Raw genomic sequence first — 72089 nt, 5'->3', positions numbered from 1 at the left:
CCTGGTGTATTTATTCATTAAGCCAAACCGTGAGGGTGGTCGATAGTATTCGCACGATACACGAGTCACACTACATGGACCGTGTATAATATAGAGATGCGTTTCGTTCGATTGATTTCTTCAGGGAGCTCGAACAAAGACAGAGTGTAGGTTGATGCGCGCATGCGCAGTGCAACCCAGCTGCTGGCTACTTCAGCTAAATGCATTTCAAGCGATCTCCGATTTCGAAGGAATTTGCAAATAATACGAAGAGGTATTTTCAGACTTTTTTTGTTTTGTTTTTGTTCATCTTTGCTGTCAGCTTCAGCATCAGCCACAGAAAGAACGCTGACCAAACAGCTTAATTACCTTCAAGACCCAAGCCAACGATGATGTCGGTATACTCTGCGAAGAACGAACGCAACCTATTCCGTTGGACGCAATTAATCAAATAACAAAATAATAGTTGGCCGTTCGCAGCGCTCAAGTCTTCTTCATCGTCGTTGGTCGTCCTGCCTGCCACCCGCTGTAAGATTGAACGGATGGTCGATGCTTGTTCACACATCGTTACCTGCCCGCAATGCGCGCGTCTTGTCCCGCTGCGGTTCTGATGATGATGATAATAATGATGATGATGAAGATGAGACTCACAGAGTCGATCTTCTTCGATTAACGCAGGTGTTGCAGCACACCGCCCGTGCGTGTGCGCTTCCGTGATTTGCTGCCGCCACCGCGCCGCTCTCAGTGGTGCGCTGGGAAAGTGGGAATTATGATTGCACGCGCGTTTAAATAACCGGAATTTCTCTTCTGGATTCAGTCCAGCTGGCCTGACTATAATCTTGATGTGCGAATGATTGCAGATTTCAAAGCCATTCCTCAACATGATGAAGACGCGCGATATAGCGATAGGGCGATAGCGTAGAGCGCAATGATGTGATGTTTATGATTGCTTAATTCTTGACGGTGCACTCATGCATCAAGTCTCTTCTCCGATGGGACTTTTTTATATGAATATCGTTACGAGTTACGAAGCGACGCGCTTGGATGGGATTATTAATCGACGTCATCGTGGTTCCGTGATGAAATGTATATTTTTTTAATGCGTGCGCCTGTCATTTTTTATCTATCCCCTTTGAACCGTTTAGACGGGATAGCAGTGGAATCAAACAGTGGGGCAAACAAGGTTTGATTTAAGTCAAAAAACTAATTCGAACGATTAATAAAGCCAAAATCTTAAATTAAATAAATTATTTTACTTCTTTAAAGCTTTACAGAAGCTTATATAACTGCTGTAATGCTTTACAGAAGCAAAGATATTCGAAAATGATAAATATAGCTAAAAACTTGAGTAAAATAAATAGTTTTACTTTTTTAAGACTTTACAGAAGCTAATATAACTCCTATAATGCTTTACAGAAGCAAAATTTTATGCATGTTAAATAAAGGTGTTATGAAAGGGAATTTTAAAAATGCTTGTACCGTATTGGCCTCCAAAAATGATTGTTCAAATTTGTCCAAGGTTTTAAACTCTCGGCCCCCCTTTACAACTTATACGATGAGGAGACAATGATAGTGGAAAAAAAACCTTCGCGCAATTATATGCAAATCTTGAGAAGCCGTCGCACTACTGATGCGCATTTGAGCCACTTGATGCATGGTTCTCGGTAAGTAAAACATGCAACGCATCTAGCTACACGCTGCCGACATATCTTCTCCGCGCCACCGCACCATTCTTATACTTCACGCAATTTCACACAATGTATGGCACAAATGAGCCATGATTTATTGTCTCCATTTGGATTGTTAACGTGCGCATTCTAACAAAGCGAAAAGTGATTAACATTATTCTATATATTATCAGTAGGTAACAGCGCTTGGTAATAGCCAGCAACTTAATAACTCAGCTGTAATCGTTAATTAAATTACCAAACAGCAAGTTTTTCATGTTGATTTATAGACTTGAAACATAAGACTGAGAATTATTGTACTAAAAGTTTTGATAAAATCTATTAAAAACACGCATCTACTTGAAAAAACTATGCGAGCGGAAGATCTTGATATATTTTTTTTTTTTTGTAGATATAAGTTATTGGTTTGGGGGTTTTGGCGAGTTTATTATAAAGATGCAATATGATATTAAAAATTCGCTTTGGTTCTGTCTAACTTATAATGGATGGGATATAAGACATACTTTAAGGAAATAAATTGATGTTCATATCAAATAGGATTTAGATTATAAGCAAACTGAATATTATTGTTTTATCACAGATATTTTATCAATGTGCGCTTTATGATAAACGCATAAAATTTGCATTATCAGTAGAACTCCATAATTAAAGTTATTTTGAGATATTGAGGTGGGGGTGCTTTGTAACCCGTTAAATGAAAATTTTGGGTCGAATTTTATTGTTTTAATTTTGTGCAAAAAAAAAAGTACGTATACCTATGTATATCTTTTTTTTTAGTTGAAATGTTATTCACATATTAGTTTTCGTTCCTAAAATCTCCAAATTTGAAAATTAAAAACTTGCCTTTTTTAAAGTGGAATATTTCTGAAAATCTTTTTTATTAACTAAAAAAAAAAAAAAAATACGCAATCAATGACGTGCTTGCACGTCAAACCCGCACATTTTGCATACAACTATTAATTTCTATTTTGTAAATGTAGGCTTTAATTAATGTAACCACAGTGTTACTCTCAATTATTATCATGTTTTTCATGTTATTATATATATTATGTATACCCATGCACCTATTCATTTATCGTATGATTCTATTTTAAATATGCTTTGTCTATTTACATTATCGTATGACCTATTTATGTAAATATTACGTTATCCAAATTACCGTATGACCCGATCAAGCACATGTAACTCTAATATTATTGTTAAGCTTCAAGTTGTTCAATAATTGAAATAAAGTTCAATTCTTGTCCATCGTCTGAAACGAAAAGATCTTGTTTTATTTGAATTGTTTGGCCGTCTTACATACCTAAGTAATACACTAGCCCAAAAAATTATGGGAACAAAAAAAAAAATCGTAATTTTTTTAGTGATTTTTGATAGGCTGTATCTCAGTAAAAAATGATCGCATCATGACAAGTTTCAGGATTAAATGTTAAAATATTTTCTTTCTAACGGTAAAATAGCTAAATTGTTGGAACTGTTCAAAAACCAAAATTTTCCAATTTTTTTTCGTTTTTACTGTTCCCCTAAGAAAGTGGGAAATTTTTTTCTGATAAAATGATTATTATTTTTAGAAAGGCTATTTATTTGGCTTTAAGATTCATTTTGTTTCAAACTTCTACAATTTTTTTTAAACTGCAATATAAGTCATCAAACCAAAAACCATACTTTTGACTTTGACTATCAATATCTCAACAACGGATCACTGTACAGAACATTCAAGGACACATTTAAAAATTTCATTTAATTCTCTACAAAGGAATTAAGTTTGCTTTGTTAAACAAAATGTTTTCTTATTTTTGAGTTTAATTTAGAAAAGCTATCAAAATAGGCATTTTTACGGTTTTTTAGAAAATTTACCTCTATTTTATTTCTATGGGTGATAAGATTAAACTGAGGCTTAATTATTGAAGCTTCATATACCTGTAATTAGTATGCAAAGTTTCAGACTCATTCATTAAGCAGTTTTTCTGTTGTGAGGGTTTGAACTTTTGAGATGAAATAAAACACCATATTTCTGCAGGTCTAAATGACTTACTTCTTGTAACTTTTTTATGGGCAAAATCAAATTCTTTTGAGTTTATTTGATAATTTTATTGAAAAATATCGTCTAAATTTAAGATAAGCTAAGGAAAAACAAAAAATTTTCAAAATTAGAAAAAGTAACCAAAAATGGTATAAAAAGCTTTTTTTTTTAAATTTAATTTTTTTTTAAACTTTAAATTTTTCCTTGGTTTATCTTAATGGGGTTTTTGCAGAAGCTGAAAATCGAAAAAAAATATTTGTTACAAAAAATTTGCAAAAAACAATACATGCCATTTTTCAATGTTGCATAATCCCTATAAAGCGTACTAAGTTCCAGGAAGAATATTTTTAAAAAGTTGGTTGCAGTCACTCATAAAACCGTTTTCTTGCTCCCTCTTCTTGAAAATGACTTCACCGATTTCTATATGCAAGAGGTAGTGGCTACTTACCGCAGTATTAAATTTTTTAAAAAACCTATTTTTGAAATTTTGTGAAAATTTTTAATTTTTTAATAGCAGCTCGTTGTATTTTTTGGAAATTTTGTTTATCATGTATAGAATAAAAATTTGTTAAGAATGGCATACCATTTTTTTTTTCAAAATTATGAAAATGCTTGGAAATGGGAAAATTTACAGTTTATTGGTTATCATATCAACTCTTCCACTAAATTTCATAAGTGCTTAGTTTTATTCACAGCGTGTTTAAGTAGGTACTCTCATTTCCCTCAAAAAAAATATATACATACGTTTTGACTTTCTCGAGACTTTATTGATTCATTTTTTGCATGACAAAAATAAAACCATAATGCCAAATTTTACTACCATATATAGGTACCACTATTTTTAACAGTTTTTCGCTAAATTGAACCTTATGTTAATGGACAATTTAGGAACCATAATGAAAAACAAATGGGAACAAAGCGGTATCCCACAGTTCTTGTTCGCTTGCACGTATACGCCACAGTGCATGTGGACAGCGTTCAAATAATTTGAATTACAACTTTGGCCGAGGTGGCAACACACCCAAATTGATATTAAATGACAGTTGCATTTATTAAATGTACAATATCTTCTTCACTTTGTGGTCAGTGCTAACAAAATAAACCGAAAAACAAAATCCTTTCAAATAAGAGTTAAAATTTTAAGTGTTTTTGAAGTAACAGTAAAATTTGTTGTTACAAACTTTTGTTGTATGATGTCTGGAATAGGCCCCTTCTCTATTTTGACACGCTTGGCCTTAAAACACCTCCACAGCAAGCGGTTCTTTATCTTAATTTATTTATTTTGAAGAAAGCAATGCCCTCGCTACAGCTTTGGTGATAAAAATAAGAGTTATCACATCCCCATTACTGTTTAACATAATTTTACCTTCTTCAACCCATGATGATGTCATATTTCTAAAACTAACTACTTTTTTTTAAAGAAAAAAAAAAAAACACATCATTCGTATCTTAAGTCATATTATGGTCACAATAAAATTGCGCCATTTGCATCTCAAATCAATTTTCCATAATTTCCAATCCATATTCCTATACACAAACTACAATAGGTAGCCAGGCAGTAGCTATATACCTAAACTTAACCGGAAAGTCTAAAAGAAAAATATTGCGTATGTTTTTTCAATAAATCAAATTTTTTTTTTCTTACTTCGAACAGAGAAGTGAAATAAAATCCGCTTATCTTGGGTGCACCCGCAGTTTTGAGAGGGGCCATAAGAAACTGCGCCACACCACCACCATAAGCAAAAGACCGTAGAGTATAAAGGAACACCAAGAGCCATCAACCAGTAGCCATCGATTTGGCTTCTAATTTGATTTCCACCGAAAAAACGTTGCAATAAATCATCAACCGCAACCGCAATCTCTGTGGGTCCAACTTATACTCTGCCGCCGCTGCTGCCGCTATTTTTACAATAACAGCAAGAGCAACTACGGGCTGTGTGAAGTTGGGGGACTACACTCTACACATAGAGTCCATTCTGGAAGAGTATCTACCTACCACCTCACCGCTCACCATGCGCCGCGCTATACCGCCGCCGCATCGCGCTCACAAACACCATTTCTTATCGATTACGTGCAATCGAAATCGATAAATTCTCATTTTTGTTTTTCTATCTTTTCGTACCGTAATCATTTTTTTTTTGTCCGTCGTCGTCGTCCATTCGTCCATGGTTCCCTCTTTTTCTCTGTGTTCGATATGTACCCACAAAAAAATCACCCGCTTCCTATAAGCATCCGGAGAAGTCTTATAGGAGCTCGCGAATCTCAGAACAATGTTGTAGCTGATGGTTGGAGTGTGTGGCACTCTTGGTGGTGTCCAATTAAAAAGATTGAAGCGGCACAAGACAATGCAAGTTTTTTTACCGCCAGGCATTACAACTCAAAGAAATACGACCTGGCCAAGACAATGCGAATCCGCTTGAGGTAGGCAGCCACCTCTCAGTTGTCAGAGCTCAGTACTAACTTCGCCTGGGGTGGTGGACCAAGTCAATGCAATGCAACCAATTTTCGCCATTGACACCGGTAATGGCGGTGTCGGTGGCGCTTGTGACGATACTGTTGGTGGTCGGCTACTAACCCAGGTGCGAGAGCCTAGAAAACTTTGATTAATGACACTTCAATTGAAAATAGTTCCAATTTGGATATCAACTTTTTAATGGTATATAAAAAATAAAAAAAAAAATAAAAAAATAATTTTCACCGCTGCGGACAGGATTCGAACCTGTGCGGGTAGAACCCAATGGATTTCAAGTCCATCTCCTTAACCACTCGGACACCGCAGCTCACAGTTATGTTGTGTCAAAGTGCTTTTATCAGTATATTGGCAACATTGGTGTTTTTATCAGCAGAAAATGAATCAGATATTAGTCGTGTTTTTTTGTAACTCAGTATTTTGCTGAGTAAACATTTTATTCTATAAACAACAAGAAATATTACTTTTTTTTATTAAATATATTCTTTTATTATTGAAGGGTGCAAAATTAATAAATTATTCTTCGCAATCATTTGCTGTTGTTTACCGTGCAAAAATTTACTCAGCTAAGTAATGAAATGAGTTAAACATGTCTACCTATCATAAAACGTGACCAAAGATTATTCTGACATACCTACAAAATTTAAGTATTAATTTGACATTTAATGGGGCGTATTCATAAACACTGTTAAATTTACTTTTAAGAAAGAATAATAAAAATAGAGTGAAATAATTTTTCAAAATAAAAAAAAAGTGTGCGTCGGCCGGGAATCGAACCCGGATCAACTGCTTGGAAGGCAACTATGCTAACCATTACACCACCGACGCCCTTGCAGTCTGTCTGGTAAACACGAAACATGTTTACATGTGAATTTAACTTCGTCGCTAACTTAGTTTTGTAGAGAATTGCAGACTGTAGAAGACATCGGATACATACTAAAAATTGTTTAAATTAATACCACTAAACTCATAACACGGTGCGACACTGAAAATACACCCGACGAATTACATAGTGTAGGCTGTTCGTATGGTCGAATAATGCATAAAAATATTTTTGTTATATTTTTGGAACCCTCCATTTTGTTTTTATTTACAAAAAACCATTTTTACAGACCTTACGATGTAATCTATCAATATCTCAGTCATTTTTCTAACAACTCTCAATATGTTATATGTTTTTGAAAAGAAGATTTCCAGACCTTTTGAATGATGTATATAAGTCTATTGTTTAAACAAATTAAGTGTAGGTTTTTATCCCACAAATCTTGAAAAAGTGATTTTTTTCTCAATTTTTTCAACTTTACCTAATTTTTTTTGCAAAATAAAACAAACAACAAAATAAAGTAAGGTTATATTCTGAAAGAATATGCATTTAGGCACAAATTGGCGTATTTTTTTATTGAATTGGACAAAAACTGCGGAATCTATGCTACTTTTTCGTATATAGAAAATGTGGCTTTTCATGATCTGAATTGCAAGGTGCACAATAGGGTGTTCGTTATTTTAAAATAATTAGAATTTCTATGCTCCTAGGATCTTATATGGTTGAAAATAAACTAAAAAAAATATTCCCCAAGTTTCAAGTCTCTATCTTGATTCAAACCCGTGCCGCCAAGCGGTGGAAGTTTCTTATGGGAATAACATGGGGTTTCTTGGACCTTGTTCAATCAATTTTAAATTCCAGCCAAACCATTCATTCAAAAAATTTAAAACTTTATAGACTCAAATTTAATAAGTGTAGCTATTATGTGAAAATTTTTCAGATTTTTAATTGTTATAATTTTAGAGATTTAGCTTGTTAAAAAAAAAATCATTTTTTTTCAGACTTTTTCAAAAATCCCTTTTTACACGTTTAATGCCAAAAAATTAAAAAACATACATTTTTATTCACAAATAAGCGTAGTATGTATATTTAAAATGCATATTTAATTCATAGTTGTATAAAAAATTTGTTGTGTATTCATTCTTCAACTCACATCGATATTCAAAAAACGTGTTCCCGATTTAAGAAAAAGTACTGAAGTAAATAAATAAAAAACTAGTTAATTATATAATTATATAAAAATACGCCAATTTGTGCCTAAATGTATATTCTTTCAGAATATAACCTTACTTTATTTTTTTGTTTGTTTTATTTTGCAAAAATAACTAGGTAAAGTTGAAAAAATTGAGAAAAAAATCACTTTTTCAAGATTTATGGGATAAAAACCTACACTTAATTTGTTTAAACAATAGACTTATATACATCATTCAAAAGGTCTGGAAATCCTCTTATAACATATTGAGAGTTGTTAGAAAAATGACTGAGATATTGATAGATTACATCGTAAGGTCTGTAAAAATGATTTTTTGTAAATAAAAACCAAATGGAGGGTTCCAAAAATATAACAAAATATTTTTATGCATTATTCGACCATACGAACAGCCTTCACTATGTAAATTCTCGGGTGTATTTTTTTTTTATTTTGTAGCACAGTGTAATTATTCAATCACTATGGTTCATTGAACTCTGTGTGGTGATAATTTGTTGTGTTCACAAAAATGAGTGTTTGATAACTTTACTCAGCTAAATCTGCGTTAGTACCTACAATATTATTATTGTCTTTCTGCTTTGTTGCATTAATGGCAACTGCAAAACGTTTGCAGGCCTGCTTAAGTACAATTTTCATAAAACGTCCGACAAAAATCAAAAATGACCACGGAATGAATTCTGTTTAATAAGGGCTGAGCAAAAAAATATTTGCTTTTTCAGTTCCCGAAAAAATTGTTTTTAATAACAGGAAATATTTAAAAACCGTGTTAAATTAGGGTGGCACAAAAAAATAACTTTATTGTACTTTTAATAGTGGAATTAAAAAAAGTCGCGTGGTTCACATTAAAAACAAATTAAGAATGGAAATAAATATTTTTAATTAGGTTACTCGAAAAAAATGAGTTTTAGTGCACAGAAAGTTTGTAAAGTGCGTTTTTTTGTTACCTATAGTTATATAAAATTAATTAACTCGATGTTGGTTGAATTCCATAAGTAAATATAAAATGTATATTGCATTTTTTGAGCACCCTTGTGCGAAAATACTCAATTTTACATAAATCATGTTTTACAAACTTTTTCGGTAGTGAAAGTTATTTTTTTTTTTCATTAAGTTAAAAAAAAAATTGAACCACTCTAATGGCAGTTTTTTTCTCAATAATTTGGTTAAAATATGTAAGCCTACTGTAGAAAATAACATATTTTTTTAACTACCCCAATGCGAAAAATTGCAATTTTAACTTATTATCTATTAAATTGAAGCAAAAAAGTAAAGCTTTTCGCAAATGCAGTTTTTTAAAAAGAACTCGAAAATTTTCGAGGCAATAAAATCGGTGTTGTTTTCAATTTGACTAAATGAAACACACTGATTCTTTTAGCTCTTTGACAGTACTTTAACATAAATCCATTGGAAATGTATTCCAATGGAAATAATAATTTTGATTTTAATAATATTTCTATGGTCTTAAATGTTCAACTCATGAATGTATACCAAAAAAAAATATTAAAAAAAAAACTCTCGCTGCGGACAGGATTCGAACCTGTGCGGGTAGAACCCAATGGATTTCAAGTCCATCTCCTTAACCACTCGGACACCGCAGCTCATGATCAAAGTGTTGCCAATTTGCTGCGACATTGAATAGATAACATTCTAATAATTAAATTCATATCAGGTATCTAGTAGTTTAAGATTTTATACGAAAAATACATACTTGTATAATTTGTTTTTGTTAAGCGAATAAAATAAAAAAAAGTAGCTAGAGTATTAGAAAAAAACATGCCCTTTTTTTACTTTAGATAGAAAATAATACATAACTATTAGATAAATTGTTTGTCATTTAAGGTAAAATAAGGGTAAAGAAGTCTTCAAAAAATTACTTTGCAGTAACTGGGGCGTATGAGTGCTTTTTTTCATTTCCAGTTTTCATTCTGGCGTATGAGTGATAAAAAAAAATGATTTGAATGCACTGTGGCGTATACTTGTTTTTGTTGAGCTCAAAAGGGCAAAAATTATGCAAAAAACCTAGATTTTGACTAAAATTACATTTAAATGCTCTTCCACAAACAAAAATTTGAAAAAAGTGTCAGTGTTATTGTAGTATAAAAATTATGTTCCGTAAGAAATTGAAAAAAAGTTAAAGTTAGAAATGCTTTCTTATGGGAGATACTTTAAAGCGTGAGAAACACTGTTTCCATATGACTATATAGATACATACAAATCTACAGGGTTTCTGTAAATTGGCAACACTTAATTGTGAGCTGCGGTGTCCGAGTGGTTAAGGAGATGGACTTGAAATCCATTGGGTTCTACCCGCACAGGTTCGAATCCTGTCCGCAGCGTTAGTATTTTTTTTTTTATTTCTTATAACTATTTCTACAATTTACCGTAATAATTTATTTTAATGGTCAATTAATGTTTTTTGGGCTGCTGAACTGGAATCTGAATGTAACAAGGTTTTTCACCACAACTATGAGAAATTACATTCTACATTTTTTTCTGTTTTTATAGATTTATATGAGAAATGAGCTCTTTTCGCAATAACAAATTGTATAGGTAGTACAGAAATACAAGAGACAATTTAGATTACAATTATTTACTTTTTATTTACTTTACTTACAATTTATTTATTTTTATCTTAAAGTTCCTTAAATTTTAAATTTGCTAAAATTGTATAATACCTATACTATTATAATTTTTAATATAAAAAATATTAAAAACAAAAAATAAATCGTTCTTCAAAGGCAATAAACAAGATCTTAAATGAATTTGAGTTCCAAAAAATGTCTGCAAATCGGCTTCTTTTATATTAAAAAAATCAAAATTATTAGAGGCGTTAAAAATAAATTTTTTGAAAGTAATTTTTCGAAACCAAATTTAAAAATAAGGTTGGTTTGCTTTTTTTGTAGTAATTTATTATTAATGAATATCTGGAACCAAAATTTCATAAAGATTGAATGTCCCGTTTTTGAAATTCAAATTTTGTTTTTTTTTTTTAAATCCAAAAATGTAGTTTTCGAAAAAATCGTTTTTTTGAAGGCAATATTCAATTATTTATCATAAAAAAATTCAAACTGAACCTGGTCATTTCTAAAACCTGAAATTTTATTTTTAAAATCAAAATCGTAGAAGCCGTTATTGAAAAAATAAAACATTTACAAAGTTGGTAAACCGCTACGTTATTATCATATTTCATTGCGATCTACGACACATAACTTATAATAAGCAAATGCGAGAAAAAGTAAAACAAAATTAGAAAGAAATTGGTTCAAAAAAATTACCGCTGCGGACAGGATTCGAACCTGTGCGGGTAGAACCCAATGGATTTCAAGTCCATCTCCTTAACCACTCGGACACCGCAGCTCATAAAAAAAAGTCGTTTTTGACTACCTACAAAATTTTTAACATAATTTTTATAAAAAAAATTAACAATTGTGTAAACAATTTTGAGTAGGTACGTAGGTAAGGTATGGGTATCCACCTACCTACAAACGGTGTTTAAACAATCCAAATTTACATAAACCAGCTTAAACAAAAGTAATGTATATTATTTTTTAGAATAAATTAGGTAGTAAACACTTGCATCTGTTTTGAATTTTGCTATATGATAGTTAATGCTATATCTCCATTATATCAACTTTTTTTATTCTTATTAGGAATCTCGATTTTAACACCTTTTTTGACATCTTGGATTATTGTAGCCCCACCTCCCCCTCTGTCCCCTGCCCACGGTATAATTTGGTTACAAACTTTACTTACCCATACTTAAAGTAAAGTAAACAAACACATATAGGTATCTATAAGTTTTAAATGTCACTTGATTTTCTTTTAATTAGTAAGATACTACAGCAAACACAGTAAACTTAGAAGATCCTTATCAGCGCACATCAGAAAGTGCGGCTACCTTACCTACTCTGTAAACCTATTTGAATTCCTTTCTCTATTACTACTTCAAGTTGAATCTTATCCCGTTTACAACAACACCACATACGAGCGAGTACAATCAAATAGTTTGTAGTCCCTTTTGTGATAGGGATTCGATTCTTTCAATGAGGGAGGTCGCTATCAAGAGACTTTATTATTGAGTGACATCTTGGGTAATGGAAAGGAAAAGGGTGATTCAATAAAATTGGGAGGTCCTCATGCATCTTCTGCGGGGCTAATTTTAATGTTCATCTTTTTGTGTGCGCACCGCCAACCGCTTACTCCTATATAGCCAAAGCATCAGAGACGAAGAGTATCATCTAAAGGGGTTATCTGATGGCTTCTTCGATACTCACCGTCCGACCTGGCCGAATAGTTGCCAAGGAACCTATACCAACCCCAACTCCACATATGCAATCGACGACGACGAAGACGCTTGGCTTGAGGCGCATAATGCAATTGACAGAAAGTTTATTGCATCTCTCGCAAGAGTGGTGCGCTGAGTTCTATTATAAAAGTATGAACCTCCCAATAGGTTGCCTGGCGCTGATGGGAGTTGGGAGAAAGATGGGGCTCTTCCTAGACGAAAGACTCCTCTCTAATCGTTGCAGTGGCATCGTATATATACCACGCAGGAAACACAAGTTGATATGTTTTTGTGTACCGCGGTGGCGGCTTTTTCCTTTTGAGCTTCATCGTTGTCGTTTGCTCCAACTTACTCTTAAAATCGGCATCGCCACAAGTCGAAGTTGGAGTTGGAGAGTCGTCTTTGTCCAGAGAGCGAACTTGTGTATGTGTAGATTGATGCACTAGATATGCTCGAGTGGTTCATAATTTTCAAGAGGACGACGACGACGACGATGCCACAAGGTAACCTGACACACGCAGGAAATTATCTGACGCGGATGTTATTGATGGCAGAAGATCGCTTCTTGTTTTGCTTGTTTTTTGTTTTTGTTGATTTGTTTGTGTTTCGTTTTTTTTGAGCGTATTTGATAAACACAAATTGTGCGTTGCGAATTTCTAATTAATTTCTTGTAAGATACGCACAAAAAGAGGTACAAGCTATTCTACATGTCAGTTGAAAGACCGTGAAGGGAGATCGAACGATATTTGGAAAGAGTGGCACAGAATAGCCTTTTTTGTTTAAGCTGAATTAAAAATAACTCTGCGTCGCGTTATCCTATGGTTGAATTAAAAATTAGCAAACCACGCATGATTGTACGTAAAAATAAGTAACCTTAAGTAAATAACTCCTTTTTACGATTAGTTACCACGTATAGAGAAGAATTAATTTTAATTTTTGGAAGAGTTTTTGAAAATTTTGGATGTCAGTGTTGTGAGAAGAAAGGAATAAACCACTGGGACGAGAAAAATAGCTGGTTTGAGAAGTGAGCTTGCAATTGGAAAAAACCTCTGGAGAAGAAGGTAAAAGCTAAGTAGATATTTTTGAATTTTTGTTTCCGATAATATCATGTTTTTACCTTTAAAAATAATTCATTTTGCTTTCGGAAAATAATCACACCTACTCGAAAAAAAAATTTTTTTTTTTCCTTTATCGTTTCAAGCGTCTTTCTTTTCTTAACAGTTGCGGAACATGCTTTCCACTTATATTTTTGTTATTTTTTCATTTTCGAGCCTTAACGACATCTTGGGTCATGTTTGATAATTGTTCGTCTATTTTTACTGGATTAAAACGATTATTTAGATATTTTAAATCCAAATAAATAAATCTAAATAAACATAACATTTTGACGTGTTTCATTAAAATTTATAAAAGAAAATCAATACTTTTATCTGATATTAATTTAGTCAATTTGTTTGCCTAAATTAATGATTTATTTTCATAACGAAACAAAAAAAAAAAAACACATTTTTTTCAGAACATAATAACAATAGTGATTTTTTTTTAAATTAAACATGAAATAAATGCATTAAAACATCAAAAAACATTTATATAGTTTAAAAATAATTATTTATATTAAAATATTACATAATTAAGCCTTATAAAAAATTGTTCACTGTGGTGTATACGTATTTTTTTTTTGTAATTTTTTATATTTTCTTCATCAAAACGAAATTTTTTACATATTTACTATCAAAAATAATAATTAAAATCTTTTAGAATAATTTTAATTAATTATAATTAAACTCATACATAAATTATTATTAATAATTCTAAGCAAAAGGTTCTCCCCCTTTCTATAAATTATCAAACATTTTTTACATCTTTCCTATTAATTTTCATATAAACAAATATATAACGCAAAAATAATTAACTTTATTTGAAAATAAATAGGAAAGATGTAAAAATGTACTAACTTTATCAAAAAAAATCCAAGAAATAGCATAAAAATTGTATAAAAATGTTTTTTTTTTACTACTTTAGCACTTTTGGTCTTTGTTTAAAAATTTTTTTTTTAATTGAATATGAACAGTTCTACATAAATCTAAGAGCGAACATCTTTTTGACATCAATTTAGCTAAATTTCTAGCTTATATTCACTTTTGAAAAAGAAAATTCTATAAACGCTTATTCTGTCCACCATTTTGAAAAAAAATATAAGTTGGAAGATTTTTCATATTTCTCATACTAATATGCTTCAGTGTCCTAAATTTCATGACTTTTCGTCACAAAATGGCCGTGTAAATGATTTTTGACTCCATAAAGCACCAAATGCACCACTGTGCGACTAGGAGAATGATAAAAGGTACATAATCAAATTACTCTTGACTGATAGATTTTCAAATTCTTAACGAGTTCATAGCATTCACTGATTGTGTCAACTTCATTTTTAATTCAAATTTCTTAAAAATATTAATTTACCAAAAAGTCTAAACCATTAAAAAAAAACTCGTAAAAATAGGAATTTTGCCATATTTCGACAAATTTCAAAACGAATTTGCGACCCAAAGTCCATACCCAATTTGAACATTTTTTTTCCTACATAATATTTAGCTAATATACTTAAGATTTGTCCAAAGCTATTACATTAAAAAAAAAAATCATGTGTGCAATTCACACGTGGTAGAAGTGAAACCTTAAAAAATCATTTTTTTTTTTTTTAATTAAACCATTAAAAAGCTTAAAAAATTTTCCTAAAGAATAAAGCCATACTAAAATGTTTACAATGCGCAAAAAATAAAAAAAAACAATGCAAATGACTAAACCTTCCGATTTGGTACAGTGAAATTTTTTAATTTAATTCCTTTATCTCAAAATATCGGCATTGATTAATATATATTTAAATGTTTTAAAGATTTTATTTGTTTAACTTCCTATAAAATGTTTTTTTTTGATACCAACATTTAAACCATTACTTAAATGATTTAATTTAAAACAAATGTTATTTATTTATTTTTAAATATCATCAGTAGGAACCTTCATCGGAAAGTTACCTACAACACGTAACTTAACTTCGAGAAAGATAAATTGCTAGATAAGTTCCATCTGAACTTAGTTGCAGTCGGGAGGAGGAGGTGGTTTTAGTGGTTAAGAGTCCCACATATCTATGAGCACGCGTTTTCCGGTCCTCATAGAATCTTTTGAAGATTTCAACACCTACCCACGGACAAAAAAAAAAAAAAAAAAAAATTTTTTTTTTTTTAATTAAACCATTAAAAAGCTTAAAAAATTTTCCTAAAGAATAAAGCCATACTAAAATGTTTACAATGCGCAAAAAATAAAAAAATAATTATTGAAAACAATCATTTTCATCAAAAAAAAAAAAAAAAAATGCATTTTTTTCCTAACAACCTGTAAAAATTTCTACACCATCTGAAAGCTTATTGTCCAAGCTCAAAATATATGTATCGATCAGGTCTATGAGACACCTACAAAAGAGCTAGAATTAATTTCCATCAAAAAAAGCGAAAAAATACGTATTTTTACCTTCTCACACTATTAAATCCATTTTTTTCCCTTACAACCTATACAAATTTTTACACCATCTGAAACCTTATTGTCTTAGCTCAAGAGAAGTTAGAATTTTTTAAAGTCAACCATGTCGAATTTCCAGACTGAGATAACGGTACTTCATACACTGGTAGCTGGTCATCGCCAACAGATCTCCACAGGTATTTTGAGGTATTTTAAAATTTTTTTCAATTTAAGATTGTGTAACTTGTAGAGCACGTAACGTTATGTGTGATACATAAAATAAAAGGTTATGTTATTACCATGCGTATTAAAGTTAAATCAAATTTGTATGTGCACTAGATCAAAAGATATAACGTGTGTTGGAAAAGAACATCTTTTTACCGTTATCTCCGAATTTTGAATATGAAATTAATTGAAATTTTGTACAATTATAATTTACTAAATTACCTATCTACAGTACAAATTTCATTCATCTATCTGTTAAAACAAAAAAGTTATAGCAAGTTGAAGTCGTGTCGCGTTTTCGTCTCATCTTGTTTCAAATCACTACGATACTAAAGAAGTTTTCACTTCAAAAAAAAAAAGATGTTAGGGTGGTTAATTTTTTTTTTTTTTTTTAAATACCATCAGATAATAACTTCTTCACCATTTGCAACTTTTTTGCGCTATTAAGATTTGAAATTAGAAAAACAAACCAAAAACGAGCCACCTTAATGTACATATTTAATTGTTTTTCAACTAATTTAGTACCTAGATATCTGCATTCAAAGTTAATGTGAAAACATTGTGAAGGAATACATAAACACATCTAATTGTTTGAATACTTTACACCTGAGCAAACATAAATAGATACATAAACTAAAGAGTTACCTACCTGCCTAATCTTTAACAAGTTAATTTCTCTTATCGTCGGCGTCGTTTTTGTATACCAAAATTTCCATTATCTACCTGCTCTAAAAATAATATTTTCCCAACGTACCTATCTTATTTTTAATTGCCATTTTATTTTACTTAGATTTTTGAACACACATATTACAACAAGCATCGGTGGTTCAGTGGTAGAATGCTCGCCTGCCACGCGGGCGGCCCGGGTTCGATTCCCGGCCGATGCAATTTTCTTTTTTTCATGCTTTTCTATTTCATGTTCAATTTTTAATGTTTTTGGCAGTTTTGTAATCTAAAGGTATTCATGGAACAATGTACACACCTTCATGTAGGTATATAAATACTCTGCATCACACAACGCAACAAAACCCAAAACCTATACCTACACACTCATATCAACTCACAAAAATACATACCTCTACACACTTCAAAACAACATCACCCACCGCACAGCTCCGCACCAAAAATGCATCTCATATATAGAAAAGCCCAAAAATCAAAGTCTTACTACCTTCCCCCAAATCGATGCAATAGCCAATCGGGGTTCTTGCCGGAAGTTGGGGGCGACCATAACATCACTTTCTTTATGGCCATCTAGCTAGCGCAGAGCCCGAAGAAGGCCCAAAACCAATAACATTGTCGATACACATGAGGCCCATACAATCAACCCCCGAATAACACCATCAAAATGCTCTGGCCTGCATGTGTGCGAAATATAAGGGATTCTCTTCTCTGTTCATCAGCACACGGCCGGCAAAGGCACCCGGCAGCAGTGCAACAAACCCGCAATCAATCGAAGTTTTTTTTTTGCGCGGCGCATCTCCCCGCAAATCCAAATCCCCTAACCTTATATTTTTAGTTACATGCATGCGAAACACACATCTATATAGCCCAAAAGTCAGAAAGTCCTGTTCGTCCTTGTCGTCCTCGTTGACGTTGGTCTTTGTTTTGCAAACCCCCACCGAACGAAAAACCACCACCACCATCATCACGAGTCAGCACAGCAGAAAGGAGCACCCGCATGTCCTTTTTTGCAATCGATGCATGTGCTAATTGCAATGGATTGTTTTTGCATCTGTATGTGTGTGTATATTATGTTGGGTTAACACATACATTGCCAATTTTCCAAATCTCCCTCTTCGATGAAAAATGGACATTTACACACACCGAACGAAAAACCCTATAGCCCCCTACAAAATGTTTCTCAACAAAACAACGGATTACGTCCAAGAGGCGACGCAAAACTTTCCATTGTGTGCACACACGCAAAAAGCTCAGATAGGTTTACAGTAGTTATCCGGATCTCCGATTCGCCTCTCCCCCTTTTTAACCACCCGCAATCACCCACTATACATTCAAAAGCCCCCCCCCTCATCTACCCCCATCAGTCTGTTATGGGCAAGGATACGCACCCTTGTTTCATATTGAAGTAGCCAAGCGCTGCTTTCAAATGTATGTTGGGGGGTTGCATGCTATGGCATTGCTGAGGGTGTGCAACAGTAGTCGGGTGTGCATGTGGTGCAAGGCTGAAGTAATCATGTTGCAAGAACAGCAGCAACCAACGCCAACCCAGCAGCAGCCAATCGGAGAATTTGTTGAGGGTGTGGCCTGGATGATAGCCCCTTCAATTTTTCTATAGTGCATTTTGGAGTCACTACCCCTACCGTCATTATTATCATCGTCGTCGTTGTCGACGTTTGTAGGGGCAATGCAAAGTTTATTATTTTTGTTTTATAGTTTTTTAGCTGTTATATTTTTTTTGGGTGTACGTAGCGTAGGTAGTTTTTTGTATTCTCTCTTGTTTTGTTTTAGATATTCCTTTTTTTTTGTTAGGAAAAAAATGTCCTATACACAGAATTACAAGAGAAAGTTGGAAGAACGAAATTTTTGGGGGAGACAGTGAAATGTACCTAGAAAATAAAAAAAACTGTTTCAACTGTTCAATGAGCTTTTTCTATACCCACTTTGGGATAGGGGAGATTAGGAGAGGGTGAAATAATGGTAAATTGATAGTTTTTCTGTGCCAAGTAATAGAGAAAGCTTTTTCTTTTGAGTTTTACCAATGCCGACGGTGAAATGGATTTGGGGATTGAATTAAGTTGTGCGTTGAGAAAATTTGATTGGAAATTTTTAGATTGTAGGGAGGTAAAAGCCGTCGGAAAAGGTCAATGAATTTTTTCAAGTTCTGTTCATAATAAATTTAGTTTAATAGAAATGATTATTGTACTTTCGAGAAATAAGGTTCTGAACATTTTTACTTAGAAATGTGGAGTTTAAAGTTTGCTAGAAAATGATGTTAAGAGTAAAGGTATATGTGATACTTGATATGTTAGATATTAACGTTAGGTTTAACTGAGTTATTGACAGTAATTCATAACCATCTAGGTCCTTACATAAACAATTTTAACAATAAATTAAAACTCATAAGGTCACTGTGGCGTATGAGCATCTTTTTTTTGTCTAGGTATTGAAAAAAATAATAGAACAAATATTAGTAGAACAAATTAGGTACCCCACATCAAAAAGTGAAAACGGAACCATCATAGCATAGGTCTACATGGAGAAAATCGACCACGTAAAAATAAGCGGATTATATATTAAATTAAGCAGATTTCTGCATTGTTTTTTTGCTAAGATGACTTCCATCTTAAATTAAGCGGACAAATCTTCTTTATTTCTTGAATGTGCAAATTTAAATGAAATCCACTTAATATTAGCGAAAAATTAGAATTTTTAAGATGAAAATTCATAAAATGAAATGAATTTAATCTTAAATTTAACAGAATTTAAGCGGATTCCACTTATTTTAAGCGGAAATCGTATTGTTTTAAGAGGTTGGGATTTAATGTGGGCATCATATTATTATAAAGTGCGTTTTTTCTCAGTGTAGGTACACAAATCCGAAATTTGATTTGTCTCCTGTTTTTCTAAGTTTACGGTTTTGGTGTTTGAATTATACCCGCCTGGAATGACCATTAAGGTGTAGATGCCCACTATAATTTTAATTTTTAACGATCACTGAACAGTCAAAAAAATTCATGAATTTGATTAGCAAATATGGTAAACATTCAACATTTTTTTAATTTATTCTAAGCTAGACACTGTGGTGTATGAGTAACATTTTTGTTCTTATCGAATGCAAAAGAGAAATAAAGGAAACGTAAATAACTGACATAAGAAAAAATTGGAAATGCATTATGAACTCGATCTACGCAACCCTCGATTTGTGCAACTCCTAATTTGTTGCACATCTTGACTACACTGAGGGAAAAAACAACATAAAATCAACGAAAACCGCGTTGATTCAACTATTTTTCGGAATGATTTTGCGTTGAAGACGAAAATTTTAAAATCAATATAGAACATCGTTAATTTAAAGTGGTTTACCGTTATAGAACATCTTTAAATCAAAGTTGTTTCAACTTTATTAATTTTTTCAACATTAAATCAACGTTTTTTTCCTCAGTGTATAAGCGCAAGTTATCGAAAATTCTACCTCGATTTGTGCAACTTCTTGTCTTTACTAATCAATTTTGTAAAATTTGCGTACATTTCGTTTTCGTATGTAACACATAAAATTATGTTCAAAAAAATTTTTTTGTTTAGGTTTCACTATCGTTTTTTCATACCATTATCGTTATTTATAATTTTTAAGCTATAATTTGTATTAAACGAAATATGATCCCGTAAGTGTAACAAGTTCGGTTAATTTGTGATTTTGTTTTGCAAAACATGCAAGAAAATAATATAAGTTATATCTACATAGTAGATACAATAAATATTAAAAAGATAAAATTATAAATAGTGTTAGTAGGTACTTTAGAAAAGAATATCACAATTTTACTTTATTATGACTTTTTATCTATAAACGAATACTTCAAAATTAAAAACAAAAACAACTTTAGCTGTTAGCTCGGTTATTGCAACTGCTCTAATTTCTACACTGTTAAAAATTTTGAGGTAGCTTCTACGAAAATTTGAAATAAATATGTTTAGGTAAATAGCAGTGATATTTTTGTTTCTATATTATTATTACCTGTGTGAAGTACAATCTTATTGCCAATCAAATTTTATCAGTAATTTAAAAAAAAAAAGCAGCCTAAAACTCAAATATATTTATATGCTTCCATAATGTCGACACTATCAAAAAATATTCTTTGTCATACTAGTAAATCAAAGAAAAAGTCTAAAATTAGTGGCTTTATTGCACAGATAAAATGTTATTTGAGTGCTTTAAGAAGTCATTTTTAAAATGAAAAATTTCACAAAATAACTAAAACCCAGTTAGATACAAGTTATTAGAAGGACAAATAGAGCAATGAGCTATGAACGATTCTTTTTGTAATTAGAAAAATGAATAAACAGAGAATTTCCAGCCCCCAGCGACCAAAATGAAATTTAAAATTTTGTCTTCATATGGATTGCATATTTATTTGTTTGGAGCTCAATATATTTATAAAAAAATTCCGATACGTACATTCTTTTAACCTACCTATGGTAAATTTTTTTGATTTTTATTTTACCAAAAAATTTGCTAATTTTTTAACAACAGTTCATATAACAAAAAGTTAATAGATTTCTTGGTCAAGAATAAAATACGAAATATCAACACTCATGTTGGTTTCAACATTTTGGTGTAAAATATGGTACCGTTGAACTGCGGTTTATTCTGACATACTAATACTTAATGATTTATTTAGCTTGAGCTTATGCCAACTCAATTTATTTATCAGTTTTTTTTTTTTTAGAATTTAAAATGAAAAGGTCACTGGGGCGTATGTGTAACATTTTTGATAAAATCTATTAAACTTATCCATAGCTTTCTAAGTAACAAACCAATGGACTTTACTTAAGTTCTCTGATCCTCAAGAGTATTTTTTTTATAAAATAATATACACTCAATAATATTTCGGTAGCCTAACCATAATACACTGCCTTGCCATTTATTGGGCCAAAATTTCCAAAAAAAAAAGATGATTTCTCCTTTTGTATGTATTTATTTTCTATCAAAATGTATGTATGTATGAAATAATGCTTCTCAAAATGCCTATCATCAATTTTTTCGAAATCCCGTAGTTTTTTTCAATAAAAAAATTCGTGTCTCGTACGTTCTAAGAATTTGGATATCGGAACTCTTATAGTTTCGATTCAAAAATACAAACTACATAAATATGCGAGTATTCAAAACTCAAGTGGCTAAAAAAAATATCCAATTTTTATTCCAATCCTCCCTCTATTCCCTTACATCAATCAAAATTGTAAATTAAAAACCCGAAATTAGAAAAAAAAAAGAATCCAATCACTATAAAAATGTGTGCGACCACTATTTCTATTGCTCTCAGAGCTAGCTTGCCTTCGTATTCTTCCAAATGACACTTGGTAAGGAAAAACCCAATCAAGAGAAATGAATGAATGGTCCATTGCTCAATTAAGGACGACGAAAACCATTTCACCTCCTCCCTCTCTCCCACCACCGACCGCCCCAATCTACACTCTAACAGCTTCAATCTAAACGTCCTGAGTGCTTGCCTTGTACTACATCAATTTCTTCATCAGTGAAGCAATTTCTGGTTGTATATCGAACGAACAAACCCATAGCATTTTTGTTGTTGTTTCTCGTTCTTTTTTCCAAGCCATTTTAATGGTAACTACTTTGGCAGGACGATGCGATGTCGTCTGTCAGTCCAGATTGATGTTAGGTATAAATTCAAATTTTTACCATCATTCCAATCAACCAATACTAAAACCAGAAAGGAGTACAGCAGGCTCTAGCTACGACAACGAAAAAGGCTTAATAACTATAGGAATTGATATTTTTTTTTTCTAATTTCCTCACAAGTAAAAACGACCGACCGACCCAAGGATTACCCAATGGAATGGGTATAAAAAGCAACTAGAAATTGGTGCAAATTATTTTTCCTTCATCAAGGATATTCTCCTTACACTTGTGCCTGCCTCTTAGATACAAAAATTATCCATGAAATTGAGCAAAAAAAAATAAAAAAAAAAAAGAGGAAGAAATTATTATTTTACAAGAGTTTCAAATATCCTCAACGGTACACAGTCGGGACGTGCTGTGCGCTGTGTAAAAGCTTTTCAAGTGGAGGCAAGAATATGGGTCCACTAGGATCCAGGAGCCTGGGCAGAAGGAATAAAATAGTTGAGATGTAAGGTACTTGTAGATATATGTATTATACTCCATCAAAATGCTACAAAAAAAAAGTTAAAAAAAAAACGAACCCTTAACGAACGAAATTGGTCCCAGTGCGGGAAAGAAGGAGAGAAATCGAAATTTATTGAAGCGTTTTTAGCTACGCTTGGGCTTTTCCTACAGGGTGTTGCAGATATATTTTTGGGGTTTAAGTCTGACTGCAAAAATTTAACACCGTTTCGTTGGCTGTCGTTTTTTGACATAATTTTCTTTCTATCTGAGTCACCCTGTAAGATAACAGTTCTAATCAATATATTCAGCAAAAGAATGTTTTCTGTGTGTATGAACCAAATTCCTATACCATCAATGTTTTCAAAATTGAAACTAATTCCTCTGATACATTTGGTTAAGGTTAACTATAGAATATTCGCTTTTATAAAGGAAACGCAAAAGAAGAGAAAAGGAGCAAATAGTAAAATTAAGGAATGTTCGATATCAAATAATAATTTACTCTTAGAATCCTTTTTATCCATCCATTTTTAATTGGAAATGTATGTATAACGAATAATTTCGATTTTGGTTTGGATTTGAAAACTATATTTTTGTGTATTTCCTTATTTCCTTTTTTTTTCTTTTATCTTATATCTTTCATTGAATGAAATAAAAAGAAACCAAATCCCAATCAAAGACTTGTGTAAATGGGAATTAATTTTTCGAATTATTCTACAGTATCATTTATAGATTATAATGTACCTACCTACCCTATATTGGTAACATTCTTGGAATTGAGTTTTTGAATTTGTATGTGTGTTTGAGAAAATTGGAAAAGATTTACAATTTCTGAATTTCTTTAGATATTTGTTATTTCAATGGATTGTGAAGATTGAAAAGGCGAAAAAAGAAAGTATAAAATATAATGTTATATCGATTTCAATCAAAGATTTTTGGCATTTAAAAAAATATTGGTCTAAATATATAGGGTCCAATGGGTTGTACTTGCGATTTACATATAAAGTCAGGTACAATTTACTAACTTAAACCATACTTTTCTCTGTAAAGCAGCTGTTGCAAAGTTATTCTAATGAACTGAGAACCTATTCATGAAAAAGAATTTTCATCCAATTTTCTCTTCTTTTTTCTTTTGATCACCAAATTCTGAATTTCAAAATATGTACTTAAATTTCCTTTTATAGTGGTAACTGTTACATAGTTTACATGTTACATAGATTTTTTTCACTAGTTTTTTTTTTTTACTATTCATTAAATATGGTAATCTATTATATATATATTGAAGTTTGGTTTTGTGTACGTTCGCTAACCGGCCACACCGACTGACTTATTTTCTTAATTTTTTTTTTAAATCAAAGAGGCATAAGAGGAGAAGGTTTAAGGTAAAAAAAATTTAACATTTTATAGGGTAAATAGGGGTAACAAGACATTGAAAAAAGAGGCTATTTTCTAAACGGTAAGTCGTAAAGAGTTGACTTTTTTTTTAAATGATAGACAAATTTATTCAATAGTTAAAAAAGGTATTGAAAAAATTCAAAAAAATTTCAAAACTAAGTTGTGAAGGTTTTTTTGCAGTCATAGACCTTCGACAAAAGACTAATTACAGGTACGCAAAATTTTGCACAGAAATTTGAGTTACACCATGAGAAAGATATTTAAAAAAAAATTAGGGGTCTAAAACGAATTTTTTTCATAGGCCCTGTATTTTGAAATAAAAATTTTTGAAAAACAACCTTATTTTTAGATACATTTTTGAGTAGTCTTTTATTTTTTTGGAATATTTAAAAGTCTGCAAAAAATCTCAAATTTATATGTAGGAAATATAGGCTTTAGTCTTGAGCATGCATGTACAAACAATTGAATTTTAAAAATTATTTTTGACCGAATAACTTGAAAAACAAGTTTTTTTTACCCAAGTTTTTTTGCCGTTTTTAACATATTTTACATAGGCCACTTTTGCTAAAAGTTTAAAAGTGAACATTTTAAAAGTCATTTGACGAACTTTTCAAGTTTTGATTCCCTTTTTTATTGGAAATTAAGACTCATTACAGAGTCGAAAGTTAGAAATAAACAAAAGAAATGGCGGAACGAAGTCCGCCGGGTCAGATAGTAACTGAATAAATAGCTTCAAAACTTATTGTATTCAGTTCTTAATATGTATAATTTTAAAATAACATTTTGTTAGCCTATTTTTTAGCATCACAAATTTTTAGTATTAGATTAACGTGTAACGGGTGTGACGGGTTAAACGTTAGAAAATTGATTCAGTCTGCTTCTGTTAATTTAAAGCCATGTTGTATTGATTTTTGAGTTAAAAGTCGTGGATATCGTATTTGATAAGAAATAAAATGTTCTTACTTTTTCATTAAACCTATAGCTTTATTTTTATAACTATTCAAAAATGTAACAGGTGTGACATATTTGGGTGTGACATTGTATGAAAAAACTTATTTATACATTACATAGACATTAATTTAAAATATTTAAGCATTATTTACACAATTAATAAATCTAATAAGTTCAGAATCTGAGTAAAATATATTGATTCGAGTGTGAAATTAAAATGCGAAATTTTGCAACAGAGTTTAATCTAGGGTTTTTAAAATAATGCTTGTTTTATTAAATTTTAAATATTTTAAATACCATATCACATAATTTCTATACGAACACTTTCATTTTTTGCTTATTAGTGATTCCAAAAATATATTTTATTTTTTTTTCTCATCATAAATTAATAATAATATTTTTTGTTATAGGTACACTGTGGTGTATGAGTAATATTTTTTAATGAAAATTCGAAAAAAATCCTAAAGCTTAGTTTGATTTAATTTGAGATTGTTTTGAGAAAATTGCATTATTAATATCGAATAGAGATTCTTAACATATTTTTTTAATGATCGATTAGAAAAATCTGTTCTGTACCTAAAAACTTGTAGTTCTTGACTATTTGTCTTGTTTTAAAAGACAATGCCACTTATACAGCATTTTTTTTCAAGGCAAGTGAGTAATCGACATCTCAAGACCTAAATTTATAGCTTAAAAATCAATTCTATCGATAAATTAATATTTTCTCTCGTTTTACTTGTTAGATTACTCCCTAATGAATGTCCAAACAATACGAAAAGTTGAAAAATTCACTCCATATATTCTTATTGACTCTTTTGATTGTTAATTCTTATGGAAAATACATTTTTTCACTAGTTTCATGGTGAAAGTATTAAAAAAATAAAAAAAAAAAAAAAATAACTGGAGATGCCGGGGATCGAACCCGGGGCCTTTCACATGCAAAGCGAACGCTCTACCACTGAGCTACATCCCCATACAAAAAAATTGCATCCAATAACAATTCACACTAAATGCATTTTAAATTAAAATTTTAAGCTCTGTACCTCCTTTTCTTTGCAATGTTTTAGAAATTGTAAAGTGTAGGTAAATAAAATTATTCAGTAATAAGTTGTTTGTTTATTCAAGTCAAGTACACCTACACACACAATTCTTTTATTTAGGTTATTGGTCCATTGACATTATTTGTTCTACTTACCGACTACGTTTTATTTAGAACTTAAAATTTCAACACAAAAAAAAACTTTTCTAGTATCTTTAACTTTCAAAACTTATTATGTATTTAACAGGAAAAATATATAGAATTCCTTGAAGTACCTTATATACCTACTTTTTATTCAAAATCACAATTTAGTATAATCAGAGTATATATTTTTGTGGTAAATATGTTTTTATTTAGATATAAAGTGCTTTTTGATGTTATCTTCCTTCCATTTCTTTCATCACTAGCTACTTCCCATCCACCCACTCCATTTTGTTTGACTTTATTACTCAAATGTCCTTGGTCCTTATAAACATGTTCTCTGTCTACGAACAACGGATTTTTCATATAAAAAATTAAAAAAAAAAAATAATTTTCTTTAGAGAAAGGTCAAATCACAGTTACTTCATGGAGCGCTTGACCGTATCATAGTGCGGAGAGCATCATGACAAAAAGATTCAACAATGTGACCATGTAATAAAGTAAAGCGTCGGAATAGTTAAATGTGACCGTGATAAGAGTGAGATTATATAGAAAATTATATACATTTAAGGGAAAAAAGGAGATACTTAAGTTATCCGTATATAAAAATAAGTATACATTGTGTTGTGTATAGTAATAAGTCAATGTGAATGTGTTATTATGCAGGGAATATTTATATATGTGTTGTATAAGGTGTTTATAAAATTACCGAACGAAAGCATAAGACAAGTTTGAAGGACACACGGTTAAAAATTCTGGAGTATTTTTTAATACAGCTCTTGTATTAAAGCAATTTTCAATACAAAAAATATTACATTTTAATACTTCCAAAATATTAAAATTATTTTTAATCTTTTTTGTATTAAATTTTCAATATTTAAGTATTAAGTTTACTACTTGTAATACAAAAATTATTAGAAAATAATCTCCGTGTGTTAAATTCTAATCTTGTATTGAATTTTAATACCGCTGTACTAGATTTAAATATTTTTGTATTACATTTTAATATATTTTATATTACATTTTAATATAATTGTACTACATTTTAATATAAATTGTATTAAAATGTAGGTAATACAAATTTATTAAACACTAATATAAAAAGTATTAAATTGTAATACAAGAATATTAAATTTTAATCAAACTAAGCCAGCAGCCAGAAAAAAATCCATTGTTTGAGGTAGCTTTTCTAAAAAAAAAATGTAAATAAGAAACTGTAAATTTGTACTAATTTGAAGGCGCTTTATGTTTTTTTCGAAGCAAAATGCATACATTGCAGTTAAATTTTGATCGGCAGTAAGATTTTACATGCCACAGTTTGTTAAACAGATAAACTAGAAAAAATAATATCACCATTATTATATTATTTATGATTAATATTTATTTTCAGTAATGAATTGAGGATGTGAATACATTTTATTAACTTTAAATGCATTTGGTATTAAATTGAAATATTTTTGGATTATCTTTTAATAAAATTGTTATTAGAAATTAATATAAAAAGATGCAATACTTGAAATTTAATACATTTGGTACCTATTAAATTCTAATATAAACTGTATTATTTTTTAATACAACTATATTGAATTTTAATACATTTTGTATTAACTAACAAATTTTAATACTTGTCATGTGTTAAATTTTAATACATTTCTGGTGTAAACCTATATGTAACTAAAAAAATATTAAAAAATACTCCAGAATTTTTAACCGTAGCAGTGAAATTTAGAGAAAAAAAAAAAAGTGAATTTTAGAGTGAAGTAAAAAAAAGTGGACACTCCAAAAAGCTTCAATATGTTAACCAAAAACCATTTTACTGCCTTAAGTATGCCATGCCGTTAACCTTTTTTTTACAATAAAATCTTTAATTTCATTAAATTAAGCGTTTGGGATTTTTTTCGAATTTTTATAAAAAAATGTTACTCATACGCCACAGTGTCACGAAAAATATTATTATTTATTTTGGTTTTTTTCTTTTCATATGGTTGGTATGTATATTAATGGAAGTAAGTAATTTATTAAATGAATGGAAAAAGTCATATATAGGCTTTTGGGAGCATTTGAAAGTCCTATTTGTGATACTAGCCTAGCATTCAGAAACAAAGGACCCCGGACTTATAGCACAGAGAAAATGTTTTCAATAAAATTTGATAAATTTTGTATATATGTTGTAGCTTAGAACGTCCTTATTAAAAGTCTTCATGAGCTCAGTTCCTCAGTGCTATTTTCGAGGTATTTAGTTTTGAATGTCAGTTAATGTGTATATTCCATCATAAGTTCTAAACCACTTATCAGAATTTGACAAAAATGGTATCATTGAAACAGTTTTACTTAATCGCTGGTTATAAGCTATGCATAGCCTTCTAATATGGTACTATATAGAGGTAAATCTCTTCAATTTAAATCAAGAGGTTGTTGTGTAAGGAGACCATACATAGCTTATAATCATCAAGCAAAAATCGATGCCTTATTTGTCAAATTCTGATAAGTAGTTTAGAACTTATGAGGGAATACACATACACATGCTCAAATAATAGTAGGGGAGCCCGAGATGCTAAATTTGCAGTTACTCGAGCGCCATGGGGACCTATTGGATTGCGAAGATTAGGTTCTAAAACGAAAAAAAGTATATGGAAGTTTTCCATTTAAGTGGGGATAAGAGCTTATAAACACGTTAAGAAAATGTAAAAAAAAACTGTCACATTGAAATACTCGAGCGCGTCAGATATTAATAGGGTATACTCGCATTGACTTTGTGATAACCGATAAATATTAATCTGATGATAAGACAGTGGTGGGTGGCTACAAAAAGCGGTAGAAAAAAAAAAAAAAAAGTTATTCGAGCGTGTCAGATTTTGAGAGGGTACGTTCAGTGAACTCCTAATATTGTTCAATTTGAATAACTGACGATTTGGACGTGGCCTACACTTATAAATCTTTTTTGAAAATGTAAAAAAAAATTGTTAACTTTAGTTACTCGAGCGCGTCAGATTTTTCTACTGTAGGTTCAGCTCGATGTCAGAGTCACCCTAAATGATAATCTGACAATTATGTTAAGGTGTATTGCTAATCTGACAATTTAAAAAAAAATTAGACAGTTTTTGAATAGAACAATACTTTTCGTTTCTTCTGGTATTACCTACTGGATGTAATACAAAATTTACATTATATACATATTATATACAAAGGTCAATCAATAATAATTTAATATACATAATAACTGGATTCGTCTTCCAGGTTGGTTTCCACTTGTTCAACTTTGTCGTCATCTCGTGTTTCTGTAAGCAAAAATGGTTATGATACTTACTTGATAATCTTTCTTTCGTATGATATTATATTATTAAAAAGTAAACGTACCTAAAGTCATAAGTTTTGCTCGTCTGGTCTTTAACGAAAGAAAAAATACCCAAAATCTAAGAACATTACGTAATGACCAGACGATCAGAGCTTCTATATTTATTAAAGATGGGGCATTTGCTATAAAGTTAAGAATGTCACGTTATACCTCGATACAAAAATTTGAGTGTTGGACCGGACTGGAAATTCTCAGATAGTGAAATCCATATAAAACGTCTTTTGGGGCTTATTCCCTTTGACACGTTATTTTTTATCCAATTTAATGAATTCTTTAGTTTTTTTTTAAGTCAATCCGTATCCACATAATAAGTGTAAGTAAATAAGACAAAAAAAATTAGATATTTCGACAAAAACGATAAAAACTCAGCAACACGAACCAAAAAATTGTATTTTTTTTTACTGTACGTTCATGCTTTATCGATAATTTTGGCTATAATGCCCCATGAAAACCGTCAGATTATACGTTTTTCGTGTTCCTGATAAAATTCCCTTCAGAATAAAAAAAAATTAATCGCGCTCGAGTATTTCCAGGTGATGTTTTTTTTTAGAACTTTGTGCCTCTCCCATTTTCTTATGCCACGCTCAAATTGTCAGATTATTGAAATATACACTTTTCTAGATGTACTTAACCTACCATTTCTTAATCTGACGCGCTCGAGTATTTCCGAGGATCGATTTTTTTTTTACTAATCTGACGGGCTGTCCACAACGCAGACCACTGTATCAAGCTTTTATATTTGGTAGGAGTACATTACTAAGTACAAGCTTTCTCCCCATATGATTTTCTGACGCGCTCGAGTAACGCGCGAAATCCCTTCCTGGGCTCCCCTACTATAACTAAAAATTTGAAAATCGGTTAAAATTTTGCCATGAATCAAAATGGATTTTTATTTCAACGAGGAATGAAAGGCATCTTTAATCTAGTCTAACACAACTTACTAAAATGTTAAGCTCAAAGGGAGACGGGGAAAATTTTTTGTGTCACCTCCTCCACATTTAGAAAAATCACATAGAAAAAGTGTCTCATAAATTAATCTTGGTCTTAATGAAATTAATTTGCTCCAACACTATTTCCCACGATCTGCTTTAAGCCAAAAGTTCAAATTAAAATCAATAACCCTCAGTTATTCGTGATTATAATAAAAAAAAAAACGAACACGGAAACTCCATTTTTCTTAATGTTGTCGCTGTCTTTATATATCCAACACAGTTGCCGTCGTCGTTGTTGGCCATTACACATTGTCACGTTACGATGTTTCAATTAGCATCGCATGCTGTCAACAGCCCTTGTTGACAGTAATTCTCGCGCTTTTGACCTCAAGCTATCATCCAGGCCAAAATAACCGTATAGAGCCTTCGCGTCTTCTCTTCTCTCAATCCGTCGTCATCCTGAATGAAAAACAACGGCATATTATTATAAAATTGCGCAGATCAACCGCTTTTCCTTGGGTTCCGTTCCCACATGCCATCAGGGGCATCGTGGTCATAAATATCCATTTCATTCAATTTGGATCCCAAAACAGGTCGTCCGAGATTGTTTTTTTTTCTCATTTTTGTTGTTGTTTCTTTTTTTGAAAAGAGAGTTCCTCCAAAACAGCATCACATTGTATCGAATATCTCTCTGAAACCGCACATAAAAGGCCAACCAGGGTTCAAATAGATTCGGTGTGAGGAGCTTGGCGGTTCACAGAGAAGAAAAACATCTTCCTGTGTAATTTTCTTAATTTTCCTTCTCCCTGCTCCGCCTCCGCTCCGCAGCGGCTGCCGGTTATTGGTTTGGTTATGGGCTTTCGGTTGCGCGCGATGATGGCTCCTCCGATGGCGAGAACGCACTCCCCAATTGTTGAGATTCATTGCACTCGTATAGAGGGAATATTGTAGTCAAGTCGTATATTGAAAAATTAGCGGAATGCAGCGCAAAAAAAAACTCGTGAAGCTGAAAAATGCCCTCCCGCTGCTGCTGCTGATGCGGTCGCCCTCTCCGATCACGAAAAAAATCGTGCGGCTCCAACGAGATTTGGTAACTACTATTATACGTATGACTATTTGCCCCCTTATCCAACAACAACAAGAACATTGTTTGAGGAGTTAAATTCAGAGAGGATGAAGTAAGGAAGAAACCATGGCTGTCTCTAGAGAGAGTAAAGCATCATCAACAATGGTGTAGCCACCTGCGCTGCGAAAACGGCTCCAATTTTCACAGTCATATTGTATCGCTGCGGAGCATCTTCTGGGATTGGGATTCCGTGTGCCTGCAATCATGAAGCATGCGGCGGCAATGCGGAGTTAGCAGCAGTAAAGGTGAAGAAGCTGGTTTTCTTTTTGGCCTTTTCACCAAAAACAACAACAAAAAAAAAGAGACCTCATATAGACAGCAGCTGGAGCATTGGTTGTGACCAGTTCTCTTATTTTGAGGTCTAGTCATGTTTTTGGTCGGATTTTTAGTTCAAGCAACAGAAGCAGCAGGAGAACTGGCTGGAGAGTATCGCTTATCTGGGCGAGATGATAAGTGGGTGCCCATTGTTGGTTTTCTCGCATGCTCTGGTGTTTGGCGTTTCGCTGGCTATATCCAAATCTATAGGAATTTTCCTGGAGTTTTCTTATACAGACCCAAAACAAACATTATTTTGCTCCAGATTCTTGTTTGTTGTTTATTGGTGGGGTAAAAAGGAAAATGCAGAACCCAAGAAGAATGGGTAGAAATGATATTAATTTCTTCACACGACTATTCGCAGCACAGTTGGTGCGATATTTGTAAGGAGATCTGCGAATAGGTAGAAGAAGAAAAAAAATTGCTGGGAAGAGTTGATTTCATGTAATGAAACACTTCCTGTCTACCATAGATGGTTTTGTTCGTAATTTAGAATAATTTTCAAATAAGAGGTTAAAAATGAACACGATAAGAATAATAATACTTTTAATTTAAACAAAAAATACAAAGTAACTACGAGAAATAAACATTGCAACATTGAGGTTACGAAAAAATTCAATAAAAAAAAATTTGGAGATGCCGGGGATCGAACCCGGGGCCTTTCACATGCAAAGCGAACGCTCTACCACTGAGCTACATCCCCTTTCTTAATCCTTGCTTTAATCTAATTTTGAGCTAATCGTTAAATCTCCAAGGATTTGTTGGCCTAGTACTTAGTGTATAGCCGTCCTGTCGGTAAATACACCGAGTTTATTATCAAAAACCTACTAAAATGTACTTACCTTTTTTCATCTAGTAAAAATGCTTTGGAACAATCTGGGATTATCTAAGAAGTAAGCAAGTATTTACTCCCTTTTTATTTATTCGGTCTTTTGATGCATGTTAAAAATTTTAAGAATTCAAAGCAATGGCATTGCCGCCAGCTCGAACATCCATTAAAAAAAGCATTAAAATTGGTTTATGAGCGTTGGCGTATAGATAAGCTTACTCACAGAATTGTGTACACGAAAAATAAATTGCACGACTGGGGTCGCACGTACTTGCTCTAATGGTAAAAGTTACTCTAATGTTAAAGCTCTTCATTGAACAAAATAAGGTATATAATTTTTTCACGGAATTTCATAAGTGGAAAAAAAATAAAATCTTTTTTTATAAATAATTAAATACCGTTTTCAATGATCTTTTACAAGAAACTAAGTATGCCGTTTTATTTCTTGTATAAAAAGGAATTTTTAGAAAAAAATTTTCGAAAATCGTTAGAGCCGTTTTAAAAAAAAAATTATTTTTTATATATAAAAAATTTCTAACATTTTTCAAAAAAAAAAGTTGGTAGGTATGCCATTTTGAAGAAATAAATAATTTACATATAAAAACGGAATTTCAAAATTTTTTACCAACCCGTTTCCAAAAAATTTATTTTTCAAAAACAAATTTTGAAATATTTTTTAAAAATTCAAAAATGTGTTTTTTGAAAAATTTAAATTTTTTTTTAAATAACGTTTCTGTACAAAAATTTTGGTCGAAAACATATATGAAAGGTACCGTTAGTTTTGGTCCTAAAAAAAATTTAAATTTGTGCTCTAGGGAATCACCCAAAACTCTTAACTACCAAGTTTGAAGGAAATCGCTTTATTAGTTTAGGTGGTAGCTCGAGGTACACAGCTACACACAGACAGACAAACAGACAGACAGAATTGCCGGACCCACTTTTTTGGCATTCTCCATCATCGTAATGTCGTGTATAATAATTGTTATCTCGAGTTCGATTTTTTTTACGAATCCTAAACTTGAACTATAGTACCTATATCGCAAGTAAAAAACATCTCAAAACAAGCGCATTCCACATTTAATTAAGCGGATTTCTGCATGGTTTTTTGATAAAATTACTTCCGTCTTAAATTAAGCGGACAAATCTTCTTAATTTCTTGAATGCGCAAATTTAAAAAAAAAAAAAACCAAATTAATTTAACGAGAAAATCATCTTATATTTATGTGGATACATTTTAATTAAAAAAAAAACTGGCACCCACCGGGGATCGGACCTACAACTGTTGGAAATAAGTTTGATAAACTGCAACTAATGCTAAAGTCTGACTCAATTTTAAAGTTCAAGTGACCTCAACTCCAAATTTATAAAGCGTTTCGCCCAGGTACGACAGTGGGCTCATCAGTTAGATCTGTCGTACCCTTACTAAGACGCCTTATTTTGGTCGATGTTTACCGACACTATATAAAACTCACAGCATGAATATACTGTGAATTCTAATACTCAAAGGGAATTTGTTTAAATTCGGTAAACATCGACCAAAATAAGGCGTCTTAGTAAGGGTACGACAGATCTAACTGATGAGCCCACTGTCGTACCTGGGCGAAACGCTTTATAAATTTGGAGTTGAGGTCACTTGAACTTTAAAATTGAATTATATTCAATCGCTCCACTTAAAATAGAAATGATTTAAATAATTTTTATTATTTTTGTTATTTTTTTCTTCGTTATTATATCAGCCTGACCACGGGCATACATTTTTCTAAGGTCTGAATTTAAACAAATTCCCTTTGAGTATTAGAATTCACAGTATATTCATGCTGTGAGTTTTATATAGTGTCGGTAAACATCGACCAAAATAAGGCGTCTTAGTAAGGGTACGACAGATCTAACTGATGAGCCCACTGTCGTACCTGGGCGAAACGCTTTATAAATTTGGAGTTGAGGTCACTTGAACTTTAAAATTGAATTATATTCAATCGCTCCACTTAAAATAGAAATAATTTAAATAATTTTTATTATTTTTGTTATTTTTTTCTTCGTTGCTAAAGTCTGACTATAATTTAAAAAATTTTATTTTCTGCCGGGTTTTTTAAGATAAAATTTCACATACAAATTAAATGAAGTTCACCTCAAAATTAACAGAAGTTAAACTGAGTTGAACTCATTTTAAGCGGAAACTGTATTGTTTTAAGAAGATGGGTTTTAAGGTAGGCATAATCTTATTTTAAAGTGCCCTTTTTAATATTCACATTGTTTACTTTTAGATTACGTTTTGGTAAGCTTCTTTTCTCTCAAGTTCACTGGCTTGGCTTTACAGTTTTTTTTGAAATGCTTGCACCAATTTTGAACTTTTCTCGCATCTCTGTTAACGATGATCATATGGAGTTTTTGGATACAAAACTGAGTGATTTAAAGCAGGTTTATTTGTAAAGATGCGGATAAATTGTGTTGAGTCACGACAAAACATCTTTGAAGGTTAGAATAAGATAATAAGATAAAATGAGATAATAATTTAGTTTCTCTGAGTTAATGCAAAATTCAGACACTTTTTTGTTTTTGATCAATAAGTGTAGAAATGTATCAAAAATTTCAAGTCTCCCAAGTCAATCTTGATCTTGAATCTTGAAGCCAGTGTCAGTTGTGAAAATATATTTTAAAACTTATTTTTTATAGTCTCCACAGCTTTCTTCTTTAACCAACTGAAATTTCAAATAGGGTAAATGCTTAAAGTGGGGAAGGTTAGTACTCTGATTTGTATATTTACACATTGTAGGTAACTCATGTTAATAATTTTCGTGATGTCAAAACCTAATTTGAATACACTTTCATATAAAACTCAAAACTTCGAAAACCATACAGTTTTTGGATTTTTTCATTGAATAGAAATAATTTTGGGCTGAAAATTCTTAGTGCAGAAAATTTGGAATTTTAGTAGGTACTCCTTACTTATTAAAATACTCCTTTCTATTTTTTTCTGAATTTATTTTTGTACAAATTGGGTATTATTTAATTGGTTTATATTTCAAGATAATGCTTAAAAAAAAACTACAAACAAAATTTACAAAATCTTATTTTCAAAATCCTTTTTTGAAAAAAAATGTGGGATTTGCACGCAAATGAAATGTTCTTTTTTCTAAATTATATAAGAAAAAAGTACTCATACACCCCCATACACCCTTGTTTTGAGTTGTACCTGAATTTGAAAGAAGAAGTGTTGAGATTGTTTGTGGGAGAATAATAATACAAAATTAAAAATAAAAAAAAAAAAAAAAAAACAGTATTTTTAGAACAGTTACAAACGCTTAGAAGATTGCATACTCTGATACTTTATTTTATATCTTTTACGTAAAAAATTATTAACAAGTTTAATAACCAATATTCAAAATTAAACTCAAAATATCAAATTCCGATTTCTGTTCTACAATTTTAACATCAGTTGCGTCGGTGGTGTAATGGTTAGCATAGTTGCCTTCCAAGCAGTTGATCCGGGTTCGATTCCCGGCCGACGCACACTTTTTTTTTAAATATTCGTTGTTAATCAGCTTAAACAAAATGTCAATAAAATACGCAAAGCTGTTGCATAACATACAAAAATCTATTACAATAGATATATGTAGGTATACAAGAAGACAAGTATAATATCCATAACCGCATTCACGTGTGTGCACAACTCAGTTAACTTAATTAGCTGCTGAAAAGTTTATCCTTTCTCTTCACATATATACCATAAAGGCACTATACCCCCTCCCCATTTTACTCTTTCACAATTTCTTCCATTTACACCACTACTCAGTCAGACATCTCAAAACATTATTTCAAAAAGTATCTCAACTCAGCAAACAAACTTTCCAGTGTGCTAACTATTTGCCCTAAATTCCAGTTTGAAAAGTGTTTGTTTGGTTTATTCGCGTCGCAGTGTCTACAAAGTTTTGCACTTGTGATAACTTTGAAACTACTGATTGTAGTCGGATTCCCTATAGCTTGCACCCATTTCCCACTTCTGGGTACTGAATTCTAGTTATATATACTCTGACTCTTTTATATATTCTATTTTACTCTTCTCAATCTCTTGAGTAGAGAAAACTTTAAAATAAAATCGAAAATTTAAATTCACTTTCACACACATTTTTGTGGGGAAAATTTTTGTGATGCAACCATAGAATTCGGTGACCTTTTCCTGAATTTAAAAGTTATTTACTATAAATATTTGGCTATATTTTTCTCTTTATTCTTTTACTGTGAAGTCTTGGGTTTAAGGATTTACTAAAAAATCTACAATATGTTTCTAAATACAAAAAATTTGGCGGGCAACAGATTTCTACTACTTCAGATTTCTTTTCTTCGAAATAATAAAAAATATATAAAAAATGCAACTTGCTTGTATATAAATATCGACATATGTGTGGTTCATAAATACCATTTATAATGACATTCAGCCACGTTATTGTATAGACACCTTGTCAGTCTGTTCTATTGTAGGAATACATACTCGTATACCTACAAATACCTTGAAACTATTTTGAAACTTTCCAAAGTGAGAGGAAAATTTGTGAAACAATTTTTTTTAACATGGCACATTCATGGGTGCATCTAGAACCAAAGAAAACTTCAAGTTAAACGAAGAAAGGATAAAGAAACTTTACTTCTATTGTCTGGAGAGAAGAAGAGAAGTACCTTCCGAAAGGAAGGTTGTCCTTGAAATTGTAGGATATGATTTTTTTTTAAATGAAGAAATTTAAAGCCAATTGAAATGGATTTTACAAAATTTTGCAATAGATAAGTTTTTTCAAAAGTTAATAGATAACAAAGAAATTTTTTGGAAGTCGAAATATAACCATGATGCATTTGTACGAATCTTTATAATGGAGCTAGACCATCATTTCTCCCTAAGTCTGAAGATATAAATTTTGACGGTTTGGGGTCAAAATCCCGAAAACTGAAATCCGGAGACCCAAAATCACGAAAATCTAAAATCACAAGAACCCACAATCTCGAAAATCTCATAATCCCGAAACATCAAAATCCAAAAAACACAAAATCCCGAAAACAAAAAATCAAGAAAAACCGAAATCCCGAAAATACAAAATCCCAAAACCCCAAAATCCCGAATGGGATCCCGAAACTGTCTTAATGCCTACACTTTTCAGAGTTTTTCTTACTTTTTTTCTGTTTTATTTTCGGTATTTTGACCATTCTGGATTTCGGGTTTTCAGGATTGTTAGATTTCGTAATTTTAAAAAATCTGATTATGTATTTCGAAAAAAAAAAATACAGGTAAAGAACAAAACCCATGTACACATTCAAAATAACTCATCCACGTAAAAGAGATTCTTGTACAATTTGTATGCTAAATTACTTCACAGGCAGTGTAGAAAAACTCTCCACGATGCATTTTTCACTGCAGTTCGCCGCAGTACGGCAAAACAAACACGCAGCATCTGGTAAACTGCATGTGTCATGTCGCAAGTTGCATGTGGCAGGTGCCATGTTACATGCAACATGGTACAAGTGCATGTTGCATGTGGCAAGTAACACGAGGCATATTGCATTCAGCATGCAACATATGTGGAAGTGCATATGCCAAGTTTCATGTGCCAAGTTGCATGTGGCAAGTTGCATAAAACAAGTTGATTGTGCCAAGTTGCATGTGACAAGTTGCATGTGGCAAGTTGCATGTGGAAAGTTGAATGGGGCAAGTTGCATGTGGAAAGTTGCATGTGGCAAGTTAAATGTGGCTAATGCATGAAGCATGGGAGTCAGAAGTACAACTTTAACCGCGTGTACAATGTACATAGTATACACACGCTTTTTTTGAATAGTATTAAAATTACATCACATATTAAAATTGAACCACCCTAATGACAAATATTTTTTTTTTTTGATAATTTTGTTAAAATAATATCCCTCTGAAATCGATTTGTATTTCACAAGCAATATTGTAGAAGATAAAAATTGTTTGAGCCACCCTAACAAGAAAAATTTTAATATTAACTCATTATCACAAAAAACACGATTCAAAAATGTTCGGTGTCATTAAAATCAAAATTTGTCGAAAATTGAAAAAAGAAACATTTTTTGCACCACCCTTATTAACTTTTTTGCTTCCCATTTTTTTTTTTTTTTTTACAATATTAAAATTTATTAACAATAAAAACATCGCATCAAGAAATAAATTTCTTCGTGAACTCTGAAGCCATCACTGGTGCGCAATTTGCCCAAAGTTGAAGTTTTTGAACAGCAGGTTCTGCAGTTGGACTGAGTTAATACGATCGCAAATCTGACTAGATTAGATTAGATTCTTCCTTTATTCATTAGATGAAACAAGCCTGTTTAAATCTGATTTTATGAACACGACTAACGCAGGCCTAAGTTAGGCAGACTTTTATGAAAACACTTTATGTACTAAGCTCAATGCTGACCAAAATTACGGTTAAGGTTCTTAATACGTTACTTTTTTTGAGCATATTGGCTTTGGCTGATATCATGCCAACATCCCTTATTATTTCGTACAATTTTTGCCCAAAATGCATGGCCTAAACGTGATTAATGTGACACAATACCCGAAACGATAGACCAGTTTAATGAAAAATGGTTATGGGCTTTCGGGATTTTCTGCATTTCGGGTTTTCTAGATTTTTAGGATTTTATAGTTTTTTGGGTTTTTGCCACAACCCATCTGATTCATCAAATCAGACATCAAAGCACAATGACCTGAACCAAATCGATTGATCCTTTACTAAAAGTTTAACTTGCGTGTTTTGACCACCTATCAAGCTAAATCATTATTAATATTTAAATGACACAATAATGACCTATTCTCCGTTAAAAAGTAAGCGAATTATATATTTTTTATTTGCTGTAGATTTCAATATTGACTCGTATCAAAAATGCGTTCAGTAGAAATGCAAACTATAATAATCACCTATACTTTGCTCATACATATTCTGTTCAAATAGATACTATTAAAAGCAATTTGAATAATTTTCTTTTGTAATTTCAACAATTTCCTTGGACAGAAAACTTGTTAATTTTTTTTTTAAATTGAGTTAGAAAATGTGAAAAATTATGTAGGAAAGAAATACAAGGGTCTGACACCGTAATCAAACAAACGTAGAAAATGTCAATAAGTGCATTTAACTTTAAGAAGAAGTGAAGACGTAAGGGTAATTAAGCTTTCACAATTTTTTTTTTTGAAACGTCGATTTTTTTTCAAACTTTTTTCTACCACATCCTTCTTTTAAATAGAAACGTGACTTGACATTTAGTTCATGTATTTACCTAACTTGTATATCTCTTCTTTAACAACCTATACTTTCTATGTTTTTTTTTCCTTCCGCAGCAAATTCCTGTGATAACAATTTGAAGACAAAAAAAATAAAGTTGTAACCCACCAAAGGCACATACAAAGTGAAGGAAAAGAATGACAACAACAACAACAAAAATTGTCCTTTCGTCCGACTATAACAACACAAAAAAAAAAAAAAAAAAAGAAAAAAAAATATATTAAAGAACTAAATTGTCCTTGTTACTTCTTCAAAAAGCTTGAACATTCCTACTAACTATGGATAACAAATATATATAGAATAGACATAGCGTGCCAGAAGACAAAGAATTAAAGTAAAACGGCAATAAAATCGGACAAAAATAAAAAGGACAAATTAACCCTCATAGAGAGAGAGTGTATATAGTCACCAAAAATAGTCCTTGAATAAAACAAAAACAAAAAAAATAAAAAAATAATGTTATATTGTAATAGATGGATGGAGGTTGTAGTAGAGTAGGATACCTGCAGACGTTACTCCCAAAGGACTCATATATTTTTCAAACGTTTTGTTGGCTGGCTCGATCTCGATGTCTTTCTTTTTCTTCATTTGGGTTGTGACGATGACGGTTGACTGGCGGCCACCACACACCATCATCATCAAACGACCAGGCCAGAACAGCACATCGACGAACAAAGGAGATTCGCCACCTGTGCTAACTTGATGGTTATAATGTCATTGAACTGTTAGGTGTAGTAGGTATAGTCCTCTGTTACTTACTTCGTCGGTTAGATGCTCGCTCGCAGAGCCAAAAATTTTCAATGATGAGAGAGAGCACATAGGGGTAATATGGATGGGTCATGGCGGGTATGAGCGGGGGCGAGCGTCCACTAATGAAGGTTGTCACTCTTTCGAGTCCTGCCAAACCCTTTTTTGAGTTGAGTCTATCTAAAGGCAATTAGAAGGTAGTTGAAGAGAAATATTTGAAAGTCATGCTGTGTCGCCGTAGTCGAATTCGATAAGGGTGATGCTTTTTTCGGTGTTCGGCAAAAAAAAAAAAAAAAAAAAAATGGTTTATAGACCCTCGTGGTCATAAGGGTAGCAGAATTTTGTTAAAGTTATACTGAAAACCTGGTTCGGAACAGTGTGTTGAAATATACGAAATTCTAATGAGGTTTGGTTTCGTCATCTGATATGGAGAGACAATAAACATCCATTGTATTTACTTCACCTCTACGTTCACTACACTGGGTTCTAACAATGTTGACAATGTTAACTTGACCATGCTTGAAAATGAGAGAAGTTTTTTTAAAGGTTTTAAGTGTTTTCGTTACTTAGGAGTGAACAAAAACTTAACTGGTAAATAAACAATAATAACAGAATATCTCAATGATTATAAAGAATTTAAGAAATATTCTTGGTTTGAGGTGAACTTCTAAGATGTGAATCTTAAGAGTTCTGTCAATACTTGTATAGCGCTGATGGCTTTATTTTCTTAAGATGAACTTTTTGCATGTATCTACTTATCAGTAAATTCTATGAGGAGGTTTTCGGAATCAACATTTCATCAATTTTAAATGCCTGTGAAACAATCTTTCTATTTTAATTTTCTTATGCTGAAGCAGCTCCAAACTGCTGGGTGAACTAAATGACCGTTGGTAGATATAGTTATTCGATTTTTAAGTTGAAGAGTTTTCAAGAGCGCAGAAGGGATTTCTTGAAAATGTTTTGCAAAAAGTTTAGCAATAATCTTGTATCATTTGATTGGATTTTCTTCCTTGAGATAATTCCAAGTCAAAAAACCTATTATAGATTATTTAATGATTATACAACGGTTTTTATGTTTTTCTGTATTTTTTCTTCAAAATCTCTATATTTAAAAACTACAATTGATTTTACAATCAAAAACTTTTTTCTTTTAAACTCAACAAATTTCCAAGTGCTTCTTCAAATGTTTTGTGGATTGGGGACAAAATCCCGAAAACCTCAAATCCCGAAAACCCAAAATCCCGAAAACCCAGAATCCCGAAAACCCAAAATCCCGAATGGGATTACGAAATCCCGAAAAATTATATAAAATGAAAAATTTGCGCAAATTTTTCATTTAATATAATTTTTCGGTTTCGAAAACAATACTTAGTGTGAAATTAAGGTGTTATTACGTAAAAAAACAATATAAGTTTATGATTCCGTTAATATCTCTTTTTTACATGATTTCAAGTTCTTATTGTGATTTCAGCAGTGTTTTGTAATGATTGAGTTAAGTTGGAAAATCGTTGAACTCAAATCAAAAGAATTATGAGTTTTAATATTTAACTTATAATAATTGTATGTTTAAATTGTTTTTAATTGGTTTTAATTTTATGTTTCAGTTAAAATTTCAGTGAAACAAAATTTTGAAGAGTTTTTTATTTTTTCTGTTTTTTTTTTTCGGGATTTTGGCCTTTCTGGATTTTGGGTTTTCGGGATTTAGGGTTTTCTGGATTTTGGTCTTTCTAGATTTTGGATTTCGGGATTCTTTCCGTCTCCCAGTTTTTGTTTGTACTATAAGCTCGAGAGCTAAGTTCTACCGTAATTCTCTTTTTACATTCGCACTCTCTTTCTCAAGGCGTATTTTTAATCGAAATATAAGCAGCTGGCGTTCTTCTTAGTTCTTAAGAAGGAATTCTTAAGACTAAAAGATAAAATTGACTGTACCTATGTATATATATTGGATTTTTAGCATTTGCTACCATGTTTTATAACTTTTATTTTAAATTACCTATGTATTAGAAATTTGAAGAAGATTGTAAACACACTGGAAACTTGGGAAAAGGAAATATAAATACAAAATAGACCTACATACATTTATATTTTTTGACGTGATAACGTCTTATAAATCGATGAACCATGGAAGCCACCACAAAAAAGTGACGCCATTTTCTAACGTTAGGTACACTCTCGCATTTTCGCAGTCCGGCAAAAAATTTCAATTAAAAATTAAAAATCAACTATTCGAGATACAAAAATCTTCTATAGCTTATTTGAAAGATAAAAAAACCTAAAGCTTAATCCAAATGAAGGATTTTTAAAATTTAAGTCATTTAATAGGGTAAACAGGGGTAAAACGGGAAGATGAAATTTGGGCTAAAATCTAAACGCGAAGTTGTAGAGAATTGATTTTTTTTCTATATATAGATGAGATTAATTTAAGAATAACTGCATTTAAGAAAAAATTCTAGAAAATTTTGAAACTAAGCTATAACGTTTTGTTTGAACGTTGTACACGTGTTGACGCTATGACAAAATGGTGATTATGGGTAAAGGACACTTTTTTGGACAATTCCAAAGATGCCAGGTGAAAGATGAGGGAAAAAAATTAGGCATCTGATACGGATTTTTTCCCAACGCTCTGCATTTCGAAATATGAATTTTTGAAAAACACCTTGTTTTTTAGGGGTATTTTTGGGTAATTTTAGATTTTTAGCTTATAGGACATGTAGGTTTTGGCCTTATGCATTCAAAAAATTGAAATCGTTTAGTGAGTTTTGACTGAATAACGGAAGAAACAAGTTTTTAAAAAACACGTTTTTTTACCGTTTTAAACCGATATTCATCGTTTTTTATTTTTATCTTTTTTTTAATAGATACAGGAATAAAGTATATAAAGTAATGATAGACCATGAGTACGGCTATATGTGTGCGAAGTTTCAATCATTTTCGTAAACACAATTTTGAGATAACGGTAAAATAAAATTTTAGAATTCAACAGGTTATAACTTTTGACCAAGAGCAGATAGAAATTTTATTAAACTTTTATGAGCATCCTGATACAGTTACCTTTCATTTGGTATATAACACATAACGGTAGACTAACTACAAGCTACACAATGTTAAATCAAGAAACTTGCGAAAAACCTCAAAACACTAGTGGAGATCTGTTGCCCCCCGAACAGCCACCAGTGTGGGAAGTACCGTAATCTCATCTGGAAATTCGACATGGTTGACTTTAAAAAATTCTAACTTCTCTTGTAGGCATTTGTGAAATGAGATTGATACGTCATAGTAAAGATGAAATAATAAGCTTTCACATGGTATATATTTTGTATAGGTTGTCAAACAAAAAAATGATTCCATAGCCTGAGAACATAAAAATAAATGTTTTTTTTGCTTTTTTTTAATGAAATTTGATCGAGTTCAAAAAATTCTAGCTCTTTTTGTAGATGTCTCATAGACCTGATCGATATATATATTTTGAGAAATAAGCTTTCAGATGGTATAAATTAAAAAATGGAATTAATGACGTGAGAAGATAAAAATTCATGTTTTCTTTGCTTTTTTGATGAAAATGATTGTTTTCAATAAATTATTTTTATACTTTTTGCGCATTGTAAAAATGGTTTTATTCTTAAGAAGAAATACTTGGCTTTTAAATTGCATAATTATTTTTGTAAGCTTTTAAAATAAAAAAAAATTAATATAATGAGAAAATAAAAAAGATATTTTTTTTTAGCTTTTTCTTGTAAATTATGATTGTTTGAAATAAGTAAACGCTTCAATTGACTCATTTTAAACAAAAGCACACAACCTGTTTTCTGACGACGTTATCACGTAAAATCATCGTCCGTAAATCGGCTTTACAGACAACCTCTTTCTTATTTAGTAGATACATCATCTTCAAAATTTTTGGTACCCCTGATTTTTTAAATGAGATTTCTTTTATAAAGCAATTGGGGTTCATTTATGCTTAAACTTTATTTATATGGAGCGATTGATAGTTTTTATTAAAATAAAACTTTCTATCAAATTTTACATTCGATCCACCCGGTGCATTGAAGTTTGGAGAGTAAGTCTCTCTGCTTAAAATAATTTTAATTAATTTATTAAAGTTAATTTAAGTTAAAACTTCAGTCCACATTTAAGTGAAAAACCTTCTGTTGCTCAAAATAGTTCCCTTTCTGGCAACATTAAATTAAATCATATAGGCTTTAACCTCAACCCAATTATAACAAACTTTTTAAACATTCAAGAATTTTTTTTTGGCCCAAATGTTGAAATAGTTTCAGCTATAAACAAAAATTATACATTGTGTACGCCAAGATTTATTCTATAAATTTCATTAATATTTGCGTTCAATAAATATTGGGGCTCAGCAATATTTTTTTTAATCATGATAATAAGCTGCGTCGGTGGTGTAATGGTTAGCATAGTTGCCTTCCAAGCAGTTGATCCGGGTTCGATTCCCGGCCGACGCACATTTTTTATCAAAACTTCCTTAGAACTCGTTGAAAGATTTGCATAATATTTCAACAATAAGATTTTTACAAAGCCCATCAAGTTGTGACTCTATCTTTTTTTTAGTTAACAATAACAGATTTAGGTACTACTATCAATGTGTTCCTTATCCTTATAACCAATTTCGAAATTCTTTTTTTTTTCTTGCTCACAACGAGTGTTAATATAGTTAATGAGCCATATAAGAATATATTCACATTAACATCATATCCCTTAAAAATTATATGAGCGTTTTAAATCCTTTTCTAGGATCTCTACTTAAACTCTTTCCAATTCTTATTTTATTTTAAAATAAAACAAAAACAAATTCTCCACTCCTTAAAAGCCTTAAGAATCAACTCGTAAATTTTTCAATTTGTCGGCAAATTAATAGAAACCGATTACTACCGTGTATATAGAGAAAGAGAACGACTATAGCGCGAAATGGAAATTGATTTATTTTAATTGGAAAAATTAATTTTAACCTCCATGCTAATTGCATTTTCATTGCCATGGCAAAATGGGCTCAGGTTTCCTTTTGCTTTCGGTCTTTTTCTTTTAAAACATCAGTTAAAAACACAACTTCAGTTCATACTCTTGGGTAAAATATCCTTCATCCTTATACTCGCTCTTTCTCTCTCTCTTCATCTCCCTTCGATTTAATTCATTTCATCTTTCAATAAATCTCTTGACAATTGCAAAATAATGGCGATAATTGGCAGCAAAAGAAAAGACGACTTGCGATGCTCTCTGAAATTGCATTCCTCTATCCCAACTATATATCTAGGCCCGTTTTCGTTTATCGTCGTTGCTAGTTTGTTGTCGTCCTCGGAATAGTTGTCGATTGGACAAACAGACAGCAGATAATCTTCCCGATCGATCGATAGACTCTTTGGGTCTCTCTGATATTCTTTGTATAAGACGCCCTCTGTGCGGCGGTCCTGGGATCTTCTATACGTCTTCTCTCTTTTTCGATTTCGATATCTTGAAATCTCCATGTGCAACCGATAAGCTTCCAGCATCATCACAAAATTGCTAGTCTCAGCCCTCCCATATGTGTGCGATGCCAAAACCACCGGCGAAGCAAGGTTACCGCTCTCCTCGGTGGTGCAGTGTCCGAGATTAATAGCCTCTCCTAGGCCTACACACACTCGATCTGAAATTATGAGACAGCTATTTGGAGTGAAATCTATGAGCAATGCCGCATCGCAGCGTAGAGATTCGATGATTCCTTGCTCTTTTGCAATCTTAGATGTGACCAAGACCAAGGCTTCCTTGCGAGATCCATATCTCTGGGCGGTTTTGCTTTGCGGTAATGCGGTGCAATCTAGGATTTTAAGTTCTGAGCTAGCAAATCAACACTTGAACAATGCTTCTATATGTGTCTATTGGTGCTCACATCCCTCGCGGATTCCCTTTCCCTCGCAATCTCGCACAAAGCACCATATGAGCTCTGTTTGGAAGTGCACAGCTCATAAAATTGGTGGCCACTCTGTGGACTCTGTGCTGGGGCAATAAATAATCGACGCACCATCTGAGATAAGGTAATTGGTCCATTATGTCGCTCCAATGGCATCTCTTGGTTATAAGTGAAATCCGCACTCTGGCAGTGTGTATAAAGAAAGAGAGAAGCCATCGTATCGTCTTCGTCGGTCTTCGAACAGAAGCACTTTTCTTATACATACAGGTGACATGTTGTTAATACTCTGTAAGACTGCTGCCTTGGCCTTGTAATCCGATCTCATCCCAAAGATGCAATGGAGAGAAGAAACCCTTTAACATGTCTTTGTTTGGGGAAACAACAATAATAATAATAATAATCACGTGGAGTGTGTGTTCCATGGAAGTGGAGTTAAAGTATAAAGCTGGAGCAATGATTCGCACAACCACATAAGAGGCGGACCGGACAAAGTGCATAAATTTTGATGGAACGCGCAATTTGAAATGCATTCGAGAGATGATTCAAAGAGAATGGGTGTCACTGATGTGTAAGATGCGATGACAGTTGATTTGATGAACGACATTATATGGTTGAAGTCGACATAATGGTGGGAACGGATTTATATATAATGCACAATTCCAGGTTGATGGAAGATTTAATTTGATGTGGTTTTAAGATGCGTTTTAGTTTTTATGCTTTATGTATTGCGAAGTAATGGGGTTCTCAGTGTCTAAAATGCACAAACGAATGACGAACACGATTATTGAAGATAGATTATGTTGACAAAAAAAAAACACTATAGTGAAAAACTAGTACTTTTACTATTGTTCAAAAGGCTTGTTTTTTTAGTAACAGCTAACATTGCACCGTTGTTAACGTTTTTCTCCACTTCAGAAGCTTTAAGATAGTTTAGTTTTTTTTTTTTTTAAACAAACATTGTTTTCAATATCAAAAATAAAAATATATCAGAAGTCTTTTTGGGATTTTCCAAAAAGTTTTAGTTTTATGAATTTAGAGCATCTTGAAAAAACGAAATTTTGAAAAATTAGGGGTGAAATTATTAAGATCACAAACTAGGTTTTTTTCAAAAAATAAAAATTATATCCACAGTCATTTATCAGCTTTACCTAGAAAATTTTCAGGGACTTTTGGATAATTGTGATTTCTATGTGCACTTTTCAAATTTGGACTATTTCACTTTGTATTTTATTCATGCACTCCGCCATATTATAATCATTCTTGTGTAAAAACAATTGTTTTGGTTTGCGAACACTGCAAAGTTTACAGTCTTAACATAATGTATTATGAATTCCCTAAAAGGTGACTTAGTTTAAGGGATATACATTAGGGTGGGTCAAAAAAAAATCGAAATTGGTTTTTTTGATTTGGTACTTCGAAAACTTGATTGCTAGACACCTCTAGAATATACTCACCAAATATGAGCTCTTTATCTTAATGGGAAGGTCCTCCGCTTATCAATTTTCCATTTTTACATCAAGCTTTTACAAAAAAAAAAATTTTTTATTAATTAAATTTTTTAAGAATATGTATTCTTGTAGAAAATTGAACGCTCTACAAAAAAGGTCAAAAACACTTTTTTGAATTATCTAACCGTTTAGTAGATATTTGAGGTCCAAAAATAGAGAAAATCTTTAAAAATTAGTTTTTTGTTTTTAATTTTGTAACAAATTGAAAAATTATAATCATCAAACGCGCATAACATATTATTGTAGGAAACAGATTGCTCCACAAAAAAGGTCTTATTAACTTTTTTTATTAATCTTACCATTTGAAAGATATTCGAGGTCAAAGTTAAACAAAAATATAAAAACTTTTTTTACTTTTCAAAATTGTCTAATTCACTGAAAAGTCATTATTATTAAATTAGTAAAGTGGATTATTTTAGGCGCTTAAATGTTCTACAAAAAAGTCCTTGGCCTCAAATTGGTTCCTTTAACCGTTTAGAAGATATTCGCATCCAAGTCGCAATGCATAGAGACCATACGAAAACTATTGAAATCAGTGGGCATTGGTTTGGGCATGTCATGCGCGTTTGATTATTATAATTTTTCAATTTGTTACAAAATTAAGAACAAAAAAAAAATTTTAAAGATTTTCTCGATTTTTGGACCTCAAATATCTACTAAACGGTTAGATAATTCAAAAAAGTGTTTTTAACCTTTTTTGTAGAGCGTTCAATTTTCTACAAGAATATGTAAAAAAAATTGGCTAAAAATTCAATTAATAAAAAAATTTTGTTTTTAGTAAAAGCTTGATGTAAAAATGAAAAATTGAAAAGCGGAGGACCTTCCCATTAAGATAAATAAGATAAGAGCTCATATTTGGTGAGTATATTCTAGAGGTGTCTAGCAGTCGAGTTTTCGAGGTACCAAATCAAAAAAACGAATTTCGATTTTTTTTTTTGACCCACCCTAATATACATACATACCTAGAGCAAAACATAAATGCATTTACCTTAAACATAAAATTTTATTTTTGAAACAAATCGCTTAAATACGGATGGGGATCGAATACTAGTAACCCGGAAAATGTTATGTTAATGATGCACTTAGGTATATTGCATTCAAAAATTCGGATCTAATAAAAAAAATAACTTGTTAGCTTCAGACCCATCGTTTCAGAGCTACACGAAATCAAAACTAGATAATTTGTATGACTTTTTGACTTTTCTGGGTTACGAGGTATTCACAAATCATTGCCGTAGATATTTCTTTGTAAGCTTTATTACTATTATTATAGGCAAGTTAATTATTCGTTACATCTAGTATTGTGAGTAATGTTACAAATAAGACCCACCTTTTTAAATAAAAAAAAATATGTTTGAACCGTTATTAACGGTACCTGCCATAGAACGCTTTTTTGGTGTCTGAATATCTCGTACACAACTAGCCCGATTTCAACGAAAATTTTTATACAAAAGCGTTTAAGTAACCAAAATATCAAAATATCAAAATTTTAGAAAATTTTCGAAATACAAAAATTTGGATTTTTAAAAAATAAATAATATTTCAATTTTTTTTTTTTTTTTTGAAAAATCAATTCTTTAAAAACGGGTCTAAATGTTAATTATTTATTCATCAAAATGGCATTACAATATAAAAATTTTCTGTACATATAAGTACATTATACCTATATAAAAAATATTTTTCTTTTAAAACGACTCATACAAGAAATCAGATGGCATACTTTGTTTTGTGATCAAAATTATTTGAAAAAATTATTTACGAGTCTTTACTTTTTTTGAATACGGAGTACAGAGTATTATTGTTTTTTTTTTTTTTTTTATGGATACAGTGAATCCAAAAAGTTTCCGTACAGTTAAAAGAAATCTTTTTAATTTAATGTTTTCAATTTTTTTGTTTTCAAAAAATATTCATTTTTCAACTATATATTCTTCTACTATATATGTAAAAATCTTGAATACAAATCTTCTTTTCCTTTTATTCGAAGCTGTTATGATCTCGATGTCGAACGGATCATTTATCTCTCACGTATCTGCTTCACACTATTGTACCGCTTGTGGGGTTTCCCGGGTTAACATTAGAAATTGAAGAATGAGCAAATCTCTTTACAAAATATCAAAAAGAATGAAAACAAAATCAAAATACCCTCACCTAGTCAGTAATCGATCAAATAATTATTTACAAAAAAAATTGAAAACAGATTAAGGCTAGGTGGAAAAAAATACGTCTCTGTAACGAAAAAATATATTATTAGAATTGTCACTATTTGAACTATTTATTATGGTTTCAATTAATGTACAGAGACTTTTTGGTTTTAGTGTACTTCTGCTTTAACACATAATATATAAGAGAAACTCATTAAATTATTCGATTAAAAAAGTTTAAAATATGATAATTGACATTCAATAGAATTAAGTTGAGAACTGAATCTTTTCGTAGAAAATTAGAATCGTACACTATGGTGTATGAGTGATATTTTAGAAAGTTTTTTTTTTTTTAAAGTGGTTTAATATTACTCGTTACTTTCTTGTTTTACATAACCTATAACACAGAACTATACAAACAAATAATAAAAAATGTGCTATTAGTGAGAGCTAGAAATTTGAAAAAAAAAATTGAAAAATCATTATGACTATCTACTTTTTTTCTCTTCTATCAAAGTAAACCTCGGAAAATGTAAGATGCGTCCTAAAAAGGAAATAATCCTTTGGTCAAGCAAATTGGTTTCTCGAATCTCATTATTCTCTGTTAAGGTAATAAACATTAAGAAAATTGTCGACCACACAGCAGCAGCAGCAGCTTGGAAACCTATGTCGGAAGTTTTTCAGTTAAATAAAGTAAAAAAAAAAAAAAAACAAATACAAACTCAAAGGCATAGTAATATAGTTTTATATGTATATGCAGAATAGCTGGCTATGAAAATAAGAAAATATTAAATGACAGGACAACATGCCACCTCAATATGTAACCCAAATAAATGAGTATCATTAAGGAGTAGACTCATTTAACCTCATCGTCGTTGTTTTTTGTTGTTGTTGTCGCTACCAAACAAGGAAGGGCACCATTTTAGATTTAAAAAATAAAAAAAAAAAATACAAAAAAGCGAGGACTTCTTCTTTAAAAAAAAAAAACTTAGTCCCTTTTTTTACAATTACATTCTAGTCCTAGTTCACAGAAAAACCCTAAACCCACAAAAAAAGATACGAAAAACTACAACACAGAACAAAGTCCCAGAACTGGGAAAACACGACGACGAAAACGACCAAAGGACGAGTTTAGAACGAAATTATAGCATAACTCATCCTCGGATTCTATATCCTAAAGGCAAGAGGATATCATTTCTCCTTGGGATAGAAGAGAATCGTATCTGGTGTCAAGCACCTACTCCATCTATTGGCATAAAACTGTCGAAAAAAAAAATAATCATTCGTCGAGGTCCTGTAAGGATATTTTTTTTGTGTGTGGATTTTTGACTCTCTTCTTGTAACTAACTATATTCCTCTGCTAACTCTAGCCCCAAAGTTGACTTCCGAAGGACACAAAACAAATAAAAAAAAAAAAAAAAAACTAAAAATTTTCGGTCTTGCCGAAGGATTTTGTGTTTTGTTTTTGTATATGTCGATGGTGGTGGCCACTCAGCCACTCCCAATTTTACACACATTCTACAGCTCACCAATGCTATTGGTTATATACACGATGATGATGGTCCGAACACAGGAGTACTCGGGGTGTATATTTTTAGGGAGATTTCGGGCAAAACACACTTCTTTTTATATACCTACAGAAGCAAAAACAGTCCAGTCCTGCTCGGAAGGGACAAAACAAAGCATCATCGTCATCCTCTCTCAATTTCGGATTTCGTTCTGCCCCAGCAACCGGCCCAGACAACAAACACGCCGAACTTTTCAAAAAACAACCAAACAAAAAAACATCAAAAAAAAGACAAAAATACCAAATTGCATTGCACATCGATAAAATAGGGGGTGGGTGTTGGTTGTTTGGGTGACTCTGACTACTCTTGATCCCCTTTCAATGTGTATAGCCGAAGCTTTGGCCTGCGTCAATTCGCATCCTGCGTCCGAAAACTCATAGAAACACAGCCTGAACGAGGCACATGCAAGCACCAAGCAGCATCAAAGCCAGTAGAAAGAATAGACTGACAGGCTCCTATGCGCTCTGTTAAAACAAAAGGACTCCAAAAGCATACATATACCCATCATGTAGATATAAGAGTTTATACACAAGCATTTGCAGGCAGGCAGGACCAGAAAACCCAGACCCAGGACACAGGGATATAGTGATTGGCATTCGGACAATGCGTCGAATCTTTTTGTGTTTTTCAGTTTTCTTGTATGCAGGCAGTCCAGTGAGGCTGACAGAAAGGCATGTAGCAGAGACAGGAGCACGAAATGGGATAAATAAATAATCGGATCAGAGAGGATGGCCTTATTCCTTTTTTTTTTATCATAGTATATTTCGCTTTTACAGTTTTGTTTCATAGTTTTCCAGATCATTAGATGGGATTTTCTTTTTCAAAAGTTCGAAAACGAGAATGTGATGGACACAAACCAACAACAAACAAAAAATAGAGAAGAATTATTTTCTAAATCTTTTCATTTTTCCAGAAAAGTTGATGTGATGTTTTTTTTTTTATTAATTATATTTTTACTACCTAGTTGCCATGGTAGAAAAATAGGTTTATGTGTTTGATGTACACATATAACTACTGACTCTTGAAAAAGAGGTCTTCAGCTGATTAAATATAAAAAAAAAACAAACAAACAAAGATTATGAGAGTTTATATTTGTTTGTAGATAAAAATTATACAATGAACTCTACATTCGACGTTATCTCTCAATTTCAAGCATTAAATTCTTTTAAAAAGTCGATTTTAAATTAAAAAAAAAATAGACTGTGCGTAGGCCGGGAATCGAACCCGGATCAACTGCTTGGAAGGCAACTATGCTAACCATTACACCACCAACGCAACTGATGCTATGTTTCTCAATCAAGATGCACACTCCATTTTCATAATCTAACGGTACATTTTTTTTATATTTGTTCAAATGATAATTTAAATGAATTAAAATAATTAAAATTATAAAACACTGTCATATAAAGAATTTTCACTGTAAGCTACTAGACTCATAAAATTAGAGGTTAAAATGTGGCAACCTTATTTGAAAGGAAAAGTATTCACATAATTAAATTTTTAAAAACTGTGTTGTTAGGTCAAATGAGACATATTCTTAAATTTTAATAAAAATTAGTTAAAAGATTTTGTTTGCAATTTTTTTTTTCAAAATTTTGAATTTGAAAAAAAAAAATTATCAAAAACTATTTCTTAAAACAGCTTTATTTACAAACAAAATCAAAGAGAAGGTTTTTATTAGATTTACAAAAAAGTATAGCTTGTCATTGTAAATACATAAAACCATGGATTTTTAATAGATTTGTTTCCCAAATATTACTCATACACCACAGTGTACAGTTTTATTTTCTGTTTTTAAAAATATTCAACTGTCAAGTAAAATTGCGATTCTAAATATTTTGAATGAAATTTTTTGTTGCATTTTAATTTTTTTTCGGCAATAATAATAATAATTTAATACTCAAAATTCAAGAAATAAATATTCATGTCATAAAACAAATATAATACAAAATTAGCAAAAAACGATGTGCGTCGGCCGGGAATCGAACCCGGATCAACTGCTTGGAAGGCAACTATGCTAACCATTACACCACCGACGCCACTGATGATCCAAGCCATGATTGTAAAATTCTCAGATTAGCATCAGCAGCATCCGCAAACCGACAATAATGATCTTATAAGTTGTCTTTAATAATCCCTAGCTAAAAAATATTAGACAAATATATTTTTTGGATTATAGGTATTAGTCGGACTTATGTGTCTTTAACAGAAACAAAACAAAATTGTTCATAACCTCAGTTATAATTTTGCAAAGTTCATCTATGTTTTATTAGGAGTGACAGCTGTAAGACATTTAATGTTGCAATTTAATTTAAATTTTTAAATATCACGACGATGTAGATTTACACTTTGTAGGTGGAAATGAAAAGTTAATAAACATCGACAGAATTTAATCAGAAAGCCATATGCAAATATGTAGGTACTAGTATGTATTTAGAACATAGAGATTGCGTGCATAACGAATGAACTTTATTGCAATAATTTTGCAACTTTGTACTATGGATATTTTTTCCTCATGTTTAAAAGTCATAACAAAAGTTACCTCTTTTGTATTGAAAACGGATGCAATTTGATTTAATTTAATAGTCTTCATTAATTTGATAATATATTGAGATAATTTAAAATTTACAATTTACAATTTACAATTTACAATTTACAATTTACAATTTACAATTTACAATTTACAATTTACAATTTACAATTTATAATTTACAATTTACAATTTACAATTTACAATTTACAATTTACAATTTACAATTTACAATTTACAATTTACAATTTACAATTTACAATTTATAATTTACAATTTACAATTTACAATTTACAATTTACAATTTACAATTTACAATTTACAATTTACAATTTACAATTTACAATTTACAATTTACAATTTACAATTTACAATTTACAATTTACAATTTACAATTTACAATTTACAATTTACAATTTACAATTTACAATTTACAATTTACAATTTACAATTTACAATTTACAATTTACAATTTACAATTTACAATTTACAATTTACAATTTACAATTTACAATTTACAATTTACAATTTACAATTTACAATTTACAATTTACAATTTACAATTTACAATTTATAATTTACAATTTACAATTTACAATTTACAATTTACAATTTACAATTTACAATTTACAATTTACAATTTACAATTTACAATTTACAATTTACAATTTACAATTTACAATTTACAATTTACAATTTACAATTTACAATTTACAATTTACAATTTACAATTTACAATTTACAATTTACAATTTACAATTTACAATTTACAATTTACAATTTACAATTTACAATTTACAATTTACAATTTACAATTTACAATTTACAATTTACAATTTACAATTTACAATTTACAATTTACAATTTACAATTTACAATTTACAATTTACAATTTACAATTTACAATTTACAATTTACAATTTACAATTTACAATTTACAATTTACAATTTACAATTTACAATTTACAATTTACAATTTACAATTTACAATTTACAATTTACAATTTACAATTTACAATTTACAAAGAAATGTCAAATTAAGTCGGCGAAGTTAAGCCAATGAGAACCACGTCCATAACTCATATTTTATTAGTTAAACGTTATCCTAAAATCAAAGAATGGTTGTGATTAAGGCAGACAATAACGGTAAGCTGCGTCGGTGGTGTAATGGTTAGCATAGTTGCCTTCCAAGCAGTTGATCCGGGTTCGATTCCCGGCCGACGCACACTTTTTTTCATATCCTTTATCCTTATAGAAGTTTTTTTTTTTATTTAAAAATGAGCATCTATCATAAAAGATAGATTGATATCAAGTTTAATCAGTGAAATTGCCGTTAATTATTATTTAAGATACTTCTCATAATGATGCATAATTAATAAAGTAATAACTACTTTACCCCTACTTCCATGCATCGTTGCTTGAACCACGCATATTTTGCATAAAATATTCATGTCTCCATCATTATTATCCGTTTCTGACAAACTGATGCAAGTAGTAAGGCAGACTTTGGGATTAGCATACAATTACAACTCTCGAATGTGCATGTTCAACTGCTTCCAGATCAACTGGCAATAAAAGAAGAATAAAAATGAACCAACCCCAGTTTAAGTTTTTTTTTTTTTCTTATAAATTAATCGTTTTGAATTCTGATGATTTCGTTTTACTTCTTGACGAGAACGTTAAAAAATGTACCTACTCCTTGCACGAAAGGTATAACATTTTTGTGAATTAAAATTACACATGAAAAAAACTGAATGATGATTAAAAAAATTTAATTTTTTGTTTTCTTGTAAATTCAAGTTGAGTGTATCTAATTGCTCAATAATAGAACGATGAACGGAGGCAAGTATCCATTTAAAGGTAACCAACACGTCATGAGAATCATGCAAATGATGATTATGATGATGTTGTTTTTGAATATTTCTTTTTCCATTTTTTTTATTAAGATAACCCTAGTATGTATGTAAAAATATATTAGTGATATCTTGGACTTTAAGTTAATCAGTACAAAATATTCAGTTTCTACTTTGCTTACAAGAAGTACTTTGTTATAATTCTAAAACCTAAAAGTATAAGCTGTGTTTTTTTGGCATTGCTATCCGTATCCGCAGTTGGTGTTTACATGCATTACAAAAACAACACGCAGCTGCCGATAGGAATAGAAGCTAAACCAAGCTGCGGATAGAAATTTGATGAAGTGTATACATTTATGTTTTCCTTTCTCTTGGTGCGTGCATATGAATTTTTGGTCAATGTTGATATTTGGGAAATCCTACTGCGGATAGCTTTGCCAAAAAAACACGCCTATAGTTTAATAAAAACGAGGATTTCCTTGCAGACCAGTGTAATAAAAAAAAAACCAAGAAGTGTAGCCCCACAGCTATAGCAACTACATATCGCTGACTGAGAATTATAGGGTTGTATGTCTGCAAGGGATTCCATAAAACATACAACCTGATAATTCGACGACAAAAGTTGACTTTTGTCGTCGACTTTTGTCGTCGACTTTTGTCGTCGACTTTTGTCGTCGACTTTTGTCGTCGACTTTAGTCTTCGACTTTTGTCGTCGACTTTAGTCGTCGACTTTTGTCGTCGACTTTCGTCGTCGACTTTTGTCGTCGACTTTTTTCGTCGACTTTTGTCGTCGACTTTTGTCGTTGACTTTCGTCGTCGACTTTTGTCGTCGACTTTTGTCGTCGACTTTTGTCGTCGACTTTTGTCGTCGACTTTTGTCGTCGACTTTTGTCGTCGACTTTTGTCGTCGACTTTTGTCGTCGACTTTTGTCGTCAACTTTCTTCATCGACTTTTGTCGTCGACTTTCTTCGTCGACTTTTGTCGTCGACTTTTGTCGTCGACTTTTGTCGTCGACTTTTGTCGTCGACTTTTGTCGTCGACTTTTGTCGTCGACTTTTGTCGTCGACTTTTGTCGTCGACTTTTGTCGTCGACTTTTGTCGTCGACTTTCGTCGTCGACTTTTGTCGTCGACTTTAATCGCCGACTTTTGTCGTTGACTTTAGTCGTCGACTTTAGTCGTCGACTTTTGTCGTCGACTTTCGTCGTCGACTTTTGGCGTCGACTTTTGTAGTTGTCGACTTTTGTCGTCGACTTTTGTCGTCGACTTTTTTCGTCGACTTTAGTCGTCGACTTTTGTCTTCGACTTTTGTCGTCGACTTTTGTCTTGCGGTGAGAGTATGACTATCATTTTGAACTGTATGTTTCAGTGATTATCTCGGTCATTTTTGATTTTTGACAAAAACGAAAAGTGTAAAAGTCTAAGCAAGTTATATCTCACGCAATAATTTTTTCAAAAAATTAAAAAAACTGATTTCTTTTTGTAAGACATCAGCTATGTATGTAAATTTATGTGGTCCTTAACACGAAATTAATGAAGACATTCGTTCAATCGTCTCCAAATAAAAAATTTTAATTTTTCCGATTGTTATCTATACCCCTTACTCGCCCTATAACAAGGCGAAATTCTTGTACTTGGACTTTGCGTCTGATTTTTCGAGTATTATTTTTTTTTTTTGATGAGACATACTCGTAGCTATCTATTTATCGATAAATTACGTACTGGAGACACATTTATATGAAATTTTTGTATACCTTTATAACTGGGAAGGGAAGTTAAAACCTTGTAGAGACTAAGAATTATCAAGCAAAGGATATTCAATTCAATAAAACTGTCTCGTTTCTCGCAGATCGAAATATTCAAACCATAAACAGAGGGATCTGTTAAAGTCGTGGGAGATTTTATTTTATTTGTACCAATTGGCCATTAAAAACTATGGAAGTGTCAAAAAGGGAACAAAATGATGTTGTGTATGAAAAAAATTTTTTTTCTGGAATGTATCACAGGTTGATTTGATCAGTGAGGTCCCAAATCGAAAAACTTTGGCTGCATTGTATCATAAATTCCTCCGAAGTTATCAAGAATTTTTTAGGAAAGTATTTGGGTTTCCTGGATGTATGTTACAGAAGACTCCATTAGTATCCAAGTATCACGCCTTGTTTCACTATTCATATCACAGAATGTTATTATGTATCACAGGTCGGATTGGTATGTATCATGGAAATCTGACATAAGTATTGTTCATTTTGTATCACAAAACCTTTCCGCAAATACAAATATAAGTTCCCTTGGTAAATATCACGGTTTATTTTCTTTCTATCTCCCTATTTCTTTCACTTCATGCAGCAATTATCTGGCAAAAAAACAAAGAAAACTAAAACATGTGTCAGGTACTACAATCATAAGTCAACAATTTGGTTGAAAAAGATAATTTGGTTTGAAATCTTGAAATACTTCATTTTTTGTTTTACACAAGTAAATAGTAGGTATAAAGACCTATTCAAAGAAGGTTATCATCCAATTTTGGTTTGTGAAAATAAATATCTTTTGATATAAAATTCTCCCCTCAAGTGACTTCTACCATTTCTATAATAGCAAATTCCCTGACTTTGTTCCTTTCCCTATTTGCAACCAAACAAATACAAAAAAAAATACTCTAAACCCATTTAAATTAAACAAAATGGCGTAACAAAGGCCAAAGATCCCCCCGATTGAAAAAGAAGAGCTTATAACAACCCTCCGCACAGTCAATCTCAATAGAAAACCTACCTCAAAAAAAAAAAAAAGATAATAATAAAGTAACCCCGCGAAAATACCCACCCAACAGTAGATAACTTGAACTCCAAGAAAGAACATTCCTCAAAAAAACTCTCTGACAAAACAGGCAAAGGCAACCCCAATCATCATAAAATATACACTTACAAAACCAAAATGGAACTAACCTACCATAACGCACTTCGCATTCGCTAAGGGTAGTTATGCGGGCCAAAATAGAAGTAGAAGACGCGCCATGCCGATGCCGTGCTGGTATAAAGACACCCTCGTTTGTTATTTTTTTTGCTTATTTTTCTGTATAGAAAGTTACAGCCGAAGGACAGTAATATGCTGTTGGTTGTGGGGGAAGAATATAAACCAAACGGCATTAGCGCCACTTCCATACCAACTCTAAAAACCTACCTCACTATCTCTACCTATGCACACAACCGACATGATGCCCTCGTTTTTTGTGTCATTATATACTTTTAGGACGCACATATTTATATCTATCTACCTTACCTACCCCCGTTCTATTTACTGCCCTGCAATATTATCCCCTAGGTTCGCCACCAAACGGCAACACAACACACTTACTCCATGACCAACCCCAATACTCTGTCTTCGTGGGTCGACTTTCAAATGACTTTTCGCCTGGTGAATCTTTAAAAAAGGGGTTGTATAGCAAAGGGAGTGGGGGGAGGGAGAGAGAGTAAGAGAGAAACAGTTCTCTAAGGAACAAATGTAAAAGTTGAAGAGGTGAAATGCCTTTTGCCTTTGGAAAATAGCTCTTCTTCTTATTCTTTATTTTCTTCCATTTTCTTCTTCGTCTTATTCTATGCTTCCTTCCTCATGCCAAAGTCATCGTCAACGTCGTCGGACGACGACGAAAACGACGTTTCGATATATTTTTGTTTGGCGCGAGGGTGGATTTGCGCGTCGTCATCAACGTCTTGTTTCCTCTCTCTATATAAAATGGGGAGCAGGGTTGCATTGAAGTTAAGCCATTTAAGGCGTAGAACTTAAGAATTAAGATGCTGGCAAAATAACGAGAATAGAAGATGTTTGAAGAGTTGTTAGAGAAATGTATTTTATAAGGAGAGGGTCTTTGATTTGGTCTTTTGTATGTTTTTATTGTCAACTAAAATAGGAAACGAACTTTAAGCATTTTCTTAATGAACTAACCCTTATTTTTAACAATAATTAAAGTTGTTTCTTTGTGATAAATTTTGTTGGGCACTAATGTGTTCCTTGAAGCTTAATAGGACCTATCGCATGATGGAGTCAAAGCTAGGAGAATTAAATATGTTAATATCACAGGTTGTTGCTTGGTTGGCATTTATCATGGATCGTTTCAACAAGTATCACGACTTGCCCCGGTATTTATCACAGAAATCTTGGCTTTTTATTACATAATGACCTTTTTGATATCTATCACAAAGTGCTCCAGTACGTATCACAGTTTTCGGAAGTATCACAGTTTACCATGTATCATGGATATTTGAAAAGTATCACAACTTGTCCGGTATTCATCACGGAAATTTCAGCTAATTATTACAGAATGAACTGATATTTGTCACAAAATGATCTAGAAAGTATCCATTAAGTTTGCTCTAAGTATCACAGGATAACCTTGTATTATCCAGTTTAATCCAAAAAGTATCATGGGTTGTTCTGGTAAGTATCACAGATTGCCTCAAGTATCACAGATTCCCGTTTTGAGATAAGTAAGTATCACAGCTTACCCTGATATTTATCTTGGAAGTCTTCGCTTGACATTATATCATGAATTACTCTAGTAACTGTCAAGGGTAGCCCCGGTATTTATCACAGGTTCTTCCAGTTAGTTTCTGTTAAGTATCACAGGATACCTTCAAATGTTTCATGGATTGTTTGCGTAAATATTACGGCTTTGTAAACATTATTGGTTGAACTCGAATATATCACAGATCTCACAGTATCACAGACTACCTTACCATATAAGTAGTGTATCGTTCCGGCAAATATCACGACTTTCTCTGGTGTTTATCACGGAATTTTTACGTTAGTATTATAATTTGGGCTGGTATTGCTCTAGAAAGTATAATGGGTTGTTACGTAAGGTATCACAGGACACTCTGGCATGTGTCATGGATTTTTACAATGAAAAACACGTCTTTTGCGGAGTGCATGAGTAAGTATAACAAAATTGAGTTCGTATTTATTACAGATTTTTCTGAAAGATTGTTCCGAAAAATATCACACACTTTCAGCAAGTATAACACAGTTAACCCCTATATTTATCACGTAAATCTTGGGTTACGTTAGAATTAAAAGTTGAGCTGGTATAGCTCTAGAAATTATCATGGGTTGTTACGTAAGGTATCACCGGACACCTGCTGGCATGTATCACAGATTTTTGCTATAAATACAATACTTCCGCAGGTATTAATCACGAACTGCATGACTAAGTATTTCAAGTTAAGCTCGGTTTTATTACAGATTTCTTCGAAAGGTATCTTACATTGTTCCGGAAAGTATCACAGGTTGCCCTGGCATATTTCATGGATCATTTTGCGAAGTTTAATGGCTTCCTCCGGTATTTATCACAAATGACTTGAGAAAGTATTTCAAGTTGACCTGCTTTATATCACAGGATTTCTTCAGTTATTATGATGAGTAGCTTCAGTGTTTATCACAGATCGTTTCGGTAAGTACCACGGGACATAAGCAGCCAAAAAATTACGTGAAGAACTTTCGGGTGAGCTTGCAATTGTTTCGCAAGGTAAATTTTCAGAATTTATAAAAAAATTGCATATTTATATTCATTTTTTATCATATCATATTTCCCGAAAATTCTGTAAATTAAATTGCATACATTACTACCCGTCGGAATATTGTTACATCATTTATTGAAACATTAATTATGATCTTGTTTCCTTAATTTTCTCCAACAGTCTTCAATATTAATACGGCGCCTGATATCTATTACGGCCTTGCTACATTAGTTCGTATATAGATCTATACTAAAGCTATACTGTACGTCTCATTTCCCTTAGGGTTTCAATGCAATGCAATATAACTATAGCGAAAGGAGTTTTTGGTTGAAGCATTTTTCTGTGCACGTTTCTTGGCCGATTTCTTACGCCATTATGTAGTTTTACGTTGTTTGCTTCATCTCATAGCTTTTTACTAGACATTCTGTCACGTGCGATTATACTGGTGCTGCTGCTGCTGCAGCTGCAATGTTGAGGAGAGAGACATGGAAGGATTTTTTACCATGGCTATAGTAGATAGTGGGTGGAATTGGAAAAGACTCTATACTCTGTGGGGACGACGACAACAACGAACCCGAAGAAGACTATACACGATGGCATTTCTTTCTATCTTTTGGGTTTTTCTTTCGGGCACTGTCATAATAAGGAATGGCGACATTTCAGTTTATTGATGAGCGTATTTGCTATAGACGGGCGACTTTATGTAGGTAGGTATGAATGTGTGTAACTAGCAGCACAGCTATACTAGATGTGTTTTGGTTCGTACATACGGTATTTTGTATGTACGAATATTTACTGTACATATATCTATATTGTTTGTATATAGAAGGTTGTTTTCAAACGAAACGTGTCTGCATTTTCTTTGTGCTTTTTTTTTTTTATTTTTATTTTTTCTTTCAAACAAGGACGATGCGATGGTCGGTTAAAGATTTATTGAAATCGGAAGGGATTGGAAGTCCTTGGAAAAGAATTGTTTTCCTTAAGTTTTTTTTTTTTTTTCAGGAAAAAAATATATTTTTAAAGTTATTTTTTAAGGTATAAGAATAAAGATGTATAGTTTTATTCGGTACATGTAAACCAATTCTTGTGTGAATGTGCAAAATTGTACCATTTGCCATTTTATTGTAAATTGTATAATTTTATTATTTATATAGGTACACACTGGAATAATATTTTTAAACACAAAAAATTTTAATTCAAAAATATAATTTTTTGTTGCTTTTCAAAAGTAGTTTTTCGGATATATGTAGGTACCTACTCTTTCATGCGTTTTAATACTAACTACTGTAAACGATTAATTAATTAAAATTATTGTATTTATATTGTAGAAAACTTTAAACTCAAACAAAGAGTAAACAACAATTTTTTCATATTAACAAAGTTTTAACTTAGCTGATCACTGTGGCGTATGAGTAATATTTTTTTTAATGCGGGAAAAAGTATCAATTATAATTATTATTCGTGTAGTTCTTAAAGTGACCAAATAACTTATCTTTAAAAATATATTGAAATTAATCGTTTTAATAAAAATAGGGGAACATGGGATTAACGGGAAAGAAGATGGAGGAATTAATGGTTCTAGTTCAAATTCTGATTTCAAAATTTTGTTCTTCGTTACATTGTTAAATTTTTAAGCGTTCGAGATTCTTGCATTGGACAATTTTTGCATTTTTTTTTATTCTTACAGCTTTATTGCGATTTGCAACTATCAATCGATAGATAGTAAAAATTAAATTTCGATAACTTATTACTTAAATAAATGAAATATAATTACAAAATTCCATTAAAAAGCTGACCAGTTTTCCTATAAATTAGATTTAAAAATCCCAAATTTTAGTATTTTTTATCAACTACCGACTGATAGTTGTAAATCACAATAAGGCTGTTATATTCATTTCTTGGCCGCCGTACCACCGCCGTTTGGCGGAAAATTTTTCCGCACCACAACCGAAGCACAGTCATATATTTCTACGGAATCGCAGTTTGTTGTTAAAGTCAAAATAGATTCGAAGATAAATAAAACATTTATATAACTACGAGGATCTAATCAAGGCTGCCGTGTGGCTGATGTGCTTTGGCGGTGATGCGGGGGAATAGAATTTTTTTTATCATGGTGCGGATGTGGTGCGGCGGTTGTGCGGTGGAAAAGAATTTTTTGATCATGGTACGGCTGCTGTGGTGCGGTGGTAGTTCGGCTCTCAAAAAGACGTGCGTCGTTGGGTCAGTGGAATTCCAGTTTTACTCCGAAACCCTACTTAAAAGTAAAAAAAAATACTACGAATTTATTCTTTAAGCATTCATTCAGGGATTATCCTTCTTTTCACCTTATTTTACTGTACTATTAATTAAACACAAACATCTCTTTAAATACCTGTAAATATAATTTTTCTTACTTGAATTTTCATAGCAAATACTTAAACGAATATTTAAACATTTTTTATGGGTTTCCCAGGCTGATCATTTTTGTTTTTCTCGAATTGATTTTCAACCCCAAAATATGTTTGCTTCTTTCGCCACCATTGAAGTAATTTAATGGAGATCCATGGTCTTTAAAGCAAGTAAGCATTCTTCATCAACGTAATCTAGATATTTTAGATTAGATGTCAGACCCCATCAGATTTCTCCGTTTTCTATCAAAGCTGCGAGCTTTATATATAGCTTATACAAAAAAAAAATTGGTGATAGTATGCAGCCCTGCCTGACTCCACTTTACAAACGTGGCATTTGCTTTATGTTGCTTTAATAATAGCAAAGAGCTTATCTGGGCTATACTTTTCCTCCGCAAAGCAAGTCTAATAAGTTCCCTGTTAACACTGTCCAAATCCTTCTCGAAGTCCATGAATAGTGGGTAATGTGCTGATCGATATATTCAACGCACTGCTGCAATTATGACTCTCAAGTTGTTAATGTACCTTTATAAGAGAATTATGCTTGTTCAGCATACAGTTTGACTTCCAGGTGTACCATCTTTATGGGTTAAAAATAAAATGCACGACTGGGTCGCACGAACTTGCTCTTGGAGTTAAAGTTGCTTAAATTTTTAAGACTTTTTATATAGAAATTTGGAAAAAAAAAAAAATTCGTTTAAAAAAAAATAAAATAAAATCTGAAATTAAATTGCCCTCCAAAACAAGTATGCAGTTTTGATTCATATATTAACGTGCATGTTTAGAAAAAAATTTTTTAAAATCGTTTGAGCCGTTTTTTAAAAAAACAATTTTTTATAAATAATTTTTTGGAAAAAAAGTTTTAAAATAAAATTGTAATGCCATTTTGTAGAAATTACTAATCAACATTTAAAAACAAAATTTCAAAAAAATTCAATGTCCCGTTTTCGAAAATTTGATTTTTCAAAAAAAAAAAATTCAAAATTTTTTTAAAAATCCAAAAATAATTTTTTTGGAAATTTTATTTTTGGTTTATATTTAAATTATATAAATGCTTCTTCACAAAAAGTTTCGTTGAAATCGAAGAAGCACTTTCGGAGATAATCGGATTTGAAAAAAAACGGTTCTATGGCAGGTACCGTTAATAATGATTTTCAAAAAAAAATTTTTTCATTGAAATATAGACCTTAGCTTAAAACTAACATTCGAATTTTTTAAACAAAATCGTTGGAGCCGTTTTTTAGAAATTTCAATCTTACTAAGATCGATATATGACAAGTACCGTTATTTTTGGTCCAAAAAAATTAATTCTAAAAACTCCTCTGGAGAGTCGGGAAATAACGCTACATACCAAGTTTGACATTAATCGGTCTATCCGTTTAGGCTTTAGATCCTAATACAGACAGACAGACAGACAGACTGACAGACAGACAGACAGACAGACAGACAGACAGACAGACAGACAGACAGACAGACAGACAGACAGACAGACAGACAGACGGACTTCCGGGACCCACTTTTTTGGCATTGTCTACCATCGTAATGTCATGGAAAAATGTTATCTCAACTTTTTTTTTTTTACGAATGCATAACTTGATATATAGTACCTATATCGCAAGTAAAAAATATTTATCATGTTTTCATGATTTTAGCCCTAAAAGACCATTATTTTTTGATAAAACCAGTGCATTAAGAATTTTAAACCGTTAAATTATGAATATTGAGGTTTAAAATACATAGATTTTTGAATATTATCAGCTTTATCGAATTCGAATGGTTTTTGAGTAAATCAGACAAGGATTTTTGCCTTAATGAGTGTTTAAAGAGGACATAAATTCCTTTCACCTAACTTGGAAAAAGTTAAGGAGGTAACTAAAGACGAAAATAAAGTTCTTAAAAGCCGCTTGAGCCAACAAGGATACCGTTGAATTAAATTAATCTCTCAGAATCAAAAGTTACTCAACTGTGTTCATCTATTCCACTATAACTTCAAAACTACTAGTCGCAAGTTGGCAAGTGGGGTACCTCTGGAAGCTTCTTTCTTCTTTGCTGGTTATAGATTATGTGACATCACTTTAAATTGAATAGGTATAACGCATAAGAAATGTTTTTGTTTTTTTTTTTTGAATATACCTACAGCAACTTGTAAGTTTTTTTTTCCCATCTGAAGTTGTTATGTAATATTGAATCGATAGCCGATCGTCAATTAATACTGTAAGAATGCATTTTTTTTTTTTTTTTGTTAGGTAGGTAAAATAAAAAATAAGACAAAAGATAAAAATTATTTTAAGAATTAAGTTTAATTAATGAGCTTATATTATGTATTTTGAAAGAAAAACAAAGATAACTGCTCCTTACCATATCTTCCCTTATAACTTCCAATTTACTTTAAACCATAAAATAATAACTACTTATATAAAATACGAGTAGGTAGATGTAGGTACTTACATTCCAAACATCTCTCTTAACCACCATAACACAAATCCCATTTATACTATTCCCTACATCAAAACAAATATCCAGCTCTTCATCATTAATCCAATTTCAGAAAATCTCCCCTAGAACATCTAATCCTTTTAAATTTGTCTTAAGCCAAAATCAGAGAGAAAAACCTCGAGAATACTGACGTTGAACTGGCGCCCTCTATTCGACTTTAACAAAATCACACACACACACCTACACACTCTTATACAAAAGATAAAGAAACACACTGCAATGAGAATACACAAAACTATATTCGCCTCTTGTGCATCAAATATCCTATGCGTTTATTGAACCTGAAATTTTCTTGCTATCACGAAATATAAACGTTCATATATAGACGAGTATAGTGTTTATCCTTCGCGTTCCAAAAACCGCCCACATACAAACGCCTCCTAACCCTCGCATTTAGCAGCCTAATCCCCTAAAAATGTTGCATGCAACTGAAGTGGTGATCTTAACCATTAGTCTTATACGACCGTGCAGCGCCAACTCTAACCCCAAACCAAAACCAAAAAAAAAAAACAACAACAACTGTAGCCCTCCAAGAACTTGTGTATTATAGAAATACTCCTTGAAGTTCCTTCCTTCCTTTCCTTTTTATACTATTTTTTCTTCTTATTTCTTGCACCCAACAGCGCGCATCGTATCCTTGGTGTTTCTGGAATAAAATGCATAACAAGAACAAATCTTACCAAAAGATATAGGAATTGGGGGGTGGCAGCGGGAGGAAAACCAATTACCAGTAATGACTGCTGTTGCGATAAGAAAATCCTGGCGCTCCGAACGTAGCCCCAAACGCATATACGAAAATGTTCCCTTTGTATTTATATTCCTTGCCATTATTCGTTTCTAGTTTGTTCATATACATGCTTAGGTACCTATATGTTGTATATATCCTTTGATAGAGGACATTCCAAGGACGAAAGCTACAGAGATGCAGTTTTGAGATTTATATTAAACCATTGCTCTCCTTCGGAATACTAATAACGTTTATTCCAGAATATAGGGTGGCGGTGGTTGATGATTACACACAGGATGACGACACCCTATTTCTCTCCGGCTCTGTCGTATCCGTTGCCGCGTGTCCTTCGGGTTTTTTTTTTGTTTTTTTTTTTTTGGTTTGAGTAGATCTTTGCTCTGCTTCGACTACTATACTGTATGCGGCACAAGGATATTTCAAACATTTCAATTTTGCTGCTTCATTTGGCTGGAACTGCGTTGTGTTTTGCAAAATTAATGCCACAGTCAGTGGTGCGATGTGGGGAAAATGTTGGTGGCGGTGGTGTCGGGCGGGCGTCTTCCACTGTAAATGTAAGGAAATGGTAGTTTTCGTCTTTGTCCGTTGTGTTATTTGAAAGACGCCTCCGCCTTTTTCCACCAAATCAGCTTTTGTGCTGAGGAAAGTTGGTAGTTTAGTCTCCCAATCCGCACCGATGCGACCTTGTCCAAAATTTATTGATTTCCTTGGGCAATATGACGATGACATCAAATGCGGATTCGTAGTCGGGGGAATTTGGCCAGTTAAGGGAAGTTTATTTTTGAGGTGGAAAGGCATTATTTAGATATAAAAAATTGTACTAGGCAAAAAAATGTGTAGTTAAAAATTATATAAAAAATACCCTTATAAAAATGCAGTATCCTCAAAAATGATCTAACTTTAAAAGTTCCCTTCCTTAAAATTGCCCTACCTTAAAACATGCCCGATCTATGAAAATGTTTTTCCTACAAAAAACGCTTTAGCTTTTAAATGCCCTACCTTCAATAAGGCTGCACTTAAGAAAATGTTCTTTTTTCGAAAAAGCTCTAGTACTTAATAATGGCCAACTTATAAAGATGCCGTTCATTCAAAATTGATCTTGTTTTAAAAGTTCCCTGCCTCAAAAATGCACTACCTTTAAAATGTCCTATTTGTGAAAATGTTCGACCTTCAAAAATGCCCCTCTTTTAATAATGCCCTTCTTATAAAAAAACGTGTTATATTTCTCCTCTATGAAATTATAATACGGCTAATAACTGAAGATATCTCAGACAATAAAAAAAAATATCGGAAAGATTTAAACAGTTTTTGACAGCAGACATTTTTTCTTCAAAAAAACCGTTACTTTAAAACATAACCTCAAAAGCAGTAAATACGCCTTTTTTGCATTATCCCAAAGCAGAGTTAATATTTCAAAAAAAAAAAAAAAGTGACTAAATATTTTGACTTCGGATTCGAGTTCAGCACAAAAGTCTCAGATACAAAATAAAAGTTTAATGATGTTAACTTTCCTAAAAACAAATCATTCTTTTATATTAGAAAAAATGCTAATTTTCAATTGATTTTTAAGGTCTAAAAATTCCACCAAGAGAAGATTTACTATTGTCAAAATTTATTTGAGTAGACTCGAAGATAAAACCGAAAACCATCAAGTGCAGATTTTTAACAAAAAAGGTTTAAATTGGCTGTATATTGTGCTCTATTGGAATTAAAAAAAAAAAAAAACAATGAAACTAAATTAGGCACTGTGTAAAAAAATCAATTTTTTTCGACCTGAAATCAATTTTCAACTGAATTGAGTATAGAAAAAGATATTAACTACATTTATTCCACTTTTTTATCGATTTAAGTTTAGGCTATTGATTATGTAGTTTAGAAAGGAACTAAGACGTTCACGGGTTTTTATTGCAGGAATCGTTCAATGGGTTATAAAAGAAGATAAAACCGCGGAGTGCTATTAAATGAGAGGGTGGAAACTGAAGATAGGGGCGCAAAAGCCCCCTTTTTGGTTTTTTTCAATATACCTCGTAAACCAAGCAAAATTTTGATATATTGTCTATACAACTTTTTGTAGAGAATTAAATTTCCAATTGGAATAATGTTTTTTAAAAATTGAAAAAAAAAATTTCCATACCATAATAGTCGAAACAATCATAAAAAAAATATCAACAAAATTTTTTGAGTTTTTTTGCTTTTTTAGTTGTACATTTTTTTTGGGTTGAGATAGACATAACCATTGCTCCAAGAGAAGATTAAATTTCCTTCAAAATGCTGTACTCACTAAATTTTTTCATTGAAAATTGACCGAAGTATGGCCATTTTAATCTATCTTTTTTTTCGCATTTTTAACATTTGAAGGGAAAGTACGATTACTTAAGCACCAAGAACTGATAATGAGATTTTGTAGAGTGGTTAAATACAATCATTGTTTACTATGGGAGGGAGGGTCAATGTCCCCCCGTTTTGGAGGGAGGGGCAATTTTCTAAAAAAAAAATACTTAAAATTAAAAAAAAATATTAAAAAACAACGGCAACACTTACAGTTTTGATTGATACTTTTTTCAAAAGCTAGAATTATAAACTTAATATTAATTTTAAAATGAAGTTATTTTAATCAAAGTATTTTGTCTATTTTTCAATTTTCTCAAAAAGTAGAAGGCATAGGAACATTATGATTTTCATGATTTGATAAGAAATCAATTAAGGCAGTTTACTTTGTCGTATTGAATGCCACAGTCTTTGTGAGAATTGTACTCAATGTGCTTTTAAAACATTTTTTTTACAAGTTTTGACTTTGAAATCGGGTATGTCTCACGGTTAATGTCTCACGGTTAATGTCTCACGGTAAATGTCTCACGGGAAATGTCTCGCGGCAAATGTCTCGCGGAAAATTTTTCGCGGCAAAAGTCTCACGGTATATGTCTCATGGTAAATGTCTCATGGGAAATGTCTCATGGGAAATGTCTCACGGGAAATGTCTCATGGGAAATGTCTCATGGGAAATGTCTCATGGGGCATGTCTCGTGTGACTTGTCTCACGGGAAATGTCTCGCGGCAAATGTCTCGCGGCAAATGTCTCGCGGCAAATGTCTCACGGTAAATGTCTCACGGGAAATGTCTCATGGGAAATGTCTCATGGGGCATGTCTCGTGGGACTTGTCTCACGGGGAATGTCTCGCGGCAAAGGTCTCACGGTAAATGTCTCAAGGGAAATGTCTCATGGGACATGTCTCATGGGAAGTGTCTCATGGGTTATGTCTCACTAGAAATATCTCATTTGACATGTCTCATGGAAAATGTCTCATGGGACTTGTCTCATGGAACATGTGTCATGAGAAATATCAACATCATATGAGTCTTTATATTTGAATGTAGCATAAGTCACATTTTACGTTCTCTTAAAAAAAAGTCAATTTTTCAATCAAAAACAACAATTAAAGGGATTTTTTGTACAAATAAAAATTGCAGTAACGTGCACATCTATTGGATGCAATATTTTATTTAGAAAAGAGATACGAATCAATTTCGGTCAATTTGAAAGTCAAATTAATAGTTGTTTTTTTTTTACATGGACTCATACCACTTTCAAATATAACTACTAATATGTAGGATGTTTCTTATGAGATATGTTCTAGGCAACATTTTCATCTCATGAGACATAACTCATCGGACTTGTCTCTTTTGACGCTTCCCAGACGTTAACCTTAGCTTAAATTAGGTACTTCATTTTTTTCAGGAAGAACTTGACCAAGCCCATTCAACTACTTTGTTTGCGGGTGAAATTCATTTTTCACACAGTCAGTCGCCCACCAAGGAACGATCGTATTGATGTATTTGACAGTGGCACCTCAAAATGTCAAATATCCTTTTTGCATCGTGTGCGCCTTTGGTTCAGCAAAGGTCCTTCTTAGCTTCTTCCTGCCTTCGCATTTCTGTGTTCCGGCTTGCACGTTTCTCTTTCATTGTTTTTCCTTATTTTTTTTTTTGTCAAAGAAGGACTCTTTGACGAAGCAAAGTTTTCTTGTAGCACCACCATCCTTTTGAAGGACATAAGATGTCGTCGCATTTGTATTATTGGAATGAGAAGACATTTGCCTTCTCTTGTAAAATCCTTGGAGTAAAAGATAACCGTATATTATATGGTTTCTCGCAAAATAACCAGATTGGGGGGGGGGGGGGTTTAAAGATGAGGAGTGGAATAGTTGTTTGTTAGTTCCAGTAGGTACCAAGGAATGAGATAAATTGCAACTTGCGTTCTCTCTAGAGTGTTTAGATTTAGAGGTATATACATACATAT

The 72089-nt window shown here is 31.9% G+C and overlaps 13 non-coding genes across 13 annotated transcripts; 5 read left to right on the top strand and 8 right to left on the bottom strand.

Annotated features, from left to right (window-relative positions):
• Positions 1-6388: 6388 nt before the first annotated feature.
• Positions 6389-6470, bottom strand: Trnas-uga (transfer RNA serine (anticodon UGA)). The gene has a single exon. It is a non-coding gene; the product is annotated as a tRNA-Ser (tRNA).
• A 446-nt stretch (positions 6471-6916) lies between these two features.
• On the bottom strand, positions 6917-6988 carry Trnag-ucc (transfer RNA glycine (anticodon UCC)). Its single transcript has one exon. It is a non-coding gene; the product is annotated as a tRNA-Gly (tRNA).
• A 2721-nt stretch (positions 6989-9709) lies between these two features.
• Positions 9710-9791, bottom strand: Trnas-uga (transfer RNA serine (anticodon UGA)). The gene has a single exon. It is a non-coding gene; the product is annotated as a tRNA-Ser (tRNA).
• Positions 9792-10447: 656 nt separating this feature from the next.
• Trnas-uga (transfer RNA serine (anticodon UGA)) lies at positions 10448-10529 on the top strand. Its single transcript has one exon. It is a non-coding gene; the product is annotated as a tRNA-Ser (tRNA).
• Positions 10530-11468: 939 nt separating this feature from the next.
• Trnas-uga (transfer RNA serine (anticodon UGA)) lies at positions 11469-11550 on the bottom strand. The gene has a single exon. It is a non-coding gene; the product is annotated as a tRNA-Ser (tRNA).
• A 5482-nt stretch (positions 11551-17032) lies between these two features.
• Positions 17033-17103, top strand: Trnag-gcc (transfer RNA glycine (anticodon GCC)). Its single transcript has one exon. It is a non-coding gene; the product is annotated as a tRNA-Gly (tRNA).
• Positions 17104-26283: 9180 nt separating this feature from the next.
• On the bottom strand, positions 26284-26355 carry Trnaa-ugc (transfer RNA alanine (anticodon UGC)). Its single transcript has one exon. It is a non-coding gene; the product is annotated as a tRNA-Ala (tRNA).
• Positions 26356-32921: 6566 nt separating this feature from the next.
• Trnaa-ugc (transfer RNA alanine (anticodon UGC)) lies at positions 32922-32993 on the bottom strand. The gene has a single exon. It is a non-coding gene; the product is annotated as a tRNA-Ala (tRNA).
• A 3564-nt stretch (positions 32994-36557) lies between these two features.
• Trnag-ucc (transfer RNA glycine (anticodon UCC)) lies at positions 36558-36629 on the top strand. Its single transcript has one exon. It is a non-coding gene; the product is annotated as a tRNA-Gly (tRNA).
• An 8914-nt stretch (positions 36630-45543) lies between these two features.
• On the top strand, positions 45544-45615 carry Trnag-ucc (transfer RNA glycine (anticodon UCC)). Its single transcript has one exon. It is a non-coding gene; the product is annotated as a tRNA-Gly (tRNA).
• Positions 45616-53474: 7859 nt separating this feature from the next.
• Positions 53475-53546, bottom strand: Trnag-ucc (transfer RNA glycine (anticodon UCC)). The gene has a single exon. It is a non-coding gene; the product is annotated as a tRNA-Gly (tRNA).
• Positions 53547-54238: 692 nt separating this feature from the next.
• Trnag-ucc (transfer RNA glycine (anticodon UCC)) lies at positions 54239-54310 on the bottom strand. The gene has a single exon. It is a non-coding gene; the product is annotated as a tRNA-Gly (tRNA).
• Positions 54311-55954: 1644 nt separating this feature from the next.
• On the top strand, positions 55955-56026 carry Trnag-ucc (transfer RNA glycine (anticodon UCC)). The gene has a single exon. It is a non-coding gene; the product is annotated as a tRNA-Gly (tRNA).
• The last annotated feature ends 16063 nt before the right edge of the window (positions 56027-72089 follow it).

This window comes from Episyrphus balteatus, chromosome 2 (genome assembly GCF_945859705.1).
Source record: "Episyrphus balteatus chromosome 2, idEpiBalt1.1, whole genome shotgun sequence".
Taxonomy (NCBI): Eukaryota; Metazoa; Arthropoda; class Insecta; order Diptera; family Syrphidae; genus Episyrphus; species Episyrphus balteatus.
Note: the sequence above shows the minus strand (reverse complement) of the source record. Positions and strands in the feature narration are given on the sequence as shown.